The sequence below is a fragment of the Streptopelia decaocto genome (assembly GCF_964273445.1).
Source record: "Streptopelia decaocto genome assembly, chromosome: 2".
Lineage (NCBI taxonomy): Eukaryota > Metazoa > Chordata > Aves > Columbiformes > Columbidae > Streptopelia > Streptopelia decaocto.
In genome coordinates this window covers 145,775,763-145,835,137 of record NC_138655.1, presented here as the reverse complement: position 1 = coordinate 145,835,137, position 59,375 = coordinate 145,775,763, and the positions used below count along the sequence as shown (strand labels likewise).

The following is a 59,375-nucleotide window of genomic DNA, read 5'->3' as shown; positions in this document are numbered from 1 at the left end:
CCATTAATCACTATTCACTTGTAATGGCAAGTTGCTCTTTTCAAGCTTGAAAGAATATACTTTCTTAAGAGAAATTTTAAAAATAATTTCTATTTTAAGTTTTCCCCAAGGGACCAAATTAATCAACCTGCTGAACAAAGTGTCAGAACGAGCTAGCTCTTTATTAACTATTTCTCATTCATCACAAGATAATCAGAACTCAATACAGATCTAGTACAAATAAATACTACTACTTTCCTTTCTGTTGTTAGAGCTGTTTATTGCAAGTGTTAATGTGATTCAAATTGTTTTAACAGTTGTCTTCCATTCAAATACAGGTGCCATTTTCACTGAATAGAGTCATGAAGACAAAAGGAATGACCTATAGATGGGGAGACTTTTCTGTCTATTTTCAATCAACCATCACAACTGTTCTTCTTTAACTGCTGCTTAATGTTTACTCTATCACTTTCAGGTTTTGCTAATGGAATAAAAGGGTATTGATCTTACATTTGCTCTGGGGCAGAAAGGTGCCCAGTATTTGTGGGGGTATAAGCCAGATGTTTTTTTTGAAGGCCTAGTTGAAATTACTGACCACAATGTTTCGTGAATGCTTTTCCCACAGCAAGTAAAGGTGAGAAGAGCATTCATGCTCTGCTTCAGTGCTAAGTCAGCCAAGACTTCTTAAGCCTGAAGGTTATTTAAACTTATTTGAGTGACTTGGCCGAAAAGGACTTGAAGCACTTGTGTACTATGTGGTCTCAACTGCTGTGCTACTGCTCCAGCTGTTAGAGTGACATCCACAAACCCCTGTGTGATCATCTCCTACAGACTTTGAGACTGATGTTCTTTGAAAACCTGCAAGTTGTGCTTTGGGTACTTTTATCTCCAGCTTCAAAGAAAACACAAAAGAAATTGCTATTTGCACTGCCCAAGGACAGCAACACTGGAACTGCCAGGAACAGCACAAGCTAATGAAAAGTGGCAAACAAAATGTATGTCAGTGGTGGAACAATACTTTGCTTCAAAGGACATGAGACAACTCTTGAGAACAGGTATGGGGCCTGTTCACCACAGTAGCATATTCAGACTCCATATTTCTATCATTAGTCATTCTTTGTAACAGAATATATGGGACTCAGCTAAGGCCTGTGCTCATGTATCTTGGGGAGCCGTCCACTCAGGAGAAGGCCTTATGGCTGTTTCTCAAATGTAGCCACAACTAGCTTTGAACTTCTCAATGTGCACACATGGTTTAAGCAGATCCTGCAGAAAATACAGCTGGACAAAGTATTTCTCACCTCCTCCTAATATAAATAATATGAAGAAACTCCACATACTTATACAGTTTAAGTTTGAAAAACATAACAGTTAAAGAAAAAGTTCAGTCTAACCCAGCAAGAAATAAACAAATCAAGATATTACCTGGGTATTTTGAAGAGTGCCCTCATAGGGTGCAAATCAGCAAGGGGTGGATCTCCATCTCCCAACTCTATTGCAGTAATACCCAGTGACCACGCATCACATCTGGCATCATAGGAGCTATCTAGCTGCTGCTCACAGGCAATCACCTGTTGGAGTAAAAGACTGGGGTGGTCACTGGATAGTCAAATGTCTGAATTTAAGAGTATACTCACAGCTGGGGGAATCTCTTACAGGATGGAGATACTGGGTGAAATAAACAAACAAACATGCATACATTTAGCAAGCCAAAGCATCCTGCTGTTGAAAAAAAAGCAATGTTTCAACGAGAAAAAGCAGGTGACCATGAACACCAGGTTCTGTGACTAGATGTTCCCTGATCTGACAAAGGGTGCCAGTCCTTGGCTTTTTCAGCTGCAGGTGGTAAACTGCATCCTATGGTTGAGGGAAGTCGCAGGAAACTCAGCTAAATCTCTTTTCTATGGATTATTCCTGCAAAATAACTAATGGAGCTATATTGCTCCCTCTATGAAGTGAAACAAGCAGGAGAGCAGGAGTTGAATTCTCTATCTCCAACTGGGTCGTTATTCAGCCAAATCAGCCAGTTTCAAGATCAAGTTAATTTCTCGACAATGTGATAGCCACTGGACTACAGTAAATACTTTCAATTTCATATACATTTCAGCTTATCCACAATATTGGATTAACCTAGAATTTTTCACCCCATTAGCTACAGGTCTAAAGCAATGTGTATCCCGTTAGCTACATGGCTAGATGAATATGTATAAACAGGGCATGTTTCTAAAAATACATGTGTATAAACAGAGCAGTTTCATGTGCTATAAATAGATGTATATGCATGTGTTTGTGTGCACACAAATAGTTTAAGCACATAGGCTTATTTATAATGATATATTTTTCCTGCCTCAGCTTAAAATGTATCTTCATATGCTTCAATTTCAGGCTGGAAAAATCTCGAAAGATACATAGTACATCTTATTTATTCATAATAACCTCTTCCATTTCTTGCTGTCAGCTATGGATATATAGTATCACAATCTTTCCAGGTGCAGAAATCAAAACAGAAACGCTATAATGTATCAAAGTACCACCCGGGGCTCCTTCCATCCATGGGAGATACCCATAGTTTCAGAGCTTGGAAGACTGAAGAAAAGCAACGGTAGTGCTCTCTTCTCTTTAACATTTCAGTAAGCAATTCAACATCTTGCTCCCTGGCTATAAGCTTGTAATTTCAAAAATAAACCCCATTTTAACTTAATCCTTGCAAACACATAAGAAAAAATGGTTTTAAACACTTTTTTAAAGGGCATTGCTACTTCATTTGGTGAAAGATCCAGTGGTCAGGAAGACAGACAAAGAGCAGAAATGCAGAATGCGGCAGCTTGAATACCACTGCCAAAATGTTTTGAAAGATGAATCTAACCTCTGGAGCCATCCAGAACGGGGTGCCCACGGAGGTGTTCCGACGGAGGCGAGTGCTGGTCAGCTGAGCAGACACACCTGGAAGAACGAAGGGAAGCTATAATCAGAGCAACTGTTATTTCCATCCAAGACAGCCCTTCTGAATGGTGCCATCCCTGTCTTGTCATGCCAAGACTTCGTTTGCTGCAGGTGAATCTCAGATACATCTTTCCAGTTCTTTGGAAAGAGCTGCCCAGTCCTGAAAGGTACTCGGCACTTCAGCTGAGGTTCTCCACATCCTTTGTTTCCAGTGTCTTCAGCAGGACCAGAATTTAGTCCCAAAGGAGCATTTCATTAGTAATCCAATTCCATATATTTTGACTGGCTAATTACAGTTTTTCTATAGTCTGTTTCAGAAGAGTGGTAAAGTACTTTAGGAAAAAAATAACCAAAAACCAAAAAACACCACCATCACCAAACCTTCTGTACTTTCCACAGATTCTTTTTTTCTTTTACTGCTCAGTACTGACACTAGACCTCTGTTTCATTATTTCTATATTTCAGGTTGAACACTATAAAAGATATTTATCTCTTAGCTGCCCTGCCATAAAAAAGAAGCAACGAAACAGTGAAACCTCAAAAATCTTACAAAAACAGAAGTCTCTCCATGCTCAAAGCACATTCGCAAAGCAACATCAAATGCCTGCAAATCAGCTTTGTAACATGAGCTGTAGTTTAAGGAATTAACTATTTCAGGCCAAGAGCTGGAAAGTGAACTCTGAAGTCTAAAGATCCCTTGTAGTTTTAAATTAAAAGACACTGAAATACTAGGAATTTTAGTGGGCCACAGCACACTTCTGACCAGCCTGCCACTAACCTCCTGCCTTGCAAAACAAGGGTGTATTGGTTGGTGTATTTGGTGTATTGGTATAGAATATCTCTAGTGTGTGCACAGAGGAGAGTACAAACATGGAGAACAACAGCCCTTCAGCTAGCATATCCTGAATTATAATGGATTTATGAGTCACAGCCAACAGTGAGGTTCACCAGCAGCATGTTCTGAAGTGCTGGTATCATGGATGGCAAGAAAGGTGCTGTGTTCTACTCTTGTTCCAAACCCAGTCTGATTGACATTGAGGCTCATTTATTTTGTCTTCATACATATGTCTGCTTTCTATTTAAAAAAGCAAAACGCCTCAGTTTCACTCTGTGAGTGCCATTTCATTATTCTGAAATAGAAGAAGCTCCAGTGAACACCACTGGCCAGTTTCAACTCTGTACTGTCTGGTTTGAACACACTTGACCTTATCTTCCTGAAAAGCCTGCAGATGGTTCATAATAGCAGCAATTCACATTAACTGCCCAGTGGAAATACTAACTAAACCTCTCTCTAGAGAGAATTTGATTAGTTTGGGTATTTTTCAGTGGAGGTCAAGAAACCACAGAAGGCTCAATCTATTTTTATTTTTTACTCTAAATCTATATGTTCAGCTCTGATCCACAAAATATCTGCATTTATCCATCACAGAAATGTATATAACTGCTGAAAATAAGGCAGCAAGAAAGATCCCGCCTGTTCCTTTGAGACAAACACAACCATTGCTTTTGTGGCTTCCACCCTCTAGTCTCCTGCAGGCTGGAGGAGGTTGAATCTTTTCCTCTCTCCATGCCTGTGGAAAGTCCAACACACGGTGTTTGCACCATGGGAAGCAGGACAATGGGAGTCTTAGCACAAAGTCCATCAATCCTGCTTGGGCCCAGCTAAGCAGGGGCTTTGTTTCTGCTACTCAAGGAGTTGTATGAGGTCCAGCTTCCGGATCATGGAGCCTGTGGCCGTTCCAAGCCCTCAGCAAAACACGTCATTCAGAGAGCGAGGAGTCAGCACACATCACCATGGGTCTGTCACCAGTGCAGCGATGCACATGGACAACACTACGTGATCCTTAGTTGTGGAGGGAGAGAAGGCTACTCTGGCCCGTCCCTTTCTACGTGTTGAGGGAGTCCCCTGTGCTAAGCTCTTCTTTGCAGTCTTGGATGAGGAAACTGGATTCAGATCTGCAGGCAAAGAAAGGCACTAACTAAACGTTTATCATTCCAGTGTCAGATTTTATAAATAATCATAACTATCTGTAGAGATACAGAACAAAATATAAAAGGAATATTAATGTGCACAATCTTCTCTATGCACTGTTGTTTTCTTTTTTCTCTTTGAACTGTAATTATTACATAAATTAAAGGAATTTTTCCTCCTCCTGCTTTTTTGCTTTAGTAAAGAGCTGATTTAATTTGAATTGTTCACTACTACCTTCTTTTAGGCCCTTGGCATTTTTGTTTAATTTTTGCTTGTTTGTTTGGGTTTTTTTATCCCTTTGCTCTTAGCAGTAAAGTGGCATTCCAGATTATGGAATGTAGATCTTATGACAAATGATATTTCCTTGGGCTTTTTCTGTGTATGGAGGAAAGATGATGTAATTCCACACTTAGTAACATTTCTTCCAGCATTTCAGTAACCAGCCAAGCATGTAGCAGCCAGCTTTTTTAAACTTGTATAGTTTCTGACAAAAACATCTTGCTCCTCCCCCTTCCACTTTACTATTGCTTATTGCAAAATAAGTCAAATATTGTCCTAAGAAAATCTAAAGATACATGACAAAATGGTGTTTTATTACATGTAAATTGTAAATTTTATGAAAGTGAAGAGGTTAATAAATAAGTGCATTAATAGTATCAATGCACACCATACCCAAAATAAAATATTGTACTTATAGCTGGAAAAAGCATTTTGATTGCTTTTTTGTTTGTTTGTTTTCTTTTTTCAGGCATTAGTTTGCTAATAAAAACTGGAAATCAGCAGCGTTACACCATGAGTATTATTCTAGCTTTTCATTGCAAAAACTGGCATACTGGAAAAATATTGAAAGTAAAGCCATCTACTCATGACCTTAGCACTCAATAAAATAAAAACAGTGCAGAAATGGCCTCTCTATTATTAGGAAAGATTTGTCTCACAGTAGCGCACAACCTGAGTAGACACTGTTCTGATCTAAATTGGTAGGCTGTACAACACTGTTTTATGATTATGTCCTGTGACAGAAGTATGCACATTTTACTGGTTGCTGCTAATGGGGCAATGGCAAGCCCTAGCAAATTGTACTAAATCCACCTTTGGCGTGCAGCAGTGAGGCTGCATTCCCAATTCTGAGTTCATACATAAGAACACAGACTCTACCCCAAAGTGTTTACACTGGCTATCACACTGCCTCTGGCTACCTCTTCCATAACCCTTCTGCATTTGTGCCTTTAGTGTCCACTTCCCTACCAAAGCATCCTCTTCGTCATCTCCTTTGGATTAAGAACCTCCAACTCGATCATTCCACAAGGTGGTCTCTGGACCAAAACCTGCTCACACTGTTACCCTTGCAGATCTAAACAGGCTAAAATGCTTCAAATTATTTCACAACATTTCACAACATCTCTGTTCCATGGTATGAAGGCAGTCCCTCATAGATCACTCAATTCTAACATTTTTCTAGATCTGGCAATGGGTCCTAACAGTTCAAGGTTTTCCTTTAGCAACCTATGCTTCACTTTGAGAGGAAGCCACCATCCTTGTCAAGATGCAGACAGGGAAGTAGCTACGGCCCACGCAACAATGGTGGGAGTTATAACTCCTCTGTAATCGCTGTTATCTTTCACACCATCTCATTTCTGTGTTTCCTTCTTTCAGATTGTATTTGCGTAATGGTACACATCCAGACAGGATCATTTCAGACTGATCAGCTGCAATGCATATAAAATACTAAAAAAATAACACATATAATTCCTCCATACTTCCTTAATGACAAAAGACAACAGGGAAAGAACAAGATTTAAACAACGTAACTCTGATAGTCCAAAGGGCAAATGTCACAACAGACCAGGCATGTAACCACATGCCATGTATTGCAGGTATGGTGGCATCTGCATTGGGACTGTCCAGGGAAATCAGAGTGCTTCTCCCAGGTTTAATTGCTTAGCATGGATAGAAAGCATAAAAATATTTAAAAGAAAATGTCACTAACAGGCTATAAGGTCACAAGTGGTTGGTTTGACAACTTTAGAAGAGATGTTTCAGAACCTTTTTCAAACCATGTCAATACTCAGAATTCCTTATAGACTATTAACTGACTCAAACACAAACCTTCAAATGAAAAGAACATGGAAGCAATATTGTTTCCTTGGGTGAGCTGTGGACAGAAAAGCATGCTTGAGAACTTCTGCTCAGTGGTAAGTGCTCAAATTAAATCTAGAACTAAAATTTGGTTCTGACCCATAAGACAGAAATAAACAAATAGGGAACAAAGTTGAAATGAGGAGTCCAAATACAAATATTTGACAGCCTTTTGTATTGAAAGGTGTTACGTTATGTCATGATGAAGCATGACTTCCTTCTCATAAATCTATGCTGCCTACTCCCAACTACCTTACTGTCCTTCATATGTTTGGAAATGATTTCCAGGATTATTTGCTCCGTCACCTTCCCAGGGATCAAAGTGGGGCTGACCCACCTGTAGTTCCCTCAATCCTCCTTCTTGCCGTTCTTAAAGATGGGAGTGACAGTAGCTTTCTTCCAGTTTTCAGGAACCTCCCCCAATCTCCAAGACCTTTCAAAGATTACCAACAGTGGCACTGCTGACATTGGCTAACTCCCTCACCACTCTTGGGTGCACCCCATCAGGTCCCATGGACTTGTATATGTCCAATTCATTTAAATTAATTCATTAAACCTGATCCTCCTCTACGAGGGTAAGTTTTCCTCACGCCGGACTTTCCCACTGGTCTTACAAGTAAAGATTGTGGCGAAAATGACATTGAGTGCTTTGGCCTCTTCCATGTCCTTTCTTACCACATTTGCTGTCTTTATGTATTATTATAATGCACATAGTGTTTTAATGATGAAAACTAATTTCCCAAACACTTAGGAAAACGCACATTGCAAATGCAAATCTTTCACTGAAATAGGGCCCTCTACAACTGAAATGGCCCTCTAGAACTCCAGAAAGGTCAAAAGCTTAGTATCCAAGAAGACCAGGTATAGGAACAGCCTGGGAGATGAAAAATCATGGTGCTTACTACAAAACCAAGAAGCATGGAGTGAAAGGGGGATAAGAAAGTGTATCTGTACTGTAAAATGTAGAGTAATAGAAATGGAAACTAAAAGAATCAAGGTCCAGTGGCTTTCACAGTAAACTCACCGTAAGGATTAAAGACAAAGAAAAGGCATTTTTAGGCATATAAGGAACAAAATGAAAATCCTAACCAGGATACAGAATCATGACAAGGTAACTACTGATAATAAAATGGCAAACACTGACCTAAAAAGAAAAGCAGAATGTTCACTACGTCTGTGAGATATATAATCTCTTTGAAACAAAAAGTTTGCATACAGATTCTTTAAGAAATCAGAGAACTTTTGTATTACAGGTGACTGGGCAAGGAGGTTTGGCAGCGTACTCGAGCTTCCCTTAGTCTGTAATTCTGGCTGCACCCTTTCTCCATGGCACTCGGCATAGCAGGCGACCATGGGCTTCCCTCCACATGCCCCCGACAGTTCAGTGCAGCATGAGGCCAATAATTTAATCAAATCTCATGCTCCAGGGCTTCAGCTGGTCTCCCGAAAGGGATTCACATGAACGCTTGTTTTCCTGATGCACAATTGGCCAGATGTATTTAGGTAGGAGAGCAAGTCTTCTCTGGAGCCTCAGGGATTTGTGCAGCTAGACACAATCTGGTGCAGTATGCTGATGAGGAAAGTCCCTCCTTCCTAGATGCTGCCTTCCGCACATAGATTTCAAACTGGCTGCCACTTTTGAGATGCAAAAAGGATTTTTTTTTCCCCTATATGACTGGGAAAACCCTGGAGATTTTTCTCCTTGTTATATGACATGGTTTTCCTGTTAAAATTATCTGGGTTACTGTCAACATTTATACTGATGGAACAGAATATTTAAAATACGTAAGGACCGGAATACTTCAGTACAAATAAGCCATTGGGTTCAACTTCCAGTTGAAAGTGAATGGGGTTTAGTATACACAGGTAAAACCAGAGGGCTTCTCAAAACCTCAAGAAATGTCAATTTTGTGACCCAACAAAAAACCAAGAGGAAGTCTTTGCTGGCCATAAAGGGCTATTTTCTCGCTTCTTGTGTCTCTGGCATGCAGCACAAGCTTTTTGTGTCAAGCTTCTTTAATTTTTAAGCCATTAGTGACATCTTTATGTGAATTAGTAGAAGAAAATATTTGAAAGACCAAGTGAACAGCTTATCCTGGATACAGCATTTGGCCACATGATTTCTTTTTGTTGTTACTGGACAGCACAAAGGTTTTCATTCACACATGGCCCATAAAATAAGTTTTTAAGGACTAAGCCTTCAACAAAGAATTAAACATTGAACAATGAAAGTGCTCCAAAGCTCAAGTCAATGCAATCCATCTTATCCTTGCTAACCCTAGTTTGAAAAATTTGGAGTTATTACTTTGATTGGGTTCAAAGCAGTTTGACAAGCTGTTCATGAAGAAAGCTTTCTTCAAAGTCTTTTACTTTGATTGGCTTCTGCCATAGTCCCCTAGTAAATGCTTTTCAGAAGCAACATGTGAATGTCATGCTATATGGTATGCAGAAATGACAACACAATAATAGTCTGGTTTTGATCTGAATCAGTGAAGCAGACAGCTTTATTATGGATGTATGCTAGAATGACTAAGGCAAATACAAGTCTTGCTATGATTCATTGCTTAAAGTAAGCTAAGGGCAGAAAGAAAATTTTATTTTTGTATACTTTCAAATTAAATTATTTTAATTAATTGCTTCATTTTTGCAGAATGATTCAGACAGCATTTATAGCTAATGCAGGTCAAGAAGAAAGAGATGCAATAGGATACTCTGACTACTCTAGAATAAGTGATCTACAGAAGTCTGGAAATCTACCCAAGGTCATGCTGAGCTCCTCTTCAATGTCACCAGGACATGCAAGGCTGGAAGCCATGATTTATACTAAAAGGGACAGAGACTGAAATGTCCTTCCCCCAAATACCCCAATACTCAAACATGGATCATTCACAATTCACTTCTCAACCTATTCCCTGAGCACAAGGTGGCTCTAGACTCTCAGTCCACTGCAGCCTGACCTGTCCTGCAGCCCAGTGCTGTGAACCTTCTCTCCCTCTGCTGTGCTCCGTGACACACGAGGGTTGCTAAGCTGAGCTGTGATCAGCCAGCAAACTGCATCTATCAAGCCCCTTCGTGGTAGAGAGAGGTTAAAGCACTGTGTTACAGCAAGGGAACACCAGAGCTGGTCAGTTGTCACAATGAAAGGATGACGCTTAATGCTGTGGTTCCCTCCTCAACCTCCGACCCAAGATTTCATGTGCTTTCCCCACAAGACCAGCAGAAAGCTCCCTCATGCATCAAAAAACCAGGCAAGGTGAGCAAGAAAGCAGATGGAACGATTAAGATGGAGTCTTACCATGGTCTTATGAATTACTTTGAGATTGTACCTATTCATTTGGACATGCAGTACAGCGTAACTGATTTTACTGCTCTTGCTTTGTCATTATAGCAGCTGCTGGCTCATCCACACTTCAAACACTCAACCTGTTCAGTGTAGTCACAGAATTTTAAATATTTTGTCCTGTATTTCTGTATCAGAATAGGTATCAATATCGTGCAATATAACATAAAAAATCCCATGTATGCATTCTAACTCAGGTTAAGCTATTGGTTCTTACACTAGTAGCTGTAATGCACTGGCTAACATTCCATAACTTGTAAGGAAGAAGTAGCACACCACTACTGAGTCACAACAGAGAATGTTGGCAGAATTACTACACACTCTTTCTATGGAAAAAAACCCCAAAACAGTAAGTTTATTTTATGAACTCAACTGAATTATGAAAGGAACTTAGTATTTGCATTTAGTATTGCCTAAATGAAGTTATGTATGCATTTTAAAGGAAAAATAGAGTTAATAGAAAAATACAGTACAAAAAGAGAGTGTCTTCCAATTGGTTTGTTTCACCAAATTGCAGTTTTGAATAATTAGACCATCTAGAAACATCAGCATTAACTTTTCCTTGGCTTTTAACTTTGGGTGACTTCAAACAGCCTTAAAAGAAGAATGATAATTCTCTCCGTAACAAAATATTAATGCTATTACATTCCAAACACAAAAACTGACTTATGTCAACCTGCAGTTTCCAAACTACATGGAATAAATAGTTCAAGTACTAAACAAAGCAATGTCAGTTTTCAGTATGTCTAAATAAAGTGATACAGTATTCCCTCCTCCAATCCATTTTTTCCCCAATGAGTCACACAGCTTAAATCTCTAATTGAGTCAGGCTACTGTACATCCATGATAAAGCCATGCTGGCTACATGCAAAGTACAGTATCTGAAACTGCATTTGGAATGCCAAGACAATATTCACACACAACTTCTAGATGTAACACTTCTAATATTTGAAACAAAAGCAGAAAAATGCAAACTATGTCTGAACTACAAAAATCACCTGATCTTCACTATATATTCCATTAATGTTACAGTACATGTTAAACTATGCAATCTCTTTATCCACAGTACTCAAGGAACCCTTAAAGTCATTATTCTTTGAACTGCATGCAGAACAGCTGGTAATTTTCCACCATCTGCCAGCACCAGTGAGATTGCCATTACTTTCTTCCCATATCTTCCACTGGAACCTGCTTTACCTATAAAAAAAACCATAGGTGTTTCCTACGTATTGCTTATCCAGAGACTCTAATGATGAAGAGTTTCAGATACCACTAATTAAATGCTTAAGAAGAAACTGAAAATGGACAGTGCCAATCCTTTTCAATATCCCTTCCCCACAGGGACAGTATTAGGCAAACTGAGGGGAATCAAGGTACCTCTTGTAATTCGAAATAGGCTTGAATTCTGAAGATTTCTAAAGATTTAATGAGTCCTCCAATATTTTATTTTCATTACAGGAATGTGAATATTTCTAATATCCATCTAGAGGTCTGATTTTTTTTTTCAATGACCTTTCATGGTAATAACATCAACAGTCTAATTACATGTGGTATGAAAGTATGCTTTCATTTGATGCATAGAAGGGCATGGCCTTCAGCAAGGAACAGTGCTACTGGAAAACTATGTATTTGCCTAAGTGGTGGAGTACGATTTATATTTACATTTTTTCTGGGGATTTCCAAGGCGACAGCTGCTCTTCCTGAGATAGTTCCAGTCTGTGACAGCAGGCTTCAGCAGCCACGGAGAAGTATGAGCTACCTCGGCTCTTGTTCAAGACTAGCAGCCTACAAGGTCAACCCTCAAAACCAGCTGAAGAGGAATTTTCCATCAGCACTACACTCTCCTCTTTTTAGCTAAAGGAACCACTTGCCATATGACTGTAGGTGTTTCAAAACTTTTAGTGGAAAAATGGTTCATTCCTTCATGACTCTCCCACAGCAGCAATCTGTCTAGTTTGCTGATAGGAAGCTGTGTCCTCTAGGGTTCTCTTCTTTCAGTAACATAGAAGCATCAAAAGCTCTGGCTTTCAAGTTTCCAGACTCACTGCAATGGCAAGGGATTTCAGAAACACATTAAATATTTCAAAATGAAATGTCACTTGGACTTTTTCAGACCAAAGTTAAAATAATAACAACAATAATACAGCTCAATTTATTTTCTCCCATTTTGGAACAGTACATTATTTGACACCTTGGAATTTCCAAAATGGACTTGTGTTTTAGACTAACATTATTTAATACATGAAAGGCCCTGTGCAGCATCCTGATTTCAAGAAAAGAAATTTAATTGAGAGGGAATATTCAAAGAAGCAAATATTTGTCAGCATAAGCAGATGCTATACACTCAGCTCCCTATGAAATTGGTTACACATTGTAAGATGCAGAGGAATATATGAATTTTGATTAGAGATGAGGTGTTCTATGTGTGCAAGTGACTTCAGGCCAATTTTTTAATTGATGAAACAAGGTCAGACACTGAAAGATATTTAGGCAGTAAAAGCTGCAGATGACATTGTCACAAGACTTTCAAAAGGTATCTAGCATCAGATTAATTTGGATTTATGTTATAGAAGTTTTTAATATTTTATTAGGTGTTTTTCTGTATCTTTAGTGGCTAAAATTTCTTTCAAAATCTGTCTATTTAACATCAATCTACTGCATACAACCAGAAGTCTGAGAAACAGATGTAAAAGATTTCCTTCCCAGAACACTAAGAAGCAACTGTGAATTTAATTAACAACATTTATAAAAAAGGAATTTTGTTCACACCTTGCTTGCCTCCAGCTCTTTTTATACAATATATTATATGGCAGCCACCCTTTAAAGTGCTGCAGGGCATGTAATGTAAATGTACATTTTTCTATCAAATCTCTATCCTATACTGAAAACATAGAAGTTACACTTGAATGGAGTGTAGCTATTGCTGTGGCAGAGGATGCTCCTTGCTTGGAGCATAATTGCTGTGATTCTCAGGTGTAACATCCCTCCCCAAACTTTTTCCACCAGAAAAGCTTAACAGCTAATTCCCATGAATGTTCAGGTAGCAAAACTACCTTCAGCCAACCTTCTTCTTTTACAAGGAAAATACGGATTTTATAATGCCTCTAGAAGTTTAATGAGTTCAGGGATTGGATCTGTGACCATGGGATGTGCTTAGAGTAGATCCACTTGGCTGTTACTGATTATCTGTAGTAAAAAAAAAATAATTACTTTATTCATCTCTGCTGATCTAAATCAACATACTGGGCGGATGTGAGGAGAGAAGATGCTTCTTGTGGCTTGGGCAGATTAAAGTAAAACTTATATCTGGCAGATCCCTGATAAGCAATTGAGCTCCAGAGGCATCGGTTAGAGATACTATAAACTCATTTACTTAATTTGATCATTAATCTGTCAACTGGGACTGGGTATTTCTTAGATATGATAATATTACTGGAGTGATTAGGAATATTACAGCAGAACTGTAAGGGAAAGCAAAAATTATCTCTTCAAAGCAATCTAGGTGAGGCACTGCTATGGTATTCTTTCAAAGTCTTTATCATCTCTTAAACTATCGACACCTCCACAAAAGGCAAACAGTTCAGACTGTTAGCCCGGATTCTGGGAGAGCTTTTCCACAGATCTTCTGTGTCACCTCAAGCAATTCAGTCCCTCAAAGTTTCAGATTCCCAGCTGTTAACTGAGAATTATAATGATATGCTTCCTCATAAGAGTGTTGCGAAGGTCATCCATTACAGGCTGTGCAATGTTCAGAAACTGTGGTCAGAGCATATGTAAATGCCTATGACACAACAACCATAAGGCACTGTGTATAAATTCTATCACAAAATGAAGCTTCTGTAAAAGTAAGTATTGCTGTGCAAGAAAGGACTCACATGAGTGGTACACGATACGTCAGGTTCAGAATACAAAGAGAAGAAAGGAAAGAAAAGGCATCCTCAAAGGTGATTTAATTCACTGAAGGTTAACTGTTTTTTTCACTTATGACTATTAAAAAAGTTCCTAACTGTAGTTTTTTAACAAAATAAAAGAAAAAAAAATAAAAAGACACAAATTCAAGTTATATGAGCACACACCACATACAGACTTAGAACAGGTCCTTTCCTAGTGTTGTGTTCTGTAAGACACTTCATAGGTCCATCTTTCACATACAGGTTTTATGTACCTGTTTAAATGAAAACCACCATAAAGAATATCAGGGGAGAAAAGCAACAGGTTCTTTGGGAACACCTCATCATCAACCAGCATACAGGAGAACAGTGCAGACAAAATTATCTTGGGAAGGGCTCACTTCTTCTGTCAAGTATGTTTGGTGGCTGAAGGAGTCCTTGAGCACTGTTTCTGGAAAAGCTGTGTGCATGCTAGAAATGGCTATATGATTATTCAGGTTGGTTTTGTTTGTTTGTTTGGCCCAATGTAACAACTGGTTCAACCTAAAACAAAAAATTTGCTTCCACTGGGTATTTACTGGAAGATAAGAGATTGTGCCTGTGTGTCTATCTCATTCTGTAGCTTAGAGATTCACAGGCTTATGCAGTAAAAAGATGGTTATGAGTTTCAGTCCCCAATGCAAAAAATGTTTATGTACAACGGTCTGTAGCAGTGTCAACATGAGAGATTTTCATAAATTCACATTCCTGGCTAAAAAACACTCTTGGAATCTGATTAATGTGGGTTTAAATCCTCTTAAGTAGAAGACACAAATCTCCCAAATCCCAGCTGAATACCTTAAACATCAGCCTGAAGGGTGAATGGTATGTCTTCCATGATGATCTTGTGAAGACTGTATACATTTTTCCAATTTGATACTTCTCATTATTGGTTTGGGGGGGGGGGGGGGGGGGGGGCGGGGAGGGGAGGGGAATATACTTTTTTTTTAAAAAAAAAAGGAAGAAAAAATGTCTTCCTATTTCTAAATTAGGCTGTAGTTCCTATATTTATTTCAGAGGAAGGACTCCAGATATCATTACACATCCTCTTCAACCCACATAAAAGTGTGCACTATGTGTTTGTTTCTTACTCACGTTCTCATCTGTGCTTTGGCATCACAATTTTTCCCACAAGATTTCAAGATTATTTTTCAATTACAGCCTTAGCAGTAGATTGCAGTGACTGGGGAATAAAGAATTCAGGTCCTCATCCCTACAGCTTGTATGTTTTGACATCTGCATAAGTGAATTAATTTTCAGAAGCATCGATTCTCCACAGCTCTAATTGCCTTCAGCACCTTAAAAAAATTAGTATCCACAACACATTAAAAATCTGCAGGCAAAAATATTGATTTTGCCTCACATTATATTTCCAGACTACCAGAATATACTAGTAAGTGTACGGCAGATAATTTAGGAAGTTGGAAGGGTTTTCAGTAGAAGATTTTATCTCAAAATAAAATAATGAGCATAAATACATGACTTTTCAGAAGAATTAGTAGCCCTAATAGTTGTGAGGGGTTTGTGTGTGTAGTAATGAAAGTTGTATTAATACAATCTACTGGCACGAAGACACTACACTACTAATGGGAGTTGAAATCCCATTATTAGTTTAAACAACTGTTATGTATCAATTGAATAAATCTCATTAACAAAATAGGAGGGAAAAGGAAGAATGAAGATTTTCCATCTGCTGAATGGAATAATGGTATTTACAACTGGCTGTTATGCTGTGAAGTAGTGACCAATAAGCTGAATTTAAACAATAGAAGATGGTACGCTACCAGAGAATAATAGATCATAATAACAAGCATTGCAAACTTTAATACCCCCCTTATAAAAAACAACAGTCAATACACTTCTAAGGCAAATCACTGTGGTATGGCTGGTAAATAACAGGTTGCATCTACTTACCTGTGTCTCTGCTCTTGCCTTCTGGTGGTTAAACCAGATGATAGCATTCAAGAATTACTTAAGGCCTAGCAGACCTTTTTACATTTAATACCAAGTCTTAGGTTTATACTTGCCAAAAATAATCCGTTATTCTTCCCAGACTTTGGTAAATGGGGATTAACTAAATAATATCTCCCCCTTTACTGCCTTCAGGTAGTATCTCTTGGTTTATTTCAAATCAAGCTAATGAAGAATATGTGACTGAGGTGGAGCTCTCCCATTCCTCACAATATCTAGTAAGTTTTGGGTCCTCTCAGACACAACACGTAACTTTGGCCAATAGCTCTGAAGTTCACTGAACCAGAGCATGGTCCTGGAAGACCTAAACACCAACATATTTTGAACAATATTAACTTGCTTTGCCACTTCACTTACTGTGTCTGCCCCAAAGCATTTGGCATGCACTTACACTGTACTATAACTTCTACTTGTTAGCCATGCTATCTAAACAGCATTAGCAAAATGTCTGGAAAACCCAAACTTGTAAAAACACCGAATCTGTGAATATTTTATCTCTATCAAGTAACTTTGGTTATTCAAATGATTTTTAACAAAACTCAAAACCTTAATAAAAAGTTAATATAATTAATCGTTTCTGATTTGTTTCCTCTATTTTATTTTCCATGATTCAGAAGTACAATGTTTGTATACGTAAGTAAACATAACATACCAAAATCCACAAGCTTGACTCCTCCTTCTGTGGTCAAAAGGATATTATTTCCCTTAATATCACGGTGGATAGTTTTGTTTTCATGCAAATGCTGAAGTCCCTGGAAGGTGATATGTAAACGTAAACTTTTTACTAACAGCTCTGTTCTCTGTATTACATTCGCAGATACAAAAAGGTGCCAGTAAAGTTTGAGAGAACTTACACCAGTTTCTTTATTTGATCCATAACCACAGAGATGACCCTCTTACAGGAAAAGCACTTGGCACACCACGAGGAACAGATATTTTTTAATTCCCTAACTTTATGTCAAGTATAAATTTTAAGATAAGAACAGGAAAAAAAAAGGACTGTAAATCTACATTAAATGTTATACATTTAGAGTGTAAACTTAAAGAAAACTGCTAAAGCCCATCACTAATTTCATTGCAGAAAGTCAAATTCTGGTTAAAAAAACAAGGAAAAAGAAAGACACTTGACCCTGATTAGCCATTTTTTTTTCCTTGTGGTAGTGTTTGAATTCACCAGATCTGTTGATCATTTTGCTATATCTTGGATCCTGACATCAGAAGTTGAACAGTATTTTGGGTATATTTCTGCTATTTCTTAAAAGAAAAGCAATTTTGATGTAGAACTGTATTTACTGATGAAGTAAACCCATGGTCAGAAATCGATTTCCATTCTCTTCATAATGAAAAAAACAAATTAATTGTTCTTTACCTTTCTTGTTCAAAAAGAACCATCTGAATTACACATTACCTTGATTTCATTAAACACTGCTTTAATATAAGACAGTGTGCTGTGTTAGGGGGGACGTGATATTAATTCATTCAAAGAAAAAAATACGAGCTGAATATTGACTGTCCTGTCACTGGAGCTTATCTTACCATCAGAGCTTCATGTAAAATGTAAGCAATTATAAGTTCATTCATCCTTTCGCCTCTCTTCAGAAATCCTTTCACAAGATCGGTCACAGACCCACCATTGCACAGCTGCAAAACATCAGGGGAATACAAAAACAAATTAAGAAGTGTTAGTCACCTGGTTTTAGTTTTCAGTAGTTTCTGTATTTGTAGCCAAATGAGCATCTATTAAACTGGCAAACCACAAATTTGTCTTTATGTCTACCAATTATTGAAACAACATACACAGCAACTTTTAACAGGTTTTTCCCACTACTTTCTGCTTTTAATTCTTCTTGCCCAAACCAAAGTACAGCAGTCTATCTCTTTGTTTTCCTGTATACATGATTGCTTTTCACTGAAACAGAAGGAGCTTATAGTGCAATACATTCGCTGTGAATGCATGTTCTGTGGGACACGCTAGTTGCTTCTTACATTCATTGTGTGCAACACACAGCATTGCAGATTATTACAGTATCAATTCTCAGGTACAAAAGCTACATACAACATAAAATGGATTTAAGGTATCAGAAGACAGATGGCAGAGAAATTCCATCAACAATAAAATCTTCCAAGGGGAAAGCTGCCCTCTTTGCTGAGCAGCACTTAATTTCTAGTGTAGAAGATGTTATTCACAAGGGATGGGTATCATAGGAGATGATGAAAGCACCGTAGAAAGAAAAGTCTCTTCTCCCACTGAAACAAGGTGTGCCACAGGTGTAAGGCTAATTATAATCCTTGTAGCATCAACGCGGTCAGCTTCTTGTATGAGATGCAGAGCCACAATCTACTCTGGACAATCCCTTGTAAGGTCCAGTCAGACTCCAACAAACCCCCGTCGTGTCTCATATAGATGGGAAGCAGAGGTTTGGCCTTGCTCTCTAAAGAGATTATTGAGCACACATTACCAGCAAATTAGTTTAGACCTGCAATATTTCATCTGCTCAGTTTTAACACTTACAGTTTTTCCCCAGGAAGAAGAAACAAGGTAACTTTAGTGACTAAGTCTGTAGCAGTTACAGACTCGTGAAGATGAAATTGGTACTTAAGGCCCTAAACTATCCATAATGCACCTAACAATACACATTGATTGAAGAGCCATTGCCTTTGTAAAGCAGTGGCTGCTTCCAATAGAACTGTGAAACAAATTGTAAGTTTTATACTGTATCATCCAGTAGCTTTTCATATGAAAATAAATACCCACATAAGACATTTTACCAATGTAACACTAAGCAGTAATTCCTTTTGACTACAGATTTTGAAGTCTATTCAAATTGAGCACATAATTTATCAATAAAACCTTCCAGCTGCAGAACTCCAGACATCAGATACTTTTGTAAATGATTATTTTAATCTGTTCTCCTATACCTCTACATTTTTTCTGTGCTGCAAGTACAAAAAGACTTGCACCTTACAGTATAAAGCATTTCATAGCCCTTTGTACCCAAACATAACAATGATTTTCTGACTACCTTTGGAACCTCTGGGTTGCATTGCACTTGCACCACATGAACGCCTACAGACATACTATTAATATGTAAGTCTTGCTGCATTATGTGTCCCCCATCAGGCCAACGAAGGCTTTAGTCTGATAGATGCTGAGCTCTATGGCAACAATCTTGGAACTCAAACTCACCCTTGCTTCAGTGGGACAATATGCATGCTTAGTAAGGAAAGAACTCATATGCTTAAATGATGAGATTAAGCACTTTGCTGGATCAGGGTCAGATTCCCAAGCAGGATTTAATTTACTGTCTTTAGCCATGCTGGTCTGCCTTCTCCATTGACTTTTCTAGTTGCCTTTTTTTTTTTTACAATGACATTATTCTTCCATGATCTCTATTGTTTTAACTTTGCCACATCACTGACACATTCAGTCAAACTGCATGGATGATGACGGTTCTAGTTAATTTAATGCACTTGAATTTCAGGGCACTGAAACTGTCTGCCAAGTGACAAACCACTTGTGGAATAAATTACACACATGACATTCTTCAAACTATTTTTCTTCATTATATAATATTAAAATTTTGCTTCTTATAGATAGATCTTCCATTTTCATTATAGAGCTGGATAACTGTTGATCTTTCTGTTCAAGATAAAGAAAACTAACAGAGAAAGGAATATGTTCTTTTTGTAGGTTTGAGAAGGAAGAAACTATACCTCAGAAATCACCTTCTTCAGTATTTAGGTAGTAAAGCCAAGACTGACTTTATTTGCCTGGATCAGCAATGTTAATTTTTACTTTCTTAAACATGTCACTTAAATTCATTTTTCTAACCATCTTAAAAGATATAAAACCCTATTATGAGAGAAATATCTGTATTATTAGATAAAACTTATGTAAAATATAAAGTAAGATACTAAATCTGTGATTATTTTAGACCAACCCAAAACTTAACCTGGGTATAATAAAGGTCAGCTGGGCAGGTCTCAAAGGAAACAAAAAAAAGAAGTCATCCACACCACCATGGAAATCCTCCAGCACCTCCCCAGGCAGGGCAGCTGCTTCAGCAGAGTTCAGCTGAGGATCTCATAGACACAGGTCCTTGTGTACACTGGGTAACTTTTCTTTTACTACTTCTGTCTCAAAGACTTGTACCGTTACTTATAGCAGGCGATTTGTATTTTTCCGACTGCTAGCACAGGAGGAAGAGTGGGAAAAAAGGCTAGGTACTAGAATGCAAGCAGCTGTAAAGAGGAACAGGGATTATTAGAATACGAACTACAATTAGAAAAGGAGATTATGGCAGACACTGTATGTGTGTGCCCTGAGCTGCATGGGGTGGAGAGGGGGGGAATGATGACGACAACGATTACACAGGTTAGTATTATCCTTGTTCTACTTTTCTACAGGCAAATGGGTAAAATGTTGCATCCAGTCTCATTTCCTATTTCCTACTGTCTATTTTTTGCAGGCGAAGCTGCCACATGTCCCTATAACCATGCACATGACTAAAGTTCAAACGGTGGTTCTTTCTCCTGACTCAGGCTATCAAACCGCATGTGTGTTCTACACAAGCTCATCATAAACACATCAAAATGTCCCTCTCATCACAGGCTCTTTTCTTCCCTCTCAAAAGAAGAAGCTACAGAAAACTACGATACTCTTGCTCAATGCAGTGCTGGACCATGCTTGCTTTGGAATCCAAGTAGACAGGGAGATAAATTATGTTTGGGGTTGTGGATCAGGATCAAGTTCATGACATAAGAACTTAAAGGGGTAAAAAACTCTAAACCGTTGAAAAAAAAAATCACATTTCCTTAACTCATACAGTCCTTTGATGAGAGATTATGGGATAAGCGGTACTGCTGGATTGGAGGTTTCCTGGGGTGTTGTTAAATATTGCAGCTTATAATTATGATCTCTGCTGTTTCTTAGTTGCATGCTGCCCACAGTAAAACCTGTGTAGCCTCTTACCAAAGTTACTGTGTTTGAGTTAAGCTAACTGGAATGCTTGGATGACAGGAAGTCACTAAGGCAACAGAGATATTTTTTTTTAAAAAGTTATTTCTATTTTCCAGTGAAGCATCTAAAGGAGAAAGGTGCTGCTAGCTATTTTTTCACTTCAAGCACTGTGCACTCGCATGGCCAAATAGCTAGTCAGTGTCATTACTCCACATCATTTGGCAAAATCTCTTCAGAATACCTTGATGAAGGGCACTAGAAGCAAAAAACAAGAAACGGATGGAGAACTCAGGACACAGGCAATAAGCCACATGTGTACCTGAGCTGTGCCACATGGCTGCTTCCTACCCTGAAGGTCAAAGTAACCCATCAAACACAAATGTCCTTCAACCTGTCATGAGACAGGGGCTCTTCTGGGACTCAGATACTACATGCTCTGGTATGTGAAATGCGTGCCAAAAAAAAGCCCTTCAGTCTGAACTGGTTTTAGGAATTCTCCAAAGTCTACGTTTTCCCAAGGAAGGATAGAATCCTCTTTTAAGCTTTTAATAGACTTAATTTAAAGAGAGAGACTCTTATAAATATCCAGCCTATGAGACACAGTAAGGGAAGATATTAGTGATCCTCCCATGAAGATTTTATCTAAAAGTTTCATCTTGATAACTTCGTACACATGCAATTTTAATCAATTGTATTGTTTCCTTGTGATTTACAGGTATTTTTTTTACCCACAGTATTTTCAGTGCCTGCTCTGATGGAATGGAAAGATTACCTGCAAACACAAGCAACTAAAAGGGAGGTAAACTGAACAATTTGGGCTACTTAAAAGGGGGTGGAGAAGACACAGACAAATGCTTCCCAGAGGCACTCAGCAAAGGATGGGAGGCAACAATCCTCAACTGCAAGATAGTAGATTCTTACTGGACATAAAAGGAAAAATTTTCCTAACAAGAGTAGTTAAGCACTGGAACAGATTACCCAGCAAGTCTGTGTTATCTCCATCCTTGGAGATACTTGAAACTTCAATGGAAAAAACCCTGCACAAACCTGTAACGTTGAAATTAATAATCTTTGAGGAGGGGGCTGGACCTAATAACCTCCAAAGGTCCCTTCCAACCTATAATTTTCTGTGTTTCATAATATTTGGGTTTTAAAATATTCAATCATTAGTTTGGATATTTAGAGAGCAGAAACAAGGTGAGAAGACTAAGGAAATGCTGCATACTTAGACCAAGTGAAAGAGTAATTTGATTGAAGGCTTGATCCACATGAAAACCTGCCTGAAACCTGCTGTAGCTCTGATGGCCATACATAGCTGTATCAGAATAGGCGGTTACAAATTTTCTACGGTGATAGCGAAGGGCTCCTCCCTTATGATATTCTGGCACGCAAAAAGCAAAGACTCAAAGTGGGATGACATACAGTTCTCCACCCACCCATCTGCCACAAACAATCCTGCACGACTCTAATTGAGCTACTAGTATGCAAAGCTATCTTCAGCAATAGATTTTTAAAAAAACATGTTCCTAACACATGAAATGTCAGTTTAAATTGCCATCACATCACAGTCACGCAGGTGTTTTTTGTAGGTCTTACTCACTCTTCATCTGACCCAGGTGATACATTTCTCTTTGTTCAACTCTTCTCAATTCTGATGCTCATTGAATAAGGATTCAGCATCAGCTTCACTTTTAAGAAAACTATCAGTTGCACTTTTGTTAGGGCTATTACAGCCTTTAATCATTCAACTGCTCCTGATTTATGCATCTACACTAAGCTGTCAGGTAATATTTGCTTACACTCTGCAGTTGCCAAGGTGCTTTCATCTTATTTTGGTAGCTTGGATGTGAAGAGCAGGGCAACTGCAATTACTACGTTCCCTGTCTTTACAACCTGCATGGACATAAATGACTGGGTAGCACATCACATATGCACAACTTATGGCATGCACAAATGACAGTTATGAAAAAGTTGCATTGTCCAACTTGGCTTTAATGTTATCACATAAAAATACTAAAAGCATCTCAGGCACTAATCTATTTTTTTCTGTTCTTAGAACAGATCAATAATCTGACCTGTTCCACCAAGCATGCAGCACAAAACCACTGCCAGTGTCTGAACTGACTGTACCTTCCTTTCAGTACTGACTGCTGGAAGAACAACAGATTCTGATTTGTTTCATTGTCACAGAACTACAGAAACATAGGAGGTAAAAGGGACCTGAAGAAATAATTTAGTCCACTGCATTTGCACTGTGTGGAGCTCTGGTACTTTCAGGTGGTCCTTGACAGACAGTTGTCTAACCTGCTCCTAAAAATTTCCCACTGAGGGAGATTCCAATCTTCCTACGTAGCCTGTTTCTGTTTCACTAGCCCAACAGTTAGAACATTCTTCCTACAATCCAACACAAATCTTCTCTGCTTCCAATAAAACTGCTTTATTTTTACCTTTCCCTCGAGTAGTCTTTGAAAATAAACGATCATTATTCTTTTTTTAACATCAACTGAGTCAGACTACTGTCATAATACGTCATTTTTATCTTTCCTAGGCTGTACAAATTTAGTTGCTGTAACCTTTTGAAATCATCCCTAGTTTCCTAAATTTATACTGCCTGCAATTTGCCACTGATGTTTGTGACACATTTTGCCCCGAACCGCGTCCAGAATTCCTTCGGAAGTCTTGTCTTAGCTGGGAAAAGATGACCAGAACAGAGTATCTCCACTTTGCAGAGAATCCTTTCTACAGTACCTTTGCCTAGTCAGGTATATCCCATTTCTTCTTCCTATGGACAGCAGCACCTTGCATGTGTTTACTGATTTTTTTTCCTGTGATGCAAAAAAGTTAGGGTCAGCTGTGACCAGACTAATTCCCATTCCTATTTCTGTGGTGTGACATGTCTTCACAACTATTACTATGAAAGAGCACATTCCACTAACGCCAACCACAAATGCTTGCAGGTCATTGTTGAAGACTTTCAGGAACCAAATCAGTTTCTTCAATAGGCCAAATGGTTCAACACACAGTTCCTGTCCGTACAGCATAGTTTTAATTTCACCTCAAATGGAAGAAAGATGTGCACTGTGGCTCCTATTTTTCCTACCAGCAGTACAAGATAACTCATAATTAAAATAAACCACAGCAATGCTCTATGCATTTAGGTAAAGATGATTGCTTTCAATTTAGCATGAATGAAACATATCACTGAAACAGACATCTTTCCCGAGTTATTTAGCTTCAGTGATCACAAACCATGCGGTATATATAATTTTGCTCTCTTATATCATCTAGCACCTCCAGGGCTGTGTTAGTCACAGCCTCACGGGTGTTTGTTTGTTGCTTCTGATTTCTTCACTTTCAGTTTGGTTTTTAACTTCTTATTTTTCATGCACATGTACTGACAAGACAGCCAGCCAGAGGAAATGTTTGCCTGTTCCATCTTATGCAATATTGGCCTTCACAGTCTCTTATCTTTCTCGGTCAGGACACAGATATCTCCACCTCACACATGCCAAAATGGAAGATCATTATAGAATCACAGAATGATTTAGGTTGGAAGGACATCTAGTTCCAAGCCCCCTGCCATGGGCAGGGCCACCTTCCACTAGACCAGGTTGCTTAAAGCCCTGTCCAACCTGGCCCTGAACACTTCCAGGGATGGGGCATCCACAACTTCTCTAGGCAGCCTGTTCCAAGGCCTCACCACCCTCTTGGTGAAGATTTTCTTCCTTATATCCAACCTCAATCTACCCTCTTTCAGTTTAAAGCCATTACTCCTGTTCTGTCACCACACACCCCTGTAAAAACTCCCTCTCCAGCTTTCTTGCTGGTCCTCTTTAGGCTGCTACAAAGTGTCCCCAGAGCCTTCCCCGCTCTGGGCTGAACAACCCCAGCTCTCTCAGCCTGTCCTCACAGGAGAGGTGCTCCAGCTCTCTGATCATTTCCTTGGCCTTCCTCTGGACTCCCTCCAACAGGCCCATGTCCCTTTTATGTTGGGGCCCCTGGAGCTGGATGTGGGACTCCAGGTGGGTTCTCACCAGAGTGGAGTCAAGGGGCAGAATAACCTCCCTCAACCCGCTGGCCTCACTCCTTTTGATGCAGCCCAGGATAGGGCTGGCTTTCTGGGCTGCAAGCATCCATTCCTGGGTCATGTTGAGCTTCTCATCAACCAACACCCCCAAGTCCTTCTCCCTAAGGCTGCTTGTAATCCCTTCATCATCCAGCCTGTATTTGTGCTTGGGATTGCCTCAATCCATGTGCAGGACCTTGCACTTGGCCTTGTTGAACTTCATGAGGTTCGCATGGGCCCACCCCTCAAACCTGTCAAGGTCCCTCTGGATGGCACCTCTCCCCTCCAGCATGTCAACTGCACCACACAGCTTGGTATCAGCAGCAAACTTTCTGAGGGTGCACTCGATCCCACTCTCCATGTCACAAACAAAGATGTTAAACACCGCTGATCCCACTACCAACCCCTAACGTATACCACTTGTCTCTGGTCTCCCCTCACACGTAAGTTATGTTGATGCCAATATTGTGTTTTCCTAGACACAAAGCCTCTGCCTTTAAAAAGGCATCTATTTCATAGTACCACTTTCCAGCTGTAAGGAAATTCTATTTCATAGTACCACTAAAAAGGCATCTATTTCCTAGTACCACTTTCCAGAAAAAGGGAAATTTCTTATTTTATGTGGCAGTTCTCAGGGCTCATTTGTACTTTTGGACTGTATTATGTCATCCAAACATAACATTATGACCCTTACTGTATACAGGAATCTTGTTTTCCATCACATTTCCAGGATTCAAAGTATGTTCTACTCGTGAATGTTCTTCTTTCAAACCCAGCATAATTGAAGCCACTAGGCTTTACATACACAAGAAAAAAAAAAAAAAAAAAAAAAGAAGTAATGTCCTCAAAGGAGGATTTCATCTGTTCTAAAACATTTGTAATATTGTTTTGTCTCTAACAAAATTAAAAAAAAAAAGGCAAGTAGGTGACAGTGCTGTACAAACATTTTACTGGGCACAGCCCAGCTGAATTCCATTGCTAGCTTGTCCTGATGCAAACTTTATATTGCATCAGCCCATAATTCACAGTCCCATGAAGCTGCTACTGAAGAAACTAATGTATCACCTGTCCATATCTCCTCCCATAAAAGTGGTACACAGCCAAAGTGGTATCAGGCTATGATTTGTAATGCAGTGTAAATGCAAATGAGATCTAGATCACCTGATAATATATTTACAACAAAAATTCTGAAGGAGCTTTAACTACAGCTTCACAGCCTGGTGACAGCATAACACAGCTGTAATTTTTTTAAAAAATCAAATAAACAGAAGGATCATTTTACAAAATCAGAGCTAACCTAACTATGAAACTGAAGGTCACTGGTCGGTAAAGAGCCCAGGACTTTGAGCAAATGCAAGAGGCAGTTTACCAAAATGGAACATTTTGATACAGAAAATTTAGTGCAATTAGTAATTTTATTATACACAAGGAGCTTTGGTAAAGCAAAACAAAACAACAAAATCAAAACCCAACCAACAGCAACGACAACAACAACAAAAACACACCAAACCCCAAAACACTGAAAACAAAAGAAAACAAACCAACATAAACATTTAGAGTGCAAAACCATTCACTTGGCTGGGGAGAAAAAGTGGAGCCTAAGTTTGGTATCCATAATGTCAGCAGAAGTACTTCCAGTCCTACAAACTTAGCTGAGGCTCTGGAAAACATGCAAAACCATGTAAGCAAATAGGGCAGCCTGCAGTAACAGTGAGCACTTCACAGGTTTTACTGCCTGCTCAGAATCTCTTTGCTTTTGTTCAGTCTTCACCAACTGGGAAACGATTCAAAGGATCTTCCTCTTTTGTACCATCATTTCTACACAATTCAGGGTTCAGACAGTAGTCCAAGTAGCATTGTGTCCACACTACACATAATTCATTTTATGCCTGTGTTCCTAGATGAAGACAATAATTTAGTATAATTCACTGTAATTTAAATGACTGCAATAGAAATCCTCCCTATTGAGTCTGAAAGCGTGGCTGGGGAAGCACAGATCCAAACAATGGGGCTTGTCTAAAAGCTCATTTTCCAAGAGGAGTGAAGCTGAAAAAGACTCAGCCAAAAGGCAATTCCTGTCCTCGCAGGAGGGTGTGGGACAGCTCGGCTCCAGTGCTCCAGGAGTTGCCTGTTCTCTCCGCTGACTGTGAAAGGAGCTATGGCGACTCAGTAACTGTTATGGGAGCCTAAAGCAGCACGAACATCCTGAAGGGCATACAAAGACATTCTTACAGAGAACTTTGTAAGAATCAAAAGGACACTGAACTAAAAAGACCCTTTAAAAAATTATTTTATAATTTTAAATCATCTACTGGAATGATTAATTCAGAGAGGCTAGATCGGACAGAATTGAAATTAGTGTGCTCTGTAAACCAATCTCGCCTTGCTCCCTGCGTCTGTGCAAAGCAGCTTCTTGCTTCCAGGATTTGGTTTCAGTGAAGTCAGCAGCTTTCTGAACTGCAGCTAAGGCTGACATCCTTTCTGAAGCCCAGGAAATTCTTCTTTTTGTCACCACTGACATCTGGCCACCTGCTTTCTGCATGTCCCAGCTCTTTGTTCCTTGCTATAGCACTTTTGTCTTACAGCCTGCAGCTCCCAGCCCTCTCTGCCCAACAAAGAGCTAGAAGGAGGAGACCTTTATCCCTACGCACGAGCCCATTTGCTCCTGTCATTCACTTCATGAAGGGACCCAACACCTGAGAACAAACGCAGCAAAATTATTTTGTCTATCACACTTTAACCCTCAGATGCCTGAAGCAAAAAGAGACAAACCTTAGCCCCAGCACTCTTACGATGACAGATGCCATCCCCCACTAAAGCTAAAGGAGGCTTGGACATTTGGGATTTAAACAAAAGCTATGCAAATATGGGGTTTGGTGTTTTGTCATGTTTTGTTTCGTTTTTAATAATCTCACATCTGTAGTAAAGATATGAACAAAAATTAAATGTACAGAAAGCAAAGTGATTTTATATTTTAGAATGTGAGAGGCTACTTAATTACATAGTGGAATGGTAAAACTCAGAGGCTTTTTTCCTGGGCTTTTGCTCTGCTTCATGGAGGCAAAAATTGGCAGAGGTTACTGAGAACCAGCTTTTTTGTATGTGCAGTATTCTCCAGCAAGGTGGGCGCTAACATATGCTCACCAGCTGTTTAAAAGATATAGACTGTGCAAACCACAATGTAATATGAAGTACTCATTACACAGAGAAATTACAAGTATTTACTAAAACTTCAAAGCACCAAATGATAGTTGTAGCCACACATCTCTGATCTTGAGAAAATAGGATATAATTAAAAAGTGGAAAATTGCTATAATTGGGAAGCAAAGAGGAACTTATTAGAAATGGAGAAATCAAGGCTGATTCAGACGTGTAATGGATCAAAATACTCAGTGTTCGTCTGAATGGAGCAATTATAATCAAAGACATTAGTGAAAAATGACCCATGTTAAGAAACATGAAAAAGCAATTTTCAATTGTTTAATTTTTCTTCTATATATGCCATTTGGATACACCTGATAATATTTAGACAAATGACAAACTCCCTTGGCCCCACCCCAGCCCCCATAAAACCCAAATGGACTAGTTATTTTCCACTATGCTAATTTCCAAAGATTATTGTTTTATAGTAAATCTCTCATATCAAAAAGGTATATATCTGCTTTCTTATTACGACTCATTAGGTATTCCATTATACAGAACAACTTCCATCCAAAGCTTTTTTCAAACTCCACAAAGTTGCTTTTATTCCCTTAGATGGAAACATATCTGTGTATAGCAACTGCTGCATCTAACAAAAGCATACTGTAAACATGCTGAAGGAAGATCTTAAATAATTCCCTGTACATACCACAAGGTCCTCTATTTAATGTAAAACAGAAGCAATGGATAGAGTGATGTCTGTATCTCAGGTAGGCTAATATCTTTGAAAACCAAAACGAGACCGCTAGGCATCCCCACTGATTCCTGTAGGACTCACTCCAGATAGCACTTGTTACTCAGGCCTCGCAGAAAAATGCATGTCAATGAATTCAGATCTTCCCACTCTTGCCAAAACTATCACAGCAATAAGAACAACTCCACTTTCCATACACCTACCCATTCCTTACAATTGTATTATTTTTTAAGGACTAAATTTTAATTTGAATGGCATTCAACAACTGAAGTCCCAACAGCTTCAGTGACATGAAATTGCTTGCTGAACTTCAGATACACCAGTCTAAGTGATTCCCACCATGCAACGTCCCAAAAGGAGATCGCAGGATCAGTGTCTCCCCAGTCCTGAGCCCTCCCTCAGGCTGCAGGCTCTGACACTACAGGTTTTTTCGGCCAAAGGTCCTTCCACATTGAGAACAAGCATCAGCTGCTTTGAAACACTGACAGCAGTTCCTCTCTCCCTCTTCCATACACTGAGAGGTGCCATGAAGACTGACGACACCATGAGCTGAAAAAGAAAAGTGATCAAGCTAATGGACAGAAAAATGCCTTACTGCTGGTCATCAGGACTCTCACATGGCCCTGGAAAGCTCCGCAAGAGACAAGGACTGTACTACCCACCTTGCTCTGAGCTTTTCTTTTCCATGCCCAGCCTCCTTTGGCACAAACAGCTCCCTGAAGCAATAGTCCGTGCCTGGCTGCAGAAAAGGAGCAGTGTCTTGTGAAGTGTCTCATTGTGTTGCATGTATGGGCTGACAGCACATTCTTGCTGCAAGAACTATACTCACAACATGCCCCATATATGTTAGAGGATTCCTTGCTCCTTTAGACTGGGATATGGGACTGAGGTAAAGGGATTGCATTCTTTGTCAAGGAAGATAATCCAGATAAACAGATTTTTTAAAAAATATTGATCTGTTTACCTAGCACACAGAACTTATCAGTCCCCCTACAGAGCTCATAAAATCAAAATTAAGGAGCCAGAAGTAAATATATTGTCACCTACTGCAAAATTTGAGATGACTGTAAAAGTTGAAGAATCTCAGTTGTTTGGAGGTTTGTTTTGGCTTTGGTTTGTTTGTTTGTTTCGGGAAGGGGCCATGTTTGGTTGGGGTTTTTTTTTTACAGTTTCTTGTCTCTTTTCATATTTTACATCATTCAGCCACCAAGCTCTCAAACAGCTGAAGCCCCTCTCATGTTAAGCCACACAACAGCAGCAGATATATTTGGATGATATATCTCTACATTCCTCTGCATGAGTAAAGGTAGGGAAGGGATCTGTATTTTATAATATATTGTTATGGTTGTCCTGATCCTAGAAGTTCATATTATGCTTCTGGCTATTTTAGCTCGAATTTTTTAAAAATACCAATATCTAAATCTTACTTTGGACAGTGGTTGCTCCTCTTTTGTAGTTAACCACACTGCAGCCTAGAATTACATTATTAGTATCTCAATTCCCAGCTGAAAAAAGATCTCCCTTCCCCAATACAACTGGACCTGCTGAGACTGATACTTCTTTACATGCATAACTATACTTCACAGACAGCACATTATATAACAGAGCAGAGGATTTATTCTTTTTTAAACAAAAGATGCACTTCAGTGATTACACCAAATATTAGAATAACATGCGATGTCAAAACAGCAACATGATCAGAAACTCTTCCATGTATAGTAGAACAGTGAAGGATCCAAAACTATTAGCCACACAAGATCTGGGCATTAATTATATTCATTTTTCCCTATTTGACATACATGTTAATTGTGCTGTCAATGTTTATTTATGAATCTGTGAGGAAAATTTCTACATATTTCATGAATTCTAGCGCTCTCTGTGACCACAGTTAGCATTTGCAAACATCTGGAAGCATCTGATTCACTAAAGCCCCCTCTCCAACCACCAGATAGAACAGTGCAACAGCACAGTGGACTCCAGGCCAGATGCAGCAGTGCAGAAATAGCATTCAGCATTCTTCATTTTTATCAAGGAGTTACTGCAACACCTTCTTCTCTTGGCATTGGTGAGTCCTGATCCCTAACCGGCCACCTCTGACCATGCCACTCTTCCCCTGAGCCCGCAGGCTGGATGCTCCTTCTCAATCACATCAGCTGCGAGCTAGTTGCTTTACTGTCAGGACCCGCAGCAGTCCTAATACCTTTCCCTAGGCAGCAACAGATCTACTCCTATCCCTGATCAACTCCCAGTGCTGGCATCTGTCACTGGCTAACTGGAGGCACAACATGTTTTCATTTCTGCTTTGAAGGAGCAGCCAAAACAAACAGAAGAGCAGACCGCTACCCTCCTTCAAATCCTCCTTAACAACTCTCCTGTGCTGCAATGCTGACAAATGCTTGCAGCTGCTTGAGATCACAACTGCCTTCTTTTATCCCCTCAGTTCTCCATTTCCAAATCCATTTGTTCTGTTTGGCTTAAAGCTTTGATGTAAGCTTCCTGCTACGAAGGTTCACTTTTAGGATTGGAAAGGAGTGAGTAATTGACGCCCTACACATCGTGCTGGGCTCTCTGTCTCTGCACAAATTCAAGAACGGTAATTCTTCTAAAGTATATGCACAGAAACCAAAAGGACTTGTATCAAGAGATCTCAGCTTGTTCTATACTCAGTGCATGTAAGTGACTCACCAGACAATTGCACCTACCCTTATAACTGGTAATTGAGTAGGAACTACACTGGTTTGCTACCCTGTGCTTATCACACAGCAACAGTCTGCGTCAGGTAGGTTCTCTCATAGCTCTTCACTCCATTACAAAGCGCTTTGGCTAGATGGGAAAGCTTTCCCAGGCCACGCAAGCCACTAGAAGTAATCTAATAGCAATGGACGGCCATTACCCTGGCTCAGCAACTTGTTATACTGGCACTTTATTCCTTTTTTCCATATGGGGCTACAGTGTCCTCACTCAGATAAAAAAGAATCCACACCGTGGGATTGTTCTTTGTCTACACTTGTGAAAAGAGGACCAGGTGAACTGATGCACTACAATTTCCTGTGTTCTAGTTTAATTCAGAACCCTAAGAGCTTCTATTTACTGGGTTTAATGGTTTTGTTCTTTCTGAAAAAAAAAAAAAAAAGCAACACAAATAGAAGCATCCCAAGGAATTAAAAAGATAATTTAGATATTTGTACATTTATTTTTTTCCTCTTCATGTTAACTTAAAAAGATCAAAGTTAAGTAACAAATTTTTATCACTTGAGGCAAATTTTAAATTAGCAAACATAGCTGTCAAGTGGATCACAATAATCCTTCATGATAATCTTTCTGGAACTCTTTAGAGTTACCAGTGTCTGGTTTGCAGGTTCAATCAACATCAAGAAACATCCAGAAGATTGAACTCGAGTATAGCATTTTGCCTGCAACAATGTAGAATTATACAAGTTGCCTATTTTCTTAACGCATTTATTTTCCCACCTCATAAGGCTGAGGGAGTGGAAAAGACTAACGTGTCACTTCTTCAGAGAAGCAGTTTCCGAGCATAAGCTATTCTACACTTTCACGTGATTTCCCTGATGAAGATTGCACTAGAACAAGAAAAGGTTCTAACCAAGAACAAAGATGAATCAGGTTCATTTTAGTCTGGACTACGCGTAACAAGTACATATTGCATTAGCTACTGAAACATTGTTTCTGAAGGCACTTTTAAAATATCTGGTCAGAAAACAGAGCTTGCAGTCCACTGCAAATTGTAACATATTCCTACTTTTCAAATGAACAGGATTCTAAATTTCTTAACCACACATTGAAAAATATTTTGATTTGGAAATGTTTTCTTAGTGTTGAAAACATTATATTCTAGTATGTGGAATATTATATGTAGTAATAAGTATATAACAATGACATGAAAATTAAAATTGCATGCTCTAAACAGGGGTGTCCAACTAATTTTCACAGGGGGCCAGATCAGCCTTCATGGTTGCCTTCAGCTACATTTACACAGTCCTAAAATTACATTTGGCCCTTTGAAGGCAACTGTGAGGCTGACGTGGCCCCCAGTGAAAATGAATCTAAGAGGAGACTGTATAGCGTGACAGTAGCATCATCAGGTTTACTGTGTCCATAGATGGATACTAAATAGAATGGTCTGAGATAACCTTAATACAACAATCATGGTTGCTGGAGAATATGAAGGAAATGAACTGCAAAAATTGGACAGACTCTTCCTAAATAGTATCTTCTAGTGCCACTACAGGAGACAGAATGCTGTGCTACATGGACCATTGGTCTGACTCTGCAGGGTACTGCAAATGTTCTTGCAATGTTCATGTACATGCTAGGAGAACCAAAACACTGAAAAAGAATGATTTTACAGTCTTCTTGACATTCAGCACAAAGAGGTTTATTTCTATAACTTCCTGGCAATTCCCTCCACCTCTCCAGAAATGGACATACACCTCTCCAAAAACAGAAAGGTTTCTTCAAAATGCAAAAGTGTATTTTTAGGTGGGAAGTCACTCCATCCAAACTTTTTTTCCCTACCAAACTAAGTTTTAAATTGCCAAAATATTTTTTTACTATAAAAATAGTGGATGTTCTATTTCCTGAGCATAGAAGTATATTGATAATGATAAAATATACTAACTTATGTGACTCACAACCACAAAGCTGCCTCAAATACAGCATACATAACTCTGTGTCTTTTGTAAATTGACTGAGATGCTTCTTGAAGTTCTACCTGATCTGTGTGGGAAATGAATAATAGAAATATGATACATTATGATTCTTGGCCTCTGAGTTACAGTAGCAAGTAAAAGCTGTGTAAGACCTACCATTTACCTTGCTGTCGTATTTTCAGCCTTCACTCAGTCTTGACTAGGTTGGTCTTTGCACCAGCTCTCAGACAAGGGCTGTGCCACTTGTTCTCCCCACCTGCCCTTGACCTATATGCTCACCTGTAGGGCCTGATACGGTTTACCTCTCTGCTCCATACCCCACCAGCTGGTTTCCAACTATCTTGGGTCTATTCCCTTCTGAACTAACCCCCAGAGCAGAGAGAAATGGGCTACAGCACACTCTGCCTTAGCTGCGTCATCATGCTGATGTCTGCTGCCATGAAACTGCTAAGCTGATTCATCCCAAGTAAAATACTCAAGTGGTTTCTTTTCAACAGACTAAATAGGCCAATTTCTTCTGCCTGCATCTCTGGATACACGTGACAAGGCTTAATAGATTTGGCAAGAATCCTTCCCTCATCAATCTTCTTTCTTATAAATGTGATTAGAACAACATCCACACAGGGGCAGATGTTCAGCCTATCTGAGTGCAGCCTACAGAGAGAAGAGCATTTCTGAATGAAGAGTCAAGTAATGTTATTCTGTACAGATATACTCCTGTTTCACATTCATTTCTGGAGGTGGTTTCTTTAAAAATGCTGAACTAAGAAAGTTAGGTTACTTTATTACCAAAAAAAAGTTATGATGCTAAAAGCTCTCATATTATTAGTTTTCCTCTAGCTTTTACTTATTGGTTAAAAATTGTATTCTATACTAGCCTCAGATTTAGGTCTTCATGTGTTAAGATGAACACAACACAGTAACTCTACACTTCTCCTAGAAATACTGTACTAGAGTGTCACACACAGTTCGTTATGCAAAAATGTTTTTTATTTATCCAAGTAATCACTATGCACAATTTAAAGTGAATTGAAATTTAACTACATTGAAAGGTTAAATCAGTGTGAGATTGACTACATATTTCTTGATACTTCATTATATAAAAAAAAATTTGCTTATTTTAACAGAAAATTATTAATGAACAACAGTTCCTACTCTCTCAGAAGCGTATTTCCAGCTCCCAGCACTGCAATTTCAAAATGCTTTACAAGATCAGTTAGGTAATCTGCACATTAATATAGAGACAGCAAAATCCAGCAAAGAAAATCAAATGCAAATGTACAGTAGAAAATGACAAATTTCACTTCAAATTGTAAAAAAATATTTTCTGTGAAGGTCCTTCCTATTAGGCAATTGTTAAGTGAGGAGATTTGGAAGAAATGTCATGTTTACATAGGATTATTCTGTAACAGATAATTTCCATAATTCTGAAGCAACTGGTTTGGGTTTCTATAGACACCAAAACTGTCAGATGACCCACATGAATAGGTCAGCTCCAAATTCCACTTAGTTGGAAGTAAATCTTTCTTGATAGTCATCTGATTTAAAGATTTCTAGACAGAGGATAATCCCTTCAACATGGATTTTGAACATGCAGTGCCTCACTGTTGACATATGCCTTAGAGTCAGCAGGAAATGTCAATTTTAGTTAAAAATGAAATGTCCAACTACCTCATCTTAGAATTTGAGAGTAGAGGTTCAACAGGTAACAAATCATGTAAGAACAGATTAATTTGGGAAAACAGAGGTGGAATGTAGGCCAGAATATTTCACACCAAGGCTGCAATAATCTCATCATAAATCCGTCCAAGGCCTTTTCCAGTATTCAGAATGGGTGATAATTTACAAGGTCTGACAATTTTACAATTCAAGTATTCAGGACTAAAATCTCTCAAGAACCCTTTACAGTATTATAGGATACTCTTTTTAGTTACTTGGTCAGTTTTGGCCTCAAAACTGTACGTCAGCCTAGATCAAACCTGATTAGCCTCTTTTACCCAAAAGCCAAACATGATCAAGTGCAATACAAACTATGAGATTATGTCAAAAATTTGTACGTATTGTACATACTAAAAAAGGTGTAAGAACTGAACAGTACACTTCATATAACCAATGCTGAAAACTGAATTAGGAGAAAAGAAACCTGACAACAATCTTTCTTTCCAGACTGGCTTGCTGTTGATATATTGCATGGGACATGTCTTAAAGAATCATAGAATCACTTTGGTTGGAAGAGACCCTCAAGATCATCAAGTCCAACCATAACCTAACTCTAGCACTAAACCATGTCCTGACTTTGTCACTGAGAGCTGAGGATTTTTTTCCTCTAGGAAAAATGATTTAATAATATCTACATACATGGATTCAAACACTTCACAGAGTACCTTGGTTGGTAAACTACAGTGGTGGCTCTAAGCCCATCATTAAATGCCGAGTTTTACCACCTATCACAACTCATTCCTAGTGGAATTTGAGACAAGTTCCCCCAAAACCTCCTGCCCACAGATCCCACGAGAGAACACAAAAGCAGAGCCAAGCACCAAGCTCTGCCTTGAACATCCCACTGCTCGTGCAAATTCTTCCTGGCACTGCAACTTTGCAGGAATCCAAAATACCATAGTGCACAGTAGTCTGGATTTGATTCCTGACTTTTCCTCCTTAACATCATTTTGCATTCAGCTGCTATGGAAAGCTGCTTCAGATTATGCAACCTGCAGTGGCCTATTCTGTTTGTCCTTCCAGTCTTTGGGAACATATTTCCAGGCTAGGTGCTGACTGCAAAAGGTCTTCTTCATTTCAAAGGATCGCACAGAATTTGTAGGCATTAGTTGATAGATTTTTGAGAGAAGGAGATAAGAAAGTTCTACTCCTTGGTATCAAACTCCACAAATCTAAATTTGAAGACTGGATTCTCTCTTCAGGGGAAGCAACAGTTCTGAAGTGAAAATGCTCTTTTATGATAAAATAATTTTTTAAAAAGCCAAACCCAAAGCAATGGAAACAGAGGTCTCTGTAAGCTAAAGACTAATCACCATCTTTATGAATTTAGACACAAATTTATTGTTAAAAAAACCCCAAACCAAAACAGAACAAAGATGCTGAAAATCTTCATTCTTACGAACTGTAGGACACCTGAACTGATACTGTGAAGAACAAATTGCAATGGCCCTACAAAACCACATACATGCTGAAAGGAAGGTGACACTACCACAGAGGAATTTGACTCACAACAGCATTCTTTCACACATCCTTTTAATAACAGAAATGCTTCACCAAAGTCACCACTGGAATTTATTTTTGTACTTATGCATATCGACACATACACACACCAACTGAAATCCATTGCCTTCATGGATCTACATGGGCAGTGACAGACAGCATCTGAGACTATTCCACACACTCCATACTAGCACTTGCATATATACAGCTTGGCATGTAAAGACTAAACATAAACCTTATAGTCCAGATGCATGCTTGTGTTTTTCACATTAAGAAAATAAATCCATGTGAAATATAAAAGTTAAAATATAAACACTTGACTGTTTCCCCACAGTCTGTTCCATCCTGGCTGTTTGGCATCCATCCTTTACAGGCCAGAAGTTTCACAGATGGAGTTTCAAATGCCCAGCAGACACAACAGAAGCTACATTCTCAAAGATGCTCACTGCGGAAAGAGCTGACATCTTTTGATGACAGTCTAACCTAATCATTTATTAGGATTTCCAGTGCAAACTATTTTAAAACCATCTTCCCAATGCAAATCAGAATAATTTAGAAAAGCTTTTACAACTTAAGCATTTTTAGAGCTTGTTTCCAGGATCAGATACCATTGTAGCATTGAGATATTTGGCAGAAGATTTGTATTCACTTATCTGAAAAATCATAAAATTCAAACAGTTCTTCAGTATCAACCTTATCAAGCACTGATCAGACATTAAGAGTCTCGACTGTTATGAAAGGCACACTATTCCTGTCAGAGACATTCTTCTTCATTTTCTCCTATGGAGAGGAGGAATTTTTTGCAGAATAGGTTACAGTGTATCTATGAACTTAGTAACAATCAAGCTCTTTGCTCCTAGATTAGTCAAAACTAAAGACTGAAACACACAAATTACAGGCCTTACCTTGCTCTGACTCAATTTGAGGAAAATCATCTGCTTTCAACAGCAGCCTGTTTTTATTGGCTTATATATCTGTTTGTGCACTTACTTGCACAAAAAAAAACCCCACAATTACACTAATTGATTTATATAATTTAATATTTAAAAATCATAATGCTTTATTTAACTGTTACGTCATATCTCAATCATATTTGAAGAAACACTACCAGAGGAAGATCCCCATGATAAGCCTTTCACCAAAGAAAGATTTTAGGTAGCAAATCCTATGAAGTCCTAATAGAATTTATATTCTAATTCTGAAAGCACAGCACTATCAATATAATATAAAAATAAGAATGCTGAAGAGAGAAGACCATTAATTCAGAGCCCTGAAAAGACTAAACAAGAGCATTTATAACTTCACATGCAAACACTCTAAATAAAAACAACAAATGACTTGCAGGTCATTCACTGAGTATATACTCAACATAGGAATGCCAACTGGAAGAAAACTCTATTTTTCTGAATTATTTACCTCAAGAACTAGCCAAAGCTGGTCTCCATTTTTCACATCTTTCTTATAGTACATGCCATAGAATTTCACCACATTGGGATGATCAGAGAGAGCTTTCAAAATGTTGTACTCAGCTTCAATTTCTTCATCAATATCCTAGTGTCACAAATGAGAAATACATAGCAGTCAATAAATAAATAATGATAGCCAATTAAAAAATCCAGACAGATAGCATTGTTTGTATTGTTGAAACAATACAAAGGGAAAAAAAAACCCACCACCACAAAACATGAATGCACCAGTTGCACGGCTACAAAGCTTCGTTCTGCTTACTCAATACAAAACAGTCGTCTGTTTTTTTACTTGGTCTTTAGCAATTTCAGCTAACGAACACACAGGGTAGGACAGAGCAGCTCTCAGGAGAATGGGGAAGAAGCATTTTGGGGCAATGCCAGTGCAATGTACAAGTGGGTATGTATGCAGATGCCTTGGGAAGTCATGTTATTTCTCCAGTCTCAAGGCATCCCCAGCCAGAGATGGTGCAGCTGGAACAACCTCTCTACCCCTCTGTGCACAAACCGGTATGACAGCAGTCACATCTTACTCACTTATTGTCCCACTTTCTAGAATCACCTGGGAATTTATCTCATTTTCTACTATCATACAAATTGGTGACATCCATGATCTCTCTGGCTTCTCCTACTGAGCTATAAGAGTTGTGGCTTTTTGTCAGTCTTTCACAACAGACCTCAGGTTTCTTACATAGCAAGGGAAGTCCATTTGGAGGTGAGAGATCGGGACAAGTTTTGCCAGCACATGCACCAGGAGCTTACAAGCCCTTGCAGACCAAACACGGATGCTTGCAATGGTGGGCACTGGATGACTCAGATAACTCCTTCCACCTGTGCACTGGAATTGCTCATTGAGGGACATTATCCAACTGTATTTCATTCATGCTGAGAAAATATTCAGTCCATCTTGGCCACAGGTAAAGGCAGAATAGCTGCAGCCATTTCCCCCATTGTTTAGATCTCAAGGAATGTTAACATACTTGTTTCCAGATATAAAATATTTTAAATACAATTTGCTATTTACAGTCAGCCAAAAAGAAACAGAAATGAAAAATCAATTCACTGCCAAACAGAAATGATGAAGGCAGACAAAAGGGACGCTTTGTGTTCCAATGAATTAGATTCTTCATTTTGTTCACCACCAAGGGTATCCGTCCCTGTGAAGACTTTGCTCACTTGTTTTTTATACAGGTCTCTACAATTCTAAATCAAACTCAAGTTGCTCATATTAGCCTTTTGTCTTGAGACCAGGTTGACTGGTCTCAAAGAACTTGGCCTGTCACCGGTATCTTTAGGAATTGGGTTATTAAACTTCCATATTGTGATTACAAGAAAAAGTCTTCTCACAAGGAAGGGTTTAGAGATTTTTTTTTAATTGGAGTAGTTGAACAACAGTAGAAATTTTCCTCTTTCAAAAAAAGGAGGAACTCACTGTAAGTTAATTTTCCCATAAGCACAACACAGAATACAGACAATAAAAAAAAAAGATGCAAGGAATGAGAAAAAAAACACAGCACTGAGGGCGGCAGAGGAAGGAAAGGGAAAAGAGTGGAAGATAAGAAGAGATGAAAAAAAGAAAATGCATCTGGCAAAAACAAGAGGATAGATCATAAATAACAAAACATAAAAAAACAAAGAGTCGAAAACCCAAAAAACTACACACAAAACATACAATAGCCCTGGCTGCCTTGGGGAAATCGGAGTAGAATTAGCCCACTGTCCTACTGTGATTTAATAGAGGTTTCCGTCTCCTGAGGGGTACTCAGATTTTATGAGATTTTTACTATTACAAGGAGAAATGAAAAGAGAGAGAATGAAATGAATAGAATATTCCTTCTGTGCATACTAAAAAGAAAAATCTTCCTCTGTATTTTATGAAGGAAGAAACCCTGAAATATTTGGTTTAATTTAACATATTTATCTGCATAAGAGTACCTCTTTTAGAAACAGTAGAGGGAATATTTTCATGTGAACTTAGACATTTGACATAAAGAATTGGAGAGCTCTAAAGGATTAAACATGAAATGCTTATTTCAGTCTCACATCACACATGATAATGTAGTTTCCCAGTTTAATTTGGAAATATGAGTTAAACCAAGTGATATAAAAAGACATTGCTTCTGCTTATTTTTTTTCAGTTTACCTCTCAAATGGCAGAATTCTGAAACCATCTTTAAAGAAAAAAAATTGTAAAATTTAAAAAAGAAAATAAAGTAAGTATCTTTTTCTTCATTACAATGGCTCCCTCTGCAGCCATTGATACTACTTTCAGTTTGAACAAAAAGAACTAGCTTATTGCTTTGATGCTATTTCTAATATAGGATTGCCATTTTAACAGTAATATGGAGGTACAGCAGCTACTCCAGACAGCCTGAAAACAGGAAGGGTGAAATAATAGTATTCTTAGAATAAAAAGGAGAATACATTCATGTAAAAGATTCAAGTCTTTGAGTGTGATATTGACTGCATTACTTATTTTTTCATTAAAATGAGGAATCTGTTTTCATCAGCTATACCTTTTCCCTCCTTCAGTTTCTTATGTTGCACCTTTATCCACAGTATTTCTTCTGTCTTCTTTACATTCTATGTCCTTATATCACACTTAGTCTGCTTTCCTTTCCTCTAGCATCAACTTTACTACCTCTTCTTTCTTCCTGTCATCATACTTTATGCTTTTGCTACAACCTCCAAAGTGTACACAGCACTGAAAGTTTCCCCAACGCCTTCAGTAATCCCTGCCATAGCCACCTGCCACTTTAGAATCATTTCTGAACACTTGTGAAATAGATGAAAGCAGAAGCATTTCCTGCCATACAGGCATTTAGATGAACACCAAGTGCAAGAAAGTCCTGCCTGTTCATTGTAAGCACAAGAACCTTGTTTACAGAAAGCTGCAGAATCAAAAATAGAGTTTGAAATGCATTTGAATTCATCAAGATCCTCATCACTTGGCTGCAAATCACGCTTACTTTCGGAGAGGTACACAATATTGAATTGAGATGAGCCTCCTTTTGTTGCTTTGAAGGCACGCTGAAATAAAAACCAGATCAACAAGAAGCACAATAAAGATAAAGCAAGACGTTACGTTTTCAAAAACATGTTTCATGGATTTAGGGGCCATGTGATTATAATTTGACACTGTGTGACACGCAGGGGTGGACAGAGCCTGTGTGGCTGTGCAGCTCCACCCAGCGCTGCAGCGTCTGGGCCCGCACAGCCTGCGCTTCCCTCCTGCCCAGAGGCCATGCGATGGCAGCATGGGCCTCATCACCCTGCCCTGGGAGCGCAAAAGATGAACCCAAAGGGGCCACCTGACACAGGAACAGCTCCTCATCCATGTTTTGTGGGTTACTGTTCTTGAGAAAAATCCCCAGCCACATGCAGCACCCCTGAAGTCAGTGGGGTTTGCCTTTACAAACCAGACTCAAGTTCTTTCTTACTCTTTGAGCATTAATCTGCCACTCAACAAATGCCAGTTATTGAGAACAAAAAAATACTCTGCAACATAATAATTCCACCTCCCAGTCACCTGGTGTTTTGTGTGTAGGAGCTATTGCCTTTGTATTTTCCATATGGAAAGATGGATACCTCTTTGGTATCTACGTATTTTGGCACACTCTGAAAACTCAGAGCCAACGATAACAATAAAAATAAAGTACACTATTTTATTTTTAAAGTATCACTCATAGCATGTAACTCAGCTAAAAGCATATACTAAAAATAGACGCTTGAAGGTACATCTAAAGCACTTAAAAGTACGTAACTTTCTTACTGGCTATTATGTAAAAAAAAAAAAAAAGAAGAAGAAAGGGAACAACAATAAAACCAGAAGAAGCTAATCAGCTCTGCTTCTGAAAGTAAGAGATAAACAAGAAGAAACCAAAAATAAGAGTAACAAAGTTCAAGTATATATCTGACTTCCACTATATGCAACGACTTCCAATATCACTTATGATATGAAAAACACATTGCTAGCTAGCCTGATACTTAGCAGGCTGAAGCAGTTTATTTCACTATCACTTCTAATGCAAATGATCTACCAAGATTAAAAGAAAAAAAAAGACTACGTAAATTCACTTACAATTATATAAGAACAAACCAAGTAACTTAGGTAGCTTACGTGAACAGGATCCAAAATTTTGACTGCTGCTTTGCTGCCATTTTTCTTATTTAACACCTTGAAAACTTTTCCATACGTTCCTTTGCCAATAGTCTCAATTATTTCCCATGTATCTGAAGGATCAGGAAAGCTATCAAATATTATTGTTTTCCCAGTCAACGGAAGCATCTCAAATGATGGCTCCTATGAAAAAGAGATTTCAGTGTTCACTCAATAAATGCTTAACAGCAATTGGTTTCCTACAAATGCAAAGAGAAATACACATTCCAGTCTCAAACACTAGAAATGTTTTTGCAGGTAGAGTGCATGCACTGAAAGCATAATGAACAAGGAATGCTGCACTTAATACACGTACGCGCAGTCAATACAATATGGAGAGAAATTCAAATAATAATTTGAACTAATTTCAGGCTTGAGTGAAGTCAGTAGAAGCTTTCCCATGCACTTCAATGAAACTATAATGCCACTCTGAGACTTTTTGAGGGGCACGGGAATGGGAGCCACATTCATAAAATCCAAAAGAATTTGGCTCCGTTACCAAGAATTAGGCATGAAATGGGGGAAAACAAAACGAAACCAACCTACCACCACGTAAATAGCAGCATTAGGTTCATTCAATCTTTTACAGCAAATGGTCAGTTTTATAATCCTGCTTGTATGGGAATATACTGGAAGATCTGGTGAGGAGGTTACTTAAATGTAAATATGCTCAAGTGACTTGCACCAGTCTGTAGAAAAAGCACTTACATCACGCTAATTGTTTTACTGACCTTGTGTGCTTGATGAGTAGAACGTCTGTGTTAGATAACAGAGGCCTGTAAGAAACTCTAGGCACCTTATCACTATGTCTGAGATTCCTGCTTTGTTGTGAGAAAGAGCGGGAGGCTGCGCCTGCCTGAAGCCTTGAAATACAGGCGAGCTCAGCAGGCCCAGGGATCTTCCAGCAGGGCTGAACTGACCAGCGCCTGCGTCCCCGCTGGTGTCACCTGTGCCTGGGAGCTCAGGTGTGGCTTCGGAGATCCCCCAGTAGAGAGGTAGCTAAAACAAAACTTGCTCTTTGCAATGCATTTGTGGCTTCTGGCTCTTCTTGCGACGTGCCTGCATATGTGTACACACTGCTCTTACCGTTTGAATTTTTATATAGATCTCATAAGATCAAGCAGATCAAAGTGGCAGATATTTTTACAGTATTATGATCTTCTGACAGCCAAGCATTCACAGCCATGGAAAATGTGTTCACTGAGGTACATTCATAAACAATTGTTTAACATACTGTAAAAGATTATCATTTTACAGTAATTCAATTGCATCTATACTGACCAGACTACACCTATGCCCCAGTCAATGACGCCTTCATAGTGACCAACTATCCAGCAGCTACAGTGGTAAAAATAAAGCACACCCCGACCTCAGACAAAAAACAACAAAAGAGAAACCTCACCTTTACCCGTTGTTAGAAACAGCCAAAAACTCAGTAGAAATGCATTAAAAATTACTTTCTCATATTCTTAATTGTAGAGCCGAGACTGAAAAAGAGAAGGGGCAGGGAAGAGGACAGACTCAAGCTCTTACTAAGTAAGCAACCAACAAATGAGCCAGCTACTGAGTGCTTAAGTCCTTCCTGAACACAACATGCAGTAAATGACAGAATTTTCACATACCTATTTTAAAAATTTGTATATAATGCTTTATAAAAAGACTGCAATGAAATTATTCTTGGATTTTTTATGTCAACAGCACAAATCTACACACATAAAGCATTTTATATTACTTCAGTGACAGAAAATGCACTGTGATACACCACATATTTTTTTTATAAGGAACAGAAAAGCTTAAATTTCAGTTTCATCCATGGCTTCGAGCATACTATCCATACTTTCTTTATTAATCTGCTTATTGATACAACCACATATATCCTACTACATATGAAGCATATATATCCACTATACATACAGTATGTATACCAACTGGAAGCGACTGAAATGGACTACTACACAAACATAAGTTGTACCGGCTCTTTCCATTATCTGACATGCTTGCTGGCATGTCATGTGTATTCAGACTAACTTCCCACTGGAAAATACTGGCTTGCCTGGGGAACATGTGGCTCAGGATTCTTCCCATCACTCTGCTCTTGGTTGATTAGCTCACTGGTGAGTGAAAAGACGGGGTTCTCTTCTAACTCTTCTCACCCCTCCTGCCCTTTTCCAACATATACATGACTATTACCAACTTCTATGCCCGCTCATGCAGTGAAGTAGTGAATATCCTCTTAACACCAGGAAACCTGCAGCAGTCTGTTGCATACCGAGGGCTGCACCCAGTACTGGCTCAGCATCTTGATTTCAAGGGCTTTGGGAACAAAATGACCCAATTTTACCTGCTACAATGAAATGTCCCTTAAAACAAACCAAGGTTAAGGTCAAAGTAAAGACAGAAGATTAAGATCAAAAGACATGTAGCTGTAATATGTAAATCCTCAAATTTCCATTCCAGATACAAAATCTGCTTTTTCCTTCTGTCCAACCTCCCCCCTTGGATCCATATAGACACAAATCAGCCAGGACATTGACTGCAGTCTCTTCCCAAGGCATTACCTTTCCACCTCATCCCTAGTATTTACCCATGCCTTGGGAGTGCCAACACTTGCAGGCAAAGTTACCTCTTCTCCAGAAAATGACTGCTAGAGACACTGTCATATGTTTGCATCTTCCTCTGCAAATCACACCAGTTGCACATCACCTTAAGAAAATTTACTACATACTTAATGCATTCAACAGCTGTCATACTTAGTTCAATAATTTAAGAGTGCTATTCCAGAAAGAATTATTCAATCTAATCCTTTGTATTTTGGCTTACAGCTTCAAAATCATAACTTGAAAAAATTATATTGAACATTGTATTTCCTCACTTCCACCATGTTTAAGAACAAGTCCCTGCAGACAAACTGTTCAGCTTCCACTTCTATTATTAAAAATATATTAAATAGAATGATTTCAACTGTTCTGTTCTGAGTGATGAATAATGTTTTATTACATCTCAGTAAGGTTGAGAAAACTGATATTAATAAAAAATAAAACCTCATAATTCACCGATAAATTGGACTGTCTGTGGAATATGTCTGGATGCCCAGGCAACTGAGTAATTTATCATACCCCTCACCATTAAAAATTTACTTTAAAAAACACAATTTACAACTTGATCCAAACTTCTGAGCTTGGAATATACCCTTGAACCTCTACAAAACCCGTTAAAAATACTGCTGATGTGCTCAGCGTGACAGTTCCCTCAACTCCTACTCAGATTTTGGCTTTCCAGGGTCAGGCCTCATGTGTGCTGGGAGCAGCACCGTGAGGTCAAAAGCAGAGCACCAGATAGGCAGGACAGCTGGCCAGAAAGAGCTGAAGGGCCATTATTGCACCATTATCTCCTGCTAATCGATGTCTCATGCAACCAGTCTCTTTTGTCTGGCAGCTTCCTCAGAATCTGCTAATTTAGGGAAATGGTAAAGGCCAAGCCTCTAAGCTGGAACGTATAAAGTACCAGCTTACCCAAAAAGCTTTTGAAGTAGAGAGGAAGGATGAGCACTCTCACCCTTGGCTAGGATACTCAGTCTTTTTCTTTTTTCTCTTTTTTTTCGCGTAAGTGCACCAATTAAGAGTTATGGGTTACAATTTATGAAACCTTAAGACTTGAATGGTGAATAAGTGAATTGATGTGACATACCAGTCTGGGCAAAAGGGGAATTGAGTCCCTGTTCGTTGTGTTTGTTTTGTTTCTTAATGAGCTCAAGAAATTTTAAATCACAAAATATGTTGCCCTGTAAATTTGAGAAATCCAAATGGACTGTGACACAGTGATTAAATTCAGGGTATTTGGGGGTGGGAAAAAATAGGTTTGGAGTTCCAAGACAACAAGCCAGTGTGACTGGTTTTTTTTTTTGCTTTTTTGTGGTTTTTTTTTTCCTCTAAGAGGGGGAGGTCTGGTGTCAGTGATCTGGCTGTCACAGTTCTAAGAACAAACTGGGTAAGGATTCTTTCTCAACCAGCCCTACATAATCTTTTGCTTCCTAGGTCACCTCAAACATACACACCCTGTGCAGCAGACTTCAGGTCACGTACTAGAGATATCCAGACTACACTCTCCCTCATTTTCAGTATCTGGCTAGTTTGGAGAGGGAAGGGGCAGCCTCATGAATTACATAGTATATCTCTTGTGGACTATCTGATTACAAAGGCATTCAATGAAGCACATTTATTACATCCCAAACCTAAGACATATACCAATTGCACTGTCCAGGGCTGTACTGTGAAGGCCATAGAGCCTTACAGACAATAGAGTCAAGTGGCAAAAAGCAACAGGCTGGGTTGCAAGCACGATGGAGCCTGAATTTCACATAGAATATTACATGAAATCATAGAATGGTTTAGTTGGAAGGGACCCTAAAGATCACCTAGTTCTAAGCCCCCTGCCATGGGCAGGGACACCTTCCAATAGACCAGGTTGCTCAAAGCCCCATCCAACCTGGCCTTGAACACTCTCACGGATGGGGCATCCACAGCTTCTCTGGGCAGTCTGTTCCAAGGCCTCCCCACCCTCATGGTGAAGAATTTCTTCCTTATATCCAATCTCAATCTACCCTCTTTCAGTTTAAAGCCATTACCACTTGTTTTATGACTACATGCACTTGTAAAAAGTCCCTCTCCAGCTTTCTTCTTGGTCCATTTTAGGTACTGAAAAGCTGCTACGAAGTGTCCATAGAGCCTTTTCTTCTCCAGGCTGAACAACCCCAAGTCTCTCAGCCTGTCCTCACAGGAGAGGTGCTCCAAACCTCTGATCATCTTCATGGCCTCCTCTGTACTCACTCCAAGAGGTCCATGTTCTTCTTATGTTGGGTCCCCAAAGCTGAATGCAGTACTCCAATAGTTTTACTGCTGTTTCATACCACCTAAGTTTGCAACTTCTTTCTAAACTTTCCTCCACCCCAACATTTTCTGAACAGATCTCCATCTCATGTGGATGAAAGCATATCTGTTTCCTCCATGAGGAGCTGATAAAATGAGATGCACCTTTTACTCATGTCATTCATTCTCCATAAAGGGAGTCTACATGATTAGCAGAGCAGATACTTATTAATATATGACTAAAATGAATCCAGCCTTTAGGTTTCAATCTGTGTCTTGTCTCCTGGCTACCACAATCTTCTGATCTTCAGAATTAGAACCAGGATCTTCGTTGATTCCATCCAAAATCCACCTACTGAGGCCTTCTTTGATGTCTTTTGGGTTTTTTTTTTTGTCCACATTGCCCCCCCTTCCCATTGCAAACACTACTGGTGTTTAACCAGACAGCTCCTGCACACATCCTACCCTGTAATTTGCCAGACATCTCCATATGTGTCATGGGAGGTGGATGTCAGGAGCCAGCAACACTAGTGTTCATTGCCCATTGGGTCTGTCACCTCCGTGGAGGTGACAACTGCACTCCTTCAGATTCTGAAACTTAAACCTCTGCCGAATGGGTACCATAAAAATAATCAACCTAAAAAAATAATAATAATAATAATTGCAGGCAATGTGCATTATAGACTGCTGTGGCTTGCTATATCAAAGAAAAAAACCCTTCTCACCTCACTCTTTTGCCACCTGATGCCTCTATTCAATATCTAGTTTATAAGATCTTTGGTCTGTTACTGATATCAAGGCACGGTGGGGCCTTGAAATACTTAATACAATAGCACAATAAAATCCCACAACACATTTCCTCTTATTTCATGAGTTTATGCCACACTGACAAGTACTTACAAGCATGGAATTTTTAAGGAAAGCCGAAAGTATGAGGCTACAATATGCCATTCATCATACTAAGACCTAGTACTTCCTGGATAAATGTCCAAATAATTTCATTGTTCAACCATGAACACGGACTGCAGCTCAGACCCCGAGCTGGTATAAATGTAGCTGTAATGAGCCATTTATGCAGCATACTATCTCATCCATCAATCAAAGAATAAGTTTTGCCCTCAAAATTCCAATACCAACCCCACTTCATTCTGGGGGACATTTGGCCTCTGATTTTGATGATGATACAACCCATATCTGAATGGGAACTATAGTCAAACCTAAGCTCAGTGTGAGCAGATTATCTAGTTTGGCAATTAGTTACAAAAAAGTGTTTAGAATACAATTGGGTTTTTTACCTCTTTTGTCAAAAGCTGAATAAACTTAGCATTATAATTTCATTCAAAAATAACAACAAAAACATAATTTTGCATGATTACATAATTTTTGTACTATTCATGCGTGTATCTGAATTATCCTCTTTGATCGTACCTCAGTTTGCTTACTACTTTCCACTCTATACATCCCCCTACGTTCTACAAGAACTGAACAATCATCTCTCCCACCTGCAAGAAACTTTCCAGAGGAAAAAAAAACCTCTTTAGCCCCAGTTATGGTAGATAAAGAATAAAAATCAGCAACCTTCTCTAATAATTAGTCCACTTCTTTCACTGTTATGTGCTTACATGACTAAGAAAGACACAAGAGCTGAGATTCACTTCACTTCATATGTGCACAATATACCTACTGGAACCTAAGCTAGATACTATAATCCCATTTTAGTCGGTCAAAGCAATCAAAAATTCATTTACCTGACCTGATTAGCATCTGCCTTAGCATAAGAAGAGTTGCTCTCCAGACTCTATTGATTATACTGGCCAAGTCTCTATTAATTATAACAGGAACCCAGTTATTCAGCTTCAGATGTAGACACGCTAGATGAAGTGAATTCTATCCTACTTAACCACTAGAGCTATAGCTTGACAACTGACACAATGAGTATGAGCTCCATGCTACAGCCAGGGAAACTGCAAGCCAGCCACATCTCATCACCTTGAAGCTAGCAGGCAACTTGGACATCGTCTGATGATGCACAGAAAAGGCAAGAACCATGTAATGACATTGCTGACCAAACTTTAAACCCAACAACTGAACCCTAAATTAATGTAAACACAGAAATAAATGGTTACTTTAAAGCATTTAGAGGCAAGGAGTGGTGATAAATTTAGCTTAAGCATAGACAATGTATTTCCTGGGCACAATTCAAAGTATATATGTTAATCTTAAGGGCTGCTCAAGGAAAAATATTGATCAATTTTTGAGGACATTTATAGTGTTCGCTCTCTGAAGGGCTGGGTAACTGCTGCTTCTGTTTCTAAAACCACTTTTCCTCTTTGCTGACTGTTATCCAGTGACAACTTTCCTAACAACGCAAGGCAGCTTTCAGAGAAACTTGATGCCTCTGGACTCCTTGACCTTTGTAAAACTTCTGCACGCAGCAGAGAAACAGTACAGTGCAGTATTGGTACTTGATCTCCTTCTATTGATAAATGCATATTGGGTGTCCACACTGACATTTCATCTGCTGATTATTATTCAGCTGATCTCGACATTTCGACTTGCTGCAGACTGAACTGCCCAGCCCTGCTCATGGGAGGCTCCAGCTCTTCACTCTCTGAACGTGTTCCTAGGGTGCTGCTGGAAGGGATCTACACTAACATTAGGTTCCACCTTGGTTTTCTTCCATTCCCCCCATGTCCTGCAACAGTCACAGTCCTACTGCATGAGGAGGTTTACAGTTCTCAGGAAACTCATGGAGCCTCCTCCTGTTTTTAAGCAACAGGTTACAGAATCAGCAAGGGCTGTAAGCATTCAGGTTAATCTCATGCAAAGGGGCTGCCCACTCAATGACAGTCCTTCAGAGCTCAAACATGACATCAGTACAGGATCCCAATTTTTCAAAGGCAACCTTTAGTTACAGGAAGAAGGTATGAAAAGAACATGGAAACAAAACGCTAAATTTAATTATTGTAGTCAAGTTTAAAAGCTCAGATATTTTGAAAACAAATGAGAGCTAAAGATTTTTGTGGGAATTGTCATCCAACAGAAAATATTTATGCAGGGGCATTACAATCACAAAAACAAGATTGATAATGGAAGGCAGAATGGTGCTATTATCAAATTGTATTTGGAACTTGTGCCACCAGAAGTAATGAACTGACATTAGCAATCCATGAACTGAATCATATCCAGCTCATTTTGTGGCTCCCAGAAGAGAGGCGCTGCAAGTGATGAGAATAATTTTTCAATGACTACACACTAGATCAATACATTAGCAAAGAACCTAGCTTTCAAATCTAAAGAAGCACTTAATTTTCCTATTTTAACACAGTAAAACTTTATAAGGCCATAAAAATCAATATGGTGCCATCTCGCTCAGTCCCTATTTCTCAGGAACTTTAACAGCTGTGAAGTGGCAACTCGAAATCAATTTAGCAGCTGTATCAATGAGCTTTGGCAGGGCTTGAAATTAAGGTGATACAGCCATTTGACAGAAACGTAAGGAAGGCATTATGGACAACAAGCAAATCTGCTAGCACTTAACATCAGCAGGCAATAAATTACAAGGTTAGCGCGTGTGTTGGGATGTTGTGGGCACGCTGAGATTTGGCACGTCCCGCCGGGGCGCACGGTCAGTCACGCTGCACGGCCGGGTGTCCCTCGGGCGGGCAGCGCCAGGAGGCTCAGAGCCCCCGGGCGAAGCACGAAGCCGCCCAGACATTTCCTCTGAACACTCTACACACTTTTCTTACTCAGAAACTCACTCGAAGAAAAAACAAAATTAAACAAGCAGGATTTACCCAGGGGCCTGAACGAGAGAGCGCAGGGGATGGTGCCATCCCGCAGCCGCCGCACACCCCCCGGGACCGGGATCGCTCCCAGCCCGTGCAACCCCGCTCCCAGCCGCGCCGCGCGGCCACGCCTGCCCTCCCGGAGTGTCCGGCCGGACACGGCACCGTCCCGACGGCGGGAGGCACCGTCCCGGCCCGCCTGCCGCGCCACCCTCGGGGGCCGGTCCGCCATGTCGGGGGGACCTGAGCCGCCCCGAAGCCCCTTGGAGGGGCGGGGCTGCCTGGCAGCGCTTCTGCGGCGGTGGCTCCCTGGGGACCGGGGTTGCGCAGCGGCGGCGGGGCCGCCAGTCAGTCACCGGCCCCGGGACCCCCCTCCTGCCCTGCCCGCCGCTCCCGGGCCGGGGATTACCCGCAGCGAAACCTCCGGTCTCCGAAGAGTCAGCCCCGCCGAGGGGGCTGGGGCCGCTCCACCTCCGGCGACCGTGCCTCGGATTCCCCCTCCTCCTTCTCCGGACGGCTCCGGCCCGGCCCGGCCCAGTCCCGCCTCGGGGTCAGCGGCGGATGAGCGCTCTGCCCGGCTAATCCCCCGCAAGCGCCGGCAAAGCCGGGAGGGCTCGGCCCGCCCCGGGCAGGGCGCGGTGGGGGGCGCCGGGGCGGCCCGGCCTCCCCTCCCGACGGGAAACGGGCGGTTGCCGAGCCGGCCCGGAGGGCCCAAACCCACCCGAAATCCCGGGCCGATCGCCTCCAGGGCGGGGTCACAGCCTCCAGGCCTGATCCACCCAGCGGGGGATTTCACCGCACCTGTCGGGCACGGAGCACCGAGGGAGGCTGCGGACCCAGTATGGGGGAGCTGGGAATCGTGGCCCTGGGGCTGCCAATAGCCGCACTGCCCTGTGTAAACCTAATGGACTTACCTGGTCCGCTAAAAATAATTGAGATCTGGTACGTGCACAGAGCTCACGTTATTGCCTGTTGCAGAGAGGTACTACATAGCACAACACAAGTGTAATACATGATAGCTGGGTGGAGTTGCAAGACAAAGTACTCAAAAGTTGGGAAATGGATGAATGCTATGAGTACAGCTCCTATGTGATACATAAGCTAGTCTTTAATTATGTTTCTTATGTTTTCTTTGTATGACCCTTGCCACATCCACTGCGAAGAAGCAGCCAAACTTAGCACTATGGAACATGTGCCTCCATTGGAGGCTTCTGCTGTGCCACTGTGTTTGTCTCCTTCCATTTCTCTAATAACATTTGAATCTAGATTATGTTTTCAGACAGGTCTGACATTAGGAGAGTTGTTTCAGAGCTGTCTATATTCTACATCTCTTCATGAAAGCAGAATAGAGACTGGATAATTCATGGATGGGCTTTCCATGTGAATATATCCATGATGGGAAAGGCTGCTTATCCCATCCCAGACATCAAAGAAATTGCATAGACAAGAAGCCTTATAAAGTTCCTCACTGTGGGAAAATCAATAGAAAGTTCTATATTCTTAAACCCCAAAGCTAAACATTCATAAGCCAGATATTTGTAAGGATAAAGAGCCTCCTTAGTTCCCTTCATCAAAACACTACTTCTGTACTGTATAAAAATTGTTAACATTTTTAGACCATGCGGAGCATTATGCATATAGAAATTGATGAGGAAAGGTTTAAGGTGTCATATAGTCTTTATTAACTCCCTTCATTGCTGGCTGCTCTGTCCCTTCCTAACCTTTCCTGCTCCCCTGGTTGACACCCTATACAAATACAAAAGCAAAATGAGCTTCCTTGGTTTATAATCCCAGTTTACTAATTGAGGTTGAAAGCACCAGCAGAATAGGGCTCCAGTTGTAAAAACATCCACAAGATTTAGGCTTGAATTGCTACATGAGCAGCATTTATGCAAAGCTCCCCCCTACCTAAGACAAGCTGTCATTGATTTTAGTTGTGCCTACAAGTACCTAACACCCTTTGCCTTTAGGCTGTGTGTCTGACTGGATGGCAGGTCACATGCAGAAACATGACAGTCATATTCCAATCGTGCAGAAGCTTGACCACAGTGCACCATGAAAAAAGCCTAGAAGCCTCTCAGTGGAGACCCAGATGCAAAGGGTGGATGGTACACACTCACACCTCTTGGACAGAGCTGGTGTCCATCCAAAGTTGGAGCAAGGAGCTGAGAAGTGCTTAGACACAATCTTAGGAGCCAGAAAAGAGAATAACTTCAGCGATCAGTTCATATGTCCCCTTCAACTCCTAGCAGTGCTGGCTGAAAAAAAAAAACCACTGCTGCCCACCCTGTCTGCTTCTTGATATCTGTGTGCCAAAGTCACTGTTCTTAGATCTGAAGACCTGAAATTCCCTGTGAGCGCCCCCTCTTCTTAGGTGAACTGGTCTGTGAAACTCCCCAAAACTAATATCTGTTTTGTTTAGATGATCCTGAATGATGTGTAAGTAGTGAGAGCCCATTGCTGCAGAAAGAATGCCAGTTTAAACCAGTAAAAGTCACAACCAACCTCTGAAGCCTGTAAAGGTAGCCACTGTTCAAACAAACAGTGAGTTTCAGCCCTAAGTGAATTAAAATCTACGTGTCAAATAGACACTGATTGTGCTGGGAAAGTTAGGCATGAGGCGATGACATTCAGTGTCACACAGCCTAGCCACACTACTCCTTTCCCTTTATTTTCACTCCTCAACTTCCTCTTTCTCCATCTCAAGATGCCTTGGCTTTTGTCCCTCTTTTTTTCCCCCCAAACATTTATAGCTTTGCTTTTCTCTAGGAAGCCTTCCAGATGAGATTTCAGAGTTCCTGAGTGAATGTGGGTTTATTTTCCCTCTCCCCTAAATAAATTTGTAATAATTAAGGGCAAGTCTTATCTATTGACAGTATCTAGATATGTATTAGAAGATACATTAAGTGTGATCATCTCCAGCCCTACCTGGTATGAGGTTAAGTTGTGCTTAATGCTACAAGTCAGTATCTATACTATGCTATCTTTTTAATAGATTGTGGTTAGATCGGTTTCAGACTCTCTCCTTGCCTTTCAATATAGTTTTAAACTTAATTAGAGATATTGTGAGTGTAAATCTGAAAACTATTTTTAAACGATGATGTGAGAAATGTGAAAGCAGGGTGAACAGACACCCTTTCAGAGCATCTTCAACATTAGATCACACTAGACAATTGCTTATAGAATAGTCTTATTCTTCATTGTAATATAACAGACCAGAAGCATACGTAAGTAGAATGGATCTCTTTTACTTAGAAAGAAACTCAGACTTTTATGTTCCTAGAAGCTTCTAATGACAAGAAGAAAAAAAGATGCTCTTGTGATTAAAGCACCAAATTAAGACAACTGATTTACTTAATAAAATATTTCCTGGGTTGTGAATGTCTGTACTACACCCAAATAAAGTGAGGATCCCGCTGTGCTGGGCACTGTGGACTCCCCTACAAAAGGAGGTCCTCCTGCTGCTGGGCTCCAAATCCTGGGCTGAGCTCAGCCATGGAGGGCTTGTGAGACCTAAAACACATGTTCCCTCTTCTCACCTATTTTCTTTATAACTGAGCTTTTAATTCTATTCTACCCATGAGGAAGTGTTTTGATGGCTAATTATGTACATATGTAAATAACAAGTGATGCATAAAAAGATCAGCAGATACATAAATGATAACTTAAGAAAATAAACAAGCATGTTTAACTAGCAGAAGAGAGACCACCACTATAAGAATTAAAGAACTTACCTCTCTGGGGAACTGCTTTTTGACCTCTCTGGCTGCTTAACGGAGCTCAGCCTGGAGCAAATATGAGGAACTCCTCCCCTTTTGGTGTTTATTACAGAGAAACAATACTTCTTGTGACACCTGAGTAAATATCCTCTAGGAAAACCACCGCAGAGTTTGCTACAGATAGCTTATTATGCCTTTGATCATAAATACCATCCACCATACTGAATTACCAAACATGCCCAAAAGCGTATTTATTGAATGCATAGATTTGTCTGAAGCAACCCTGAAGTTTGCCAGATGTTTTCTTTAGTTGATCAAAAGAGCCCCATAACCCCTTTTGAAGGTCTTAGGTGTGTGATCCTTGTAATCACATTTAAGGGGCTGGTTAGCTCAGGAGATTGTTAATAGGATACAAAACCTTTCACATCCAACCCAGATCAGTGGAGATGAAAAGTTGTGACTATTTAGCAGCTCTTTCATGTCCTGTGACCTAACCCAGTTCCTAAAGGAGAAATGTTTGTATCGCTTTAAATTTACAAAATGTGTTTTTCAGGCTTTTTTTTTTTTTTTTTAACTGCACATGTAATACAGAACATTTAACAAAAAGGAAAATAATTTAAAAGCTCAGTGGTAATTAATGAATCCAATTAAAACTGCAATCAAAAGAATTTTGAAAACTCCCACTTCAAAACTATTTCCAACAAGCCCATAAGCACACATGAGGGTTAAATAATCAAAAAGCAGGAATTGCTGGGAAGTGGAAGTGATTTAGAAAACTAACAGTTCTTCACTAAAATGTCATTCTATCAGCCTCTATCATTAGACCCAGGAGCTGCACATCTAGCACAGTATTGCTTTTAAATAGTGGCAGCCTACTCACCTACTCACACTTATAGATTCATATTCAGTAGAGAAAAAAAATATATATACAAGCAAGCATATGCAAGGCATTGTGTTGAAATCTCACAACTGTTTCTGCTTCACAATGTTTGAGGTAGCAAAGTTTTGGGGTTTTGCAAGTATCGTTTTCCATCTAAGAAAGTCCTAAGTCAGACCCAATTCAAACTCATGTCTTTTTTCTTTTTTTTTTTTTTTTTAATATCAGGAAAAGAGATATTGGAAAATTTGAAATATCAGACCTTCCATGGCTGTTGTAAACAATCACAGGAGAGAAGGCCAGGGGCCAAATGGTAACTGCAGAGAAGATTTATACCACAAAATGGCTTCTAGTGTCAGCAGTTACTTAGAGAGTGTACTTATCCCTTCCTTGGAACACACTGATCACCAAAATAACCTTAAAGGATTTTGCTTACGTGCAGTGATGTGAACTACTAAGAAGGTGGCAGGACATCTGAGGATTGTTGCTTTCTGCGTACCAGGGTGTAGTGTAAAGTGCCAATCTTGAAAACGTACAGATAAAGATTTGGGGCTGAAGTACTGCCATTTCCAAATGTGCACAGCAGATCCTTCAGAGTCATGAAGCTGGCTTGATAGTTGTGGGATTAAGAAATTAAACTAAGGAATAAACAGCAGTCATGTGGTAATATTGCTCATGCGGGTCATGTTAATACAGCAGTTCTTCTACTAACAGCTTAGAGATTTCAGGTTGGGCACCTTATATTTTTTTGCAAAATATTTTTGAATCAGTTGTATGGAGGGTCTCATTTATATCCCGGAGCAGCAGTGCATATGTTATGCACAATCCAAGTGAACAACAACCATATTTAACATATAAACTATCTATTTATTTACAGCTGTATTTCTCCATAGCCCCTGAAGGTTTAGGTAATCAGCAGTCTGGCATTAAGAAAAATATCCATTTAAAAATATCACCATCAACATTACTAAACATAAATGTATTTTGTTATACAAATAGGACTGTGAACTAATGAAGTATAAGCAGCATCCATGTATTGGTAATTGAAGCAGTTAAATTGATGTTTGGTATATACATCTAGTTACTATCTGTGCTGTTTTGGTATGTACTTACAGGAGAGTTGAAAAGACCTTTAACTAAAAAAAAAAAAACCCTAGCAGAATCTTTCTATAAGGTGATTTATACCTTTTCCCCACTGAATTAAAATAAGACCTAAAACCCAGAAGCTGTTCAGTGTACAGGCTCCTACATAATATATAGCTGTATAGCATCTAGTATCCAGTCTCTGAGTTAATTGCATTCCAGGTCCTGCCATTTAACCATGTTTATTAATGGGGTAAGTAGAGGTCTTTCCATATCAGGTGATAGAAGAAGGGTCAGTGTTGAGCAAGTCTGTCTTCTGCTTCCAAGGGTGTCAAAGCGCACAAATGGAAGTGTCAGCCAGGAATGACAGATGGCATTTTGTGTGAGTAAAAAGGAGAGGGAATCGGTTTTGATCGGTAGCCAGAGCACACACATTTCTTTATAGAAAGTTGTGCATGGGATCTGCCTGACCAGTAGGTCTCCAAGTCACTTGCTCACTTTTCTTCTGCCTGACGACGATTTTTTCAATCAGCTTTGACTAGTGACAGAAGATTCTCCATGTCCACAGCTCCCACAAACACCCATCACAGTTGTTCAGAGCTAAATTTCAGGCAGTGAAGATATTATGGTTTACACAAGAGCAACTTCTCCCAAGACTGAACCAGTTCCAGTAGCCTTGGCAAGAGTCACAGGGCACCAGTTCCTTAATCTGTGGATTAACTGGACATTGAGGCTACCATTTGGAAAAATTAAGCTTCTAATCCTTGTAATATGTAAGGAACTGTAAAATGTAATCTAAATATTCAGGAACAAGATGGAAAAGAAGGATAACCTAAAAAAATGTAATTAGTTTTATTTTGCTATGCCTTCTTTTTTAATAGCATGGTTGTTTTTTTTTTTTTAAGCAAATACCATCATTTCAGAAGGGCTATGACTTGTGAGGTTTGCAAATTGGAGGCTGGAAGTACTCAAATTGCTGTTGTTGGACAATTTCAAGTTTGGAATATCACATAGTATGCAGAATACTTCCAATGGATAAACAGAATGTCTCAAGTGTTCTTTGTTCAGCTCATTTTTTTCCCATTTTACACTGCTTCAGACATACCGTGAGCTTGCTGTCAAGCTGGATCATCCTCCCCTCGGAGCCAGAGGTAGCAAGCACATTGCCAGACTTCACACTCTTCACAAATCCACACTTCATTAATCCCAGACAGTTGCGAATTATCATACAAAAAAATAAACCCTATAAATTCTTTTTCTTTCAGGCAAAAAAAAAGAGTCAGGTTGGTTGTATCACACTAGCCTCAAATGAAGAATGACAACATAATCTGAGAATAACCTGGAAAGTTTGTTTTGCTTTTTTTTTCTCCTTTATTCTGCCAGTGCTGTTATGAATTCCTCAGCCTCCTAATCCAGGGGCACACCGTATATGAGCCTTATAAACAGTTTCCTCTTCATGAGCCTGTCATTAATCTCTGAGGATGTTCCAAAGATAGCCCTTGAAGGATTTGGATTTGTCTTCTTCTTCCTTTTAATCCTGTTAGGGAGTATAGCAAACAGTGACACAAACAGGATTACGCGGTGACGGGGCCCATGCCTGGCTGTGTGAGCAGCACACAGATGTGCTCAGCTCCGCTTTCCTGCTCTGCAGTTTGATCTCCTCCTGACTGCTCCTCCTTCTTCTCCTTTCTGGTTTGTTGTAAACGCGTTTGAGAGAAGGCACTTATTTTGGAAAAACTACAGATTAAAAAAAAGAAAAAAAAAGAGAGAAGCTGTGTGCCATACTGATTTTTAGCCTCTTCTCTGTCATCACCATATTGTGTCCCAGCTCACCACCAGTTAACCATATGTAGCATTTCCAACACTTCATTCTCCTGAATGATGGGATGGCCTTATCATCTCAGCTGCTCACAGGAAAGGAGGTGATTCTTCTCCACTCCTGCAGAATACTTCCAGTATTTTGGTGGTGATGGTTTCTTTAGAACCAAATTGTCATTAGAACTTTCCAGGTAATGAGCACTATTTGAAATAAAAACATTGATTTTGAAATACTGAGGTTAATTTAAACATTGAAGTATGAAAGGTACTGGTTAATTAGCTCTCTCAGAATACCTTCAAATCGAGGCAAAGAATTTAAAACAATGAGAGGCTCTTAAAACATCAAGAATTGTATGTTCCTGAAAGTATTAGTTGCATATTGATTATGGCAGCTAGTGTGCTAAGTGGTCTCTATCGCTCTATCCATGATCAACTCTCTCCGTTATTTATAACTCCTCCAATTTGTCCCATTAGCTGCAAACTTTATCAGAAAATATTTTTTCTTCCAAGCTGTTGT

General features: G+C 39.6%; 1 protein-coding gene across 1 annotated transcript; it reads right to left on the bottom strand.

Annotated features, from left to right (window-relative positions):
* Positions 1 to 1,400: 1,400 nt before the first annotated feature.
* Positions 1,401 to 42,837, bottom strand: LOC309435779 (myosin-IIIa-like; the record flags this gene model as incomplete). Its single annotated transcript, XM_082044511.1, has 6 exons — positions 1,401 to 1,550; positions 2,846 to 2,922; positions 16,926 to 17,025; positions 17,810 to 17,914; positions 38,500 to 38,634; positions 42,670 to 42,837. 6 exons carry the CDS (start codon positions 42,835 to 42,837, stop codon positions 1,401 to 1,403), a joined length of 735 nt encoding a protein of 244 aa, XP_081900637.1.
* Positions 42,838 to 59,375: the final 16,538 nt, after the last annotated feature.